The sequence below is a fragment of the Cicer arietinum genome, chromosome 1 (genome assembly GCF_000331145.2).
Source record: "Cicer arietinum cultivar CDC Frontier isolate Library 1 chromosome 1, Cicar.CDCFrontier_v2.0, whole genome shotgun sequence".
NCBI lineage: Eukaryota > Viridiplantae > Streptophyta > Magnoliopsida > Fabales > Fabaceae > Cicer > Cicer arietinum.
Window position 1 is genome coordinate 53,448,214 of NC_021160.2, and position 69,477 is coordinate 53,517,690.

The 69,477-nt window shown below is 27.8% G+C and overlaps 9 protein-coding genes, 1 long non-coding RNA gene and 1 other non-coding gene across 17 annotated transcripts; 8 read left to right on the plus strand and 3 right to left on the minus strand.

The window, feature by feature from the left end:
* Positions 1-887: 887 nt before the first annotated feature.
* Positions 888-6,261, plus strand: LOC101496570 (protein ANTI-SILENCING 1). 2 transcript variants are annotated; one of them, XM_012715262.3, is made up of 11 exons: positions 892-1,203; positions 1,305-1,686; positions 2,611-2,779; positions 2,968-3,647; positions 4,056-4,082; positions 4,501-4,593; positions 5,062-5,140; positions 5,305-5,395; positions 5,549-5,657; positions 5,743-5,859; positions 5,942-6,261. In XM_012715262.3, the coding sequence occupies exons 2-11, from the start codon at positions 1,342-1,344 to the stop codon at positions 6,011-6,013; spliced, it is 1,782 nt and encodes a 593-aa protein (XP_012570716.1). In that variant the 5' UTR covers positions 892-1,203; positions 1,305-1,341; the 3' UTR covers positions 6,014-6,261. The 2 variants fall into 2 exon arrangements, with proteins under 2 accessions (XP_012570719.1, XP_012570716.1); XM_012715265.3 differs by having other exon boundaries at positions 888-1,686; positions 5,092-5,140.
* Positions 6,262-9,466: 3,205 nt separating this feature from the next.
* LOC101493882 (agamous-like MADS-box protein AGL61) lies at positions 9,467-10,030 on the minus strand. Its single transcript, XM_004487164.1, has one exon. It carries the CDS (start codon positions 10,028-10,030, stop codon positions 9,467-9,469), a length of 564 nt encoding a protein of 187 aa, XP_004487221.1.
* A 1,199-nt stretch (positions 10,031-11,229) lies between these two features.
* TRNAS-AGA (transfer RNA serine (anticodon AGA)) lies at positions 11,230-11,311 on the minus strand. Its single transcript has one exon. It is a non-coding gene; the product is annotated as a tRNA-Ser (tRNA).
* A 74-nt stretch (positions 11,312-11,385) lies between these two features.
* On the plus strand, positions 11,386-12,493 carry LOC140920066 (uncharacterized). Its single transcript, XR_012162706.1, has 3 exons — positions 11,386-11,662; positions 11,804-11,871; positions 12,172-12,493. It is a non-coding gene; the product is annotated as an uncharacterized lncRNA (long non-coding RNA).
* LOC101496022 (uncharacterized) lies at positions 12,492-15,069 on the plus strand. 2 transcript variants are annotated; one of them, XM_004486643.4, is made up of 7 exons: positions 12,492-12,756; positions 12,898-12,965; positions 13,266-13,381; positions 13,910-14,016; positions 14,449-14,498; positions 14,585-14,667; positions 14,764-15,069. In XM_004486643.4, the coding sequence occupies exons 1-7, from the start codon at positions 12,693-12,695 to the stop codon at positions 14,876-14,878; spliced, it is 603 nt and encodes a 200-aa protein (XP_004486700.1). In that variant the 5' UTR covers positions 12,492-12,692; the 3' UTR covers positions 14,879-15,069. The 2 variants fall into 2 exon arrangements, with proteins under 2 accessions (XP_004486700.1, XP_012570643.1); XM_012715189.3 differs by having other exon boundaries at positions 12,499-12,756; positions 14,756-15,069.
* A 5,870-nt stretch (positions 15,070-20,939) lies between these two features.
* Positions 20,940-26,222, plus strand: LOC101495695 (boron transporter 4-like). Of its 5 annotated transcripts, none has more exons than XM_012715279.3 (14): positions 20,940-21,009; positions 21,246-21,351; positions 21,493-21,575; positions 22,076-22,268; positions 22,350-22,488; positions 22,853-23,018; positions 23,108-23,277; positions 23,365-23,538; positions 23,845-23,940; positions 24,020-24,139; positions 24,495-24,823; positions 25,189-25,468; positions 25,656-25,781; positions 25,878-26,222. In XM_012715279.3, the coding sequence occupies exons 2-14, from the start codon at positions 21,248-21,250 to the stop codon at positions 25,929-25,931; spliced, it is 2,034 nt and encodes a 677-aa protein (XP_012570733.1). In that variant the 5' UTR covers positions 20,940-21,009; positions 21,246-21,247; the 3' UTR covers positions 25,932-26,222. The 5 variants fall into 5 exon arrangements, with proteins under 5 accessions (XP_012570733.1, XP_004486699.1, XP_027190453.1 ...); XM_004486642.4 differs by having other exon boundaries at positions 25,881-26,222; XM_027334652.2 differs by having other exon boundaries at positions 25,908-26,222.
* An 11,360-nt stretch (positions 26,223-37,582) lies between these two features.
* On the plus strand, positions 37,583-40,134 carry LOC101495368 (BIIDXI-like protein At5g11420). The gene is made up of 3 exons (XM_004486641.4): positions 37,583-37,738; positions 38,855-39,367; positions 39,442-40,134. The coding sequence occupies exons 1-3, from the start codon at positions 37,669-37,671 to the stop codon at positions 39,978-39,980; spliced, it is 1,122 nt and encodes a 373-aa protein (XP_004486698.1). The 5' UTR covers positions 37,583-37,668; the 3' UTR covers positions 39,981-40,134.
* Positions 40,135-42,864: 2,730 nt separating this feature from the next.
* Positions 42,865-45,957, plus strand: LOC101495040 (cytochrome c oxidase subunit 5b-2, mitochondrial-like). The gene is made up of 6 exons (XM_004486640.3): positions 42,865-43,120; positions 43,194-43,276; positions 43,673-43,723; positions 44,549-44,615; positions 44,728-44,807; positions 45,608-45,957. Exons 1-6 carry the CDS (start codon positions 42,988-42,990, stop codon positions 45,665-45,667), a joined length of 474 nt encoding a protein of 157 aa, XP_004486697.1. The 5' UTR covers positions 42,865-42,987; the 3' UTR covers positions 45,668-45,957.
* A 7,923-nt stretch (positions 45,958-53,880) lies between these two features.
* LOC101494516 (uncharacterized) lies at positions 53,881-57,207 on the plus strand. The gene is made up of 10 exons (XM_004486639.4): positions 53,881-54,023; positions 54,224-54,328; positions 54,629-54,743; positions 55,463-55,499; positions 55,594-55,663; positions 55,757-55,861; positions 55,947-56,097; positions 56,260-56,342; positions 56,556-56,649; positions 56,745-57,207. The coding sequence occupies exons 2-10, from the start codon at positions 54,298-54,300 to the stop codon at positions 56,830-56,832; spliced, it is 774 nt and encodes a 257-aa protein (XP_004486696.1). The 5' UTR covers positions 53,881-54,023; positions 54,224-54,297; the 3' UTR covers positions 56,833-57,207.
* A 185-nt stretch (positions 57,208-57,392) lies between these two features.
* Positions 57,393-59,807, minus strand: LOC101494209 (monothiol glutaredoxin-S15, mitochondrial). The gene is made up of 6 exons (XM_004486637.3): positions 59,542-59,807; positions 58,960-59,091; positions 58,768-58,867; positions 58,086-58,152; positions 57,773-57,851; positions 57,393-57,686 (listed from the first exon to the last, which is right to left on the minus strand). The coding sequence occupies exons 1-6, from the start codon at positions 59,590-59,592 to the stop codon at positions 57,639-57,641; spliced, it is 477 nt and encodes a 158-aa protein (XP_004486694.1). The 5' UTR covers positions 59,593-59,807; the 3' UTR covers positions 57,393-57,638.
* A 2,466-nt stretch (positions 59,808-62,273) lies between these two features.
* Positions 62,274-67,357, plus strand: LOC101493878 (uncharacterized). Its single transcript, XM_004486636.3, has 10 exons — positions 62,274-62,584; positions 62,669-62,794; positions 63,039-63,126; positions 64,405-64,490; positions 64,580-64,795; positions 65,220-65,401; positions 66,097-66,255; positions 66,423-66,503; positions 66,591-66,645; positions 66,937-67,357. Exons 1-10 carry the CDS (start codon positions 62,474-62,476, stop codon positions 67,147-67,149), a joined length of 1,317 nt encoding a protein of 438 aa, XP_004486693.1. The 5' UTR covers positions 62,274-62,473; the 3' UTR covers positions 67,150-67,357.
* The last annotated feature ends 2,120 nt before the right edge of the window (positions 67,358-69,477 follow it).

Sequence of the window (69,477 nt, forward strand, 5' to 3'; positions counted from 1 at the left end):
AAGTTTCTTAAAAGTATATATTAAAAAAATACAAAAACTATAAATTGTGTTGAAAATATCAATTTTCAAACTTTAAAAAAATTAAATACACAAATTTTAAAAGATTATTTCCAAATAACGGAAAAAATAAAAGAGAAGCATAAATAAATAAAAAACAATATAAATAAGTTTTGGGAGAATAAAACTAAAATGAGGAGAAAGAAGAAAAAAGAGAAAAAAATTAAATGATTTGAATGATAAACAATAGTATGTATTGTCCTTAAGAATGAATGTGACATAGATGATTGATGAACAAAATTGTGTTAGTATTAGACATGAAAATATTGTAGATAGAATAATATCATATACATATTTTACACGAGTGAATAGAGAAATTGATCTTTTAAATTATTAACATAGATAAGTCACTTATTCAATTACGATTTCACATTAAAATATTTAACAATAAAAATTTACATAAAAATAATTTTAAATGATATTTTACAATTTAAATAATACATTTATCAATTCAGAAACTAATTTGATTGCATTTATAATTTTAAAAAACAATTTGCGTATTAAAAAAAAATTATAGATAAATAATATAGTATTAGTTTGAATGACATAAAATTATAAACAAAATTGGCGGGGTACACTATTCAAAAAGTTATCCAAGCCAACATAAGATATTTCTAACCCCACATAACAAATTTTCTTGAGAAAAAAAAAACCCACATAAAAAGAAAATAAATAATTAAAAGCACTATCCATTTGCCATTTTCGGAAAGAAAGAGAGAGAACATGACAAAAACTATATGCGAGGATCAGTGTAACTATAAACAGAAAATTGTAGAAACGCGCGGAACGCGTGAACCAGATAATTTCACAATTTCATGTCAATTTCATTTCAGCCTTGACCGGTTGACCCACCAAACCAAACCAAACCGAACCGAACCGAACCGAGTCACTCTTTCAAACCAAAAGATCACAGCCATGCTATGCTACTCTCTACTGCATTGCATAACCCTGCATGCTTTCCACACTGTCGTTTAATTACTTACTCCGTACGAAATAATCTAAATTGTCCTCAACGACAATGTCGTTTCTTCTCTGATTGTCGTTTTACTCTTTACTAGTTTTGACTAAAACCCACACTTACTAAACTCACTTTTCTTTTCCGTTTTTTTTACTTGTTAATTTTTAGTTTCTCTTTTTTGAAACTAGGTATGTTCATTTTTCGTAATGCTTTATTTATCTACAAATGTCTATAATTATTATGCTGTATGTGATTTCTATAAGGTAATTTTGCTCATTTAATGTCACAGATTCTTAGTTGGTTTTTGAAATTTCTGTGACAAGAAAATGTCACATCATTCTTATGGAGCAAATGTTGAATTTAAATGGGGGAATAAAAGGGGAATTGGTGTGAAAAACAAAGGAACACAGTTCTATGAATCATTTGTATACGATGGTGTTGAGTATTCTCTTTATGATTGTGTTTATTTTTACCACAATGATCACGTTGATACTTCTCTTGGTAAGCTTGTCAAGATTTTCGAGAAATCGAATGGCGAAAAGTTGGTCAAAGTTGTTTGGTTTTTTCGTCCTTCTGAAATTCGTAATTTCTTGGGGACTTATCAGCCACATTGGAGTGAGTTGTTTTTGGCTTCTGGGGATGGTGTGGGTGTTTCCAATGTTAATCTCCTGGTAATTTTTTTTTTTATTTCATTTTTTTATTTATTGTATGAATTTTTATGATTGTGGATATTTTATGCATGTGATCATGTACTATAGTTTGAAGTTTAGTTGAATTGAATGTAATGTTTGTGATGAAAAATGCATTTAATGAGAGAAATTGAAGGCCATGTATATACTAGTTTGGGTGTGCTAGGTTGAAATTGAAAATGGTCTTATGCAATCATTTGGCATTTGCTGAAATTGTTATTTATTATGCGGATGCTACGGTACTATAGACCGGTGCTTAAAAGTTATCCGAAATACTAACAGCAATCGACTACACTCCTCGAAAGTATAATTTAACGGTCTTTCTGGTTTTTACGGCCGAGACAGTGACATGATTGATGTCAATTTGGAAAAAAAAGGAAAAAATGAACGTGACTGTCAAAACTCAACTCTTCTCCAACCGATACCAAGCAGGTCACCATCTCAATTGTAAAGACGAGGAACAATGCCAGTAAATATAGTGTCGATTGTAAGAGAAATTTGAGAGAAGGTGGTGAATGAAAGCAGATTTATTTGCCAGCAGTTTGAAGATACTAGACTCCCTTTTGAAGATGTGAAATTGTTATAAGATTTGGTTTGTTTTATTTCAGTTTTATAAATCATGTACTGTGTTAACTTACTGAAGATATGCACAAGTGTTTACTAGCATGCATTTAGATGGTTGGATTAGGGTGTTTATGTAAGTTGGAGTAAATTAAGTTTTAGCTGCCAAGTTTTGAATATCCTTTTTTGGGAAATTCAGACATAATCATTCTGGGAATAGCTAATGCTTCTTCTTCTTAATGGTAGTTGTGTAGTATGTAAAATTTGATATAGTTGAAAAGTGAGTTTGTCATTCTGCACAACGTTTGATGGTACTATTTCGTCCTTTCAAAATTTTGTTTTCAGGAATCAGTTGTTGGAAAATGCAGTGTTGTTTGCACTTCAGAGGATAAGAGAAATCCGAAACCAACTGAAACAGAGTTAGAGAGAGCACATTTCTTTTTCAAATGTACATTTGATGTAGAAAGACGTGCAATTGTTGAAAAATTTCCTAATGTGGTTGTTGGTGTTAAAGGTCAGCTATCCATGTCATGTATTTCCTTGCCTTCTATCTTAATTGATTAAATTGGATACATCACATATAGTAAATATTTAAGCTGTTGATATGGTGCATTTACTTGAATTTTTTTTAATATGGTAGTCGGTTGTTGCCATAAACTAGCATTCTCAATTACATTAGTTCATTGTGTTGGTGTTCTGCAGTGGAGCAGTTCTTTAATAGCAAGGGGAGACATTATGCGACTGTTCCTTCTGATATCTTGCGCTGTCAAGTTAAAGAAAAAGATGAAGCGAGAATTTCTCATCATGTCTTGACAAAGAGATCATTTGATTTTCTTCCTCATAAAAGGCAGAAGATCATAGAAGAGAAGTCGACCATTGGTAAAAATAGAAACTTCCATCATAAAATGGATTTTGTTGAGAACGAAGAACTCAGACGGGATGAAAGTGTCAAACCAAATGAGAAAATTAGAGATAAAGATGAAGCAAGAACTTCTGAGAATGTCTTGCCAAAGAGATCATTAGATTCTTTTCCACATGAAAACAGGAAGGTTACAGAAGATAAGTCAACCATTAGTAAAAGTAGCAACTACCAAAAGAAAGAGTTTGATGAGAAGGAAGAACTCAGACAGGACAAAACTGTTAAACCAAACAATAAAGTTATAGATAAAGATGAAGCGAGAACTCCTGAGAATGTCTTACCAAAGAAAGCATTAGATTCTTTTCCCCATGAAAAGAGGAAGGTTATAGAAGAGAAGTCAACCATTGGTAAAAGTAACAACTCCGAAAAGAAAGAGGAATTTGATGAGAAGGAAGGAATCAGACAAGATGGAAGTGTCAAAGCAATCAGGAAAGTTACTGAGGTGACTGAAAGGCCAGATGCAGTAAGTCTCTAAGAATCATGACAATAATCATAGTTCTGGTTGCTTTTTTTAAACGGATTTTGTACCGCTTTCTCAAAAAAATAATAATCGTAGTCTCCTCGATGAGGTGGATGAATTGGATACACCATAGTTTATCTGCTTGTTTTGGTGTGTTTAGAAATTCAAAAGATCAAAATTTTATAACTAAAGTTTAATCATCATTATACATTCACCATTTCAAAATGTTCCTTCTTCATTGAATATAAATGATTTAACTTGAGAACATGACTTCTGAGGCAAGATAAAAAGATTGGGAATGTTGGTGGTAACAAAAACAAACATTCATGATTATAACATGTAGACATGGTTTCACATATGACTGCAGTCACTGCTCTAACCCTTCTCCAACTCCTATTTTCTTGGTTGCAGGAGAAAAGAAGGTGGTTTAAGAAAATGGTGAGTTTTTATTTCTTTGTATTTATATGTTTTTCGTAAATTTACTGAGTTATACGGGAATAAGGCCAATTGTATATAATTATATATCACAAAATGACAATTGCATGCAACTACTTTTGAATGTTTTTACTTGTTTGGCATAAATGAATCTGACCTAGGTTGGTCTAAAATAAGCCATTCTTAATCTTATTTCGAATTTACATCAACCAGTGAGGAGTTCTGTTTTTGTACTGCAAGAAAAGAAGTGTATTGCAAAACAAAACATAATGAAGTTTCATGTTTGATGAACATTCTATGTTCCTATTCATATATGTGCTTCCAACCTTTTCCTCTATAAGTATTAAAAATGGCATTCAAAGTGAGTAGCATGAAGTGATTGTTATTCTTTTTTTATTATTTATAATAATTTTGTTTGTAGCCTTGGGAAGACAGACTAAAAAAAGCTCAAGAGTTGGATACCCTGGTTTTACTGAGTAATCTGGATCCATCCTACACGTCGTATGAAGTTGAGGTATACAGTATTCAAATTTTTCTTGTGCTTTCTTTACTTTCTTGTGCAAAATTAAGATCTTATTAGAGTATTTAAATACTAAAATCTGAAGTTCCGATTATATAAGAAATGGACACGTGTCCATGAATAACAGTGCACAAACTGTAGATTTAAATAGATACTGATATTGAGGTGATAACTGAAAAGTGAAAACTTTACCAATAATTGAAGCTGATGAAGTCCATGTGCTAATATAGTTTAGGAAGTACCTTTGATATATTAGAATATGCTAAATGTTGTGTGGGATTGTGTTTTGTGGAGATTCATAATCTTGTAGTTGAAACATTAATGGATATGATGGGGCCATCGGTTGAGAGACAGATTATACTTCCCTACTAAGAAGAAGTTTGGGTCCAGATTTTAATTTAATGTCGTCTCTTTGTCTAATGGTCTTGTTTCTTAATTACCTTTTCTTCACTTATTATTGAGGATATTGTTTGGCATGCATTCAAAGAAAAGGTTGAGGCAAGGATGCTAGAATGGAGCCCGACTTACAATAGTTACTATGGTACTCACTTATTTACTTTTATTAACAGAAAACAATTCCATGTTTCATTTTTATTATTGGTCTTTCGTTGTTATGATGGAAAACATAAAGTTCCCTGGTATATGAATTTTTATTTATTTTACTTTTAAATCATTAATAGATTTTGTTTGCTCATATACCGACAGGTAGAGCATTGGTTATTTTCAGAACAAAAGATGCAGCTGCAAAAGCAATATCAGAGTTGAACATGAGATGCCTTATTCTTGAAGACGGGAGGTATTTCATGTTGAATTTCTCGGTTATACACATTAATTGATCTCAGTCATCAATTAATGTTCAGAGTTGAACATTAGATGCCTTATTCTTTGAAGCATTTTAAACTTTGCAATACATTGTTCTACGTATGTACAGTTTGTAAGTTTCCTGCAGGGTTGTATGTGCCAAGAAGGGAACTGTATGTGATCCAGTCAAGCAAAGCACATTCACCGGCCATCTGACCATTAATAGAGCCGTGCTTCAAAAGCAAAGCTGGGAGATGGTAGTCTAACTCAACTTGCTGATCGATTAGTTTTACTGCATACTAGAGAAAATATGATTTATAATGTATTCTTTGCCTTTTATAGAGAAAGGCTGTATCAACATCACATTGTGCACAGCCTAATACAATTGAATACGCAATGGCTATTGAATGGGCACAGCGATATGATATGTCAGAAGCATGTTGGGAAGTCTTATGTCAGGTGGAGCAATTTTTTGTGTCAGTCGGTACTCCTCAATCTTGTTGATCAAACATCTTTTTGACTTTATCTGTTTTCTTTACAGAAACAAATGAAGGAGATAGATGATGTCAAGAATAAACATAGAACAGCCAGGCTATTTTTTGAAGTCTCTTAGTTAAATTATACTTGATGAAAGATATATCATTTTTCAATATCTGACTTTCTCTAATAGCAATTTAACAGAATGTTTAGAATTTTGGCAGAGAAACATGTCGTTGTGTTTCCGCATATACAAGGAAAACTGATTGTAGCCACTCATGATTCAGTTGCGTATCCATTTTGACCAAAAAATGTTAGTACATTGTATATTGAACAAATTAGATGCAAATATATGCAATATTTTCATGGTAATTAGTGAAATTATTCATTTCTAACAATTGTGTCCTTTAGTTGGGGAAATAAAAAAGTGGGAAAGAAAATAGAAGGAATACATATTGGCAATGGTTATCGCCTTCATCGTCTGGATATAAAATGACTCATAATCTTTTAAAATAGACATCCTAATAGAATATGTGAATGTTCATCCGACACTATTTTTACTCACATGGTGCTAAATACATTGCCTAAAACACTCTTCTGGTACTATAATTCATTTATTTTTCCCTTCAAAAGGGGAGTATCTTGTAGAAGAAAAACATGTTTCATATAAGGTTTCTTGAAGATGAGAAGTCTTAATAACACATTTTCTAACACAACTTTTTATCGATTGAAATTCACATGAAAACTATTAAATCATGAAGAGACCACATCAATTTGGTAGGTTATATTAAAATTTCAACCAATAAAAAGAACTACATTGAGGTGTGTTAAAGAGTGTTACTAGCAATTATATAAAAAAATGAATACCAAATAATAATATGGCTCTTTTATTTCAATTTTACCTTCTATTTAAACAATTTTATTATTTTTTATTTAATTCAATAATTGAATTTTTTAAAATATATGTCTATACCTATATACAAAGAAGATATCACGTTTTGGTTTGGCTTTTTCTTTTAATTTTACACTTTATATATAAAATAGGATACCAAATTTCCTTTTAAAATGGTATTGCCGCTGTCTCAAATAAGTATGGACTTGACTTAAGTTAGACTATAGTCCATGTTGATCTCACCAACTTCCCTCGCCGATAGTTTTCACATTTATATTACTTGATACTTAATCATACGTGCAAAAAATTAATTTAATTATTAGAATTATATTTTTAGTTAGATAATTTATCATTTGTTTTCATAATATTATATGTATCGTTAGCATGTATTTTATTTTCTTGTTCATTTAAAATATAGATGGATAATGATTCCATCTATAATCAATTCGATTATAATAAAATTTCACAAAAAGGATGTAAAAACTGTATTTTGGATTCTATTATTTTTCTTCTTATTAAAATTAAGTCATCAAGATTATGAAGTTATAAAATCTTTAATCTTAATGGTTGAATATGTGAAACCCCTTGTAGTCCCTTTTTGGGCATTATCAGAAGATTTTGACTTTGCAAAATCAATAATTATTACTGGATGTTAATTATATTTATGGCAATGTGTATTTAATATTAAATTAAAGTCCTTAAGCTATAGGACTCCAAAATAATTGGTTTCAAATGATTATTTTTAAGATTTAATTTATATATACGGTAATCATTTCGTAAAATATATGATTAATGTACACATTAAATTATAATTATAAGATCATTTAGATATATAGTTAATGTATTCATTATGTTAATTTTTTTTTTATGGAAATGTGATATCAAAGCTTGAATTCTAAATATTTGGATTGCATTAAGATTTTTGAATAGATATATAATGTTTAAGTTTGAATTCTAAACATTTTACATGGTAGCAAAAAGTTTCGATAGATTACGATTTTATATCATTTTGATATTTATTAAATTTATTTTAGTAACTTCTGTGCTCTCCCTATTTCCCAACATTGATTTGTGGACACAATAAAACTCTTTAAACTATGAAAATTAATCTCTTGTTTTTATAAATACACACAAAAAGATAACTTCAATTATGAAAGATTTTAGTCGTGTAGTAGCTAGTAGTTATGGACAATTTTGAGGTGATCGAATTGTAAAATATTCAGCGGTCATGTTTCAATTTCATTCCATACATAAAGAGGACTTTTATTTACCTTAACAATTTCTCATGTTAATGTTAACGATGTGCATTATCTGTAACATCTTTAGGCAAGTTAAAGATGATTTAATTGCATTTTTAGTGTAGTTATTATAATTAATGAGTGATTTTATTATAGAGATTAATGTGTTTTATTTAGGAAGAGTAATGAGTAATATTTGAGCAAAAATAATTTCGTAATTTTGTTGACAATAGTTTTTTTTGAGGCATTAGTCCCAAAAAAATTTGTTGACAATAGTCTCAAAAAATTATCCTAAATGCTGTTTCTATAAAAAGAGATGATTACATTATTGACAATAATTAAAAATAGTCAAATAAATTTTGGATAGCACTATAAACTTATTTATTTAATCTATATCAGATAATTAATTGTCTATTTTTAATTATTTTCAAAATTTAATTATCGTTTTTTAAATTGACGAGTTATCGAACAAGTTAAAAAGAAAAAAAAAACTCCATTTTTTAACTATGGTTATTTTTTTATAGGACTAATTTGACCAACTTTATTTTTATTAATGACTAAAAAAAATTATTTTTCTCTAGAATTAATTTGAGTCTCTCAATATGAGGAAGCAAAATTGGTCTTTACTCTTTTATTTATATACTTTAAACTCTCATATTCTCATTTTCTATAGAATCATACAAGTTTAATCAATTACAAATTATTTTGTAGCTAAAAATTTATCAGCTGAACATAAAATTTTACAAAATTATAAATCTCTGAAGTTCTTCTTTGACGTCTATTTTCTCTTTAAAAATCCTATAATTTTACATTCTATTAATTTTGTTTGCCGAATTTCTTACTTCAAATATTTTGCAATAAATTTATATTTCAAATAAACACAAATATTTAAATAAATAAAAATGAGAATTTCAGGATTTCAGATAAAATAAATTTATAGAAATATCTATTTTGATTAATTTTAAAAACAAAGGCTTAATTTACTAAAAAAACAGGAATAATTACACAAATTTAAATCAAATAGATTAAAAAAAATACAATTGAGCTAATTAGAATTTAGAAACATGGTGAACTCCTTTTTTTTTTTTTTTAAATATATATATAAGAAAAATGGTGAACTCTACTTAATAATAGTATACGGGCATGGGTTTATTGAATTTAAATTAGTAGGAAATAATCAAATATTGTTATTGGAGTGCATTCTAATGGTGGATTTACATACCCTCACCTAATTAATATTCATTTTCACATAAACCTTAGAACAATGAGAAAACAATAAATGAGAATGTAGAATTTTATTTTGAAAAAAGGAGAAATCATTTTCAACCATATTTGTTATAACCAGTGAGGTACCAGCATGTGGAAACCAATATTTATTTTCAATCAATCAGAAAAAAATGTTGGAAACCAATATTTGGTGAAGAATCTGAAACCAAACAAAAAAGAAGGAAAAAATAAATCAAAAATATCCATATTGGAAACCAATATTTGGTGAAGACATGTTAGATAGTTCCATGATGCATTTGCTAGCAAATTTTCCCAAATTCTTCTTCAACTCCTCAATTGAAACCTTTAATTGGAGCAATTCATAGAAGCCAAGTTCATCAATAGGGCACTCCCACCAAAATTTCCTTTGCCTAGCTTTTCTCATGTGGTCTATCTCTTCCCCTTTTTTCTTTTCAATCTCCAAATGGTTAAGAAGTTGAGTCAGTTGCATATTGAGATCATGGACATTAGCATTTCTATGAGCCTCAACAATTTGGTGAGTATTAGATTCTTGTGGAGGATTACGAGTCAAATAACGGTCAATGATAGATTCAATTTCTGAATGACCAAAAGAAAACGGCTTATTAGCGGGAGAGAAAACTATAATTGCAATCTCAACTCCACAAAGGGTGCAAAGTTCACTAGCTTTTTTAAATAGTCCTGATCGTCGTTTAGAGAATGTAACTTGTAAATGACTTTTTTTCTGTATTTTTTCAATGAGGATTTTTTGTCTACCTAAGCTAGTCTTCTTTGACATGGTGGAGAGAAATAGGTGATAAAAGACAGTGAGAAAGAAGAATAAAAAAAAGGCCAAAATCTTTTCTTGTGTGGTTGACTTCCAAGAGTGAAAACTAACATGAGTATATATATTGCTAAATCTTTGATTTACACATAGCCCAATTAATTTTCCTTTTGATGTGTTTTATTTCTTTTTATTATTAGTCCAAAACTAGGAAGTTATATAATCTTTGATCTTAATACCCCATTGAAACATGAGACGGAATTAGTTGGCATCATAAAAAGGATGTTTATCATTACAACACAATATTGGTAAATTCTTGATATTTAATGCATTATGTTTATGATTTTTAAATAGGAGATACTTTTTATTTAAAAGCATATTTTAAACATTATATTAGAATTATATTATATGTATTATTTAGAAGAATGATTTTAATAATTATTCTAAAACCTTAAAATATTAAACTTATATTATAAAAAAATTATATTAAACTTATTCCTTGTACACTTAAATATTTTGTTTCTTATTAAGTGTGAAGTTTTAATTCTGGTCTGTTACAAAAATCACATAACATAGATTAGTCTATAAGAATAAAACATAATTTCTAGTCTGTTACAAAATTAAACTCTATAAATTAGTCTTTAAACCAAAGTCCTTGACTAAATTGCCATTTAAATGATTATGTTGACTCTTAGTTTAATTACATGACACATATCATAAAACTAAAGGTCGCATTTGTCCCTCACAAAATAAGAAATAGTCATTTCAATCCTCCTACAATAAAATTTAATAATAAAAACACTATGTAGTTGGATGAACATAAAAAAATAGAAACAGTTAAAGATAAAATAACATAATCGACAAAAAGAAAAATTGATTTAAAAAAGAACATAAAAAAAAAATATCTATTGAAATTTTTACATTCAATTATCCAAATTTACGACATATAAATATTTTGTGTCACATTTACAATTTAGACCATTCAACTTTTTTGTGTCCAATTAAAATTTTAACAACAATTAATATCACTTCCAATAGATATAAGTTCATGATATTACATGCAAACAATTGATATTTGCAACTCAATAAAATAGTGAAAATGGTAAAATAATTATCTCTTCAGAAAAAAAAAAAAAACAATATAAATCATTATCAAATCTTCAAATGATTTTAAGCAATGGTAAGTAAAAAACAAATAAAAAATAAGAAAAAATCGTGGACGGCAGGATTCGAACCTGCGCGGGCAAAGCCCACATGATTTCTAGTCATGCCCGATAACCACTCCGGCACGTCCACCTTTGTTGATGTGTATTCGCAAAATAGAAATCTATTATATTACTTGAGTCCACCATTTCAGAAGCCATATTCACATAACTCACTGAGAAACCTTCACATTACATTTCATTTCATTATACCAAAAATCAAACGCAGCGCCCAACCAAATAAACACCAACAACCAAACTATTGACCTTATTTATCAACTTCGCATTTTCTTTGTTCTAAAGAGAACTTTATTTTCATTCATAACATAACAATTAATCATCTCGACAAAATTTAGGGTTTGTTAAGCACTTAAACCAACTATGCTAAACCTAAATTCGCGACTACCTAGAATTGGAGCTTCGATCACTAAACACTTCTTCACAAGTACGTACTCGTGTTCTTTCTTACATTATTTCTGCTATCATTTAGTAATTAACTTTACATTAACGTTATAACAAGAATATTTAATTCTTTTCAAACTATAATTTAAAAAATTAATTTTTCTTCTTTTTTAATGTTTGACAGGGAATTATACATCTATGTGTAAAGCGGGATATACTCGAAGCACCCGAAATTATTGCCTTCAACCTTCGGTTAGTCCTTTCTGAGTTTATTGCTTTCATATGTTGGCCTTTATATTCTAGAAGGAATTTAGTTGCCTTTGATTATTTGTTACTGAATATTGTAATTATTTACATTGTAAATCAAATGGCAATTTGGTGGGAAAATGTTTGGAATCCATAAATTTTAGAAAGTGTAGATATGCATTATTGAATGTGCTTTTGGATTACTGGAAAAATAGTTTTATTAAATTTTTACTTGCTAATGACATTAATTTATGCTGCTATTTCACTTGCATAATTTTGATGTTGTTGTTGTTATATTTTGGACAGTTTCAACAGAATTGGTTTACTAATTTATACAAGGGAGCCATGTTTGAAAAGCATAATTTCCTGTCAACAACGACTTCTAGCAGCACGGCTGAGAGTGGGAGTGAACAAAAGGAAACGTAAGTTTTCTTTTTGTTTGAGATGACTGATTCTGTGGGAGTATCCTGAACTGTTGTAAATATGCCAGTATTAAAAAATATAGCAATGATGGTTGGCGTATGTTACAACTTACAGTTTTGGATGCAAAAGCAATGTTGATCAATTAGATAATTTCTCCATTATTTATTTTGGCATCAGTTGTAGCTGCGGTCACATTTATTTCAAAAACCTTCACATTACATTTCATTTCATTATACCAAAAATCAAACGCAGCGCCCAACCAAATAAACACCAACAACCAAACTATTGACCTTATTTATCAACTTCGCATTTTCTTTGTTCTAAAGAGAACTTTATTTTCATTCATAACATAACAATTAATCATCTCGACAAAATTTAGGGTTTGTTAAGCACTTAAACCAACTATGCTAAACCTAAATTCGCGACTACCTAGAATTGGAGCTTCGATCACTAAACACTTCTTCACAAGTACGTACTCGTGTTCTTTCTTACATTATTTCTGCTATCATTTAGTAATTAACTTTACATTAACGTTATAACAAGAATATTTAATTCTTTTCAAACTATAATTTAAAAAATTAATTTTTCTTCTTTTTTAATGTTTGACAGGGAATTATACATCTATGTGTAAAGCGGGATATACTCGAAGCACCCGAAATTATTGCCTTCAACCTTCGGTTAGTCCTTTCTGAGTTTATTGCTTTCATATGTTGGCCTTTATATTCTAGAAGGAATTTAGTTGCCTTTGATTATTTGTTACTGAATATTGTAATTATTTACATTGTAAATCAAATGGCAATTTGGTGGGAAAATGTTTGGAATCCATAAATTTTAGAAAGTGTAGATATGCATTATTGAATGTGCTTTTGGATTACTGGAAAAATAGTTTTATTAAATTTTTACTTGCTAATGACATTAATTTATGCTGCTATTTCACTTGCATAATTTTGATGTTGTTGTTGTTATATTTTGGACAGTTTCAACAGAATTGGTTTACTAATTTATACAAGGGAGCCATGTTTGAAAAGCATAATTTCCTGTCAACAACGACTTCTAGCAGCACGGCTGAGAGTGGGAGTGAACAAAAGGAAACGTAAGTTTTCTTTTTGTTTGAGATGACTGATTCTGTGGGAGTATCCTGAACTGTTGTAAATATGCCAGTATTAAAAAATATAGCAATGATGGTTGGCGTATGTTACAACTTACAGTTTTGGATGCAAAAGCAATGTTGATCAATTAGATAATTTCTCCATTATTTATTTTGGCATCAGTTGTAGCTGCGGTCACATTTATTTCAAATAACTTTTATTCCATGTCAGCCATGTCTCTCATCCAATGTCAAGAATACTTATTTATCAAATGCCCAACTGGCTTTTTCACAGATTGTAGTCAGTGAATGTTAACTTTCCTTAGGAAAGATTATGCAATTCCTGATGACCTTGCCCATATATTCTATTAGATGACATTTGTGCATTGTGTGAATGTGACCGATTAAATATCTAGTTAAATGTAAAATGCACTAGTAACATAACATCCTTTGTTGATTGCATCAGGGAACCATATCTTCATCATTTGTCACTTTTCTGATATACTCCTTACTCATGAAGACAACTTTATGCAGAATATCTGTGACTTTTGTCGATAAGGATGGTGAGGAAAAGCTTCTAAAAGTCCCCATTGGAATGTCTATGCTAGAAGCTGCTCATCAAAATGACATTGAACTTGAAGGTATGAACTTTGATATACTCCCTCTGGAATGAAATATAAGCAAAAATGGTAGTTGAAAAGTTGATGTATTTGGTTAAGAATTTTGTTCAAATACATCAACTTTTCAACAACTATTTTTGATTATATTTCATTCCGGAGGGTGTAACGGTTAAACTCTTTTGCCCCTATATTCAAGGTCTTGTGAATATATCTCTGGTTTTTTATGTTTGTTTTTTTTTGGTTGATAGAGCACATCAGCACTCATATTATTTCAACAGTGTAACTACATTGGGATCTTTCATTGTTGATTTTCATAAAATCTTTCATTCTTGCTACATGTTCTGTGTTGCCTGCATTATGATTGATACACTTATCCTTTACATTTTCCACAATTTTTATCGACATTCTTTCTACCAATGTTAAATTTCTTACTTGATGTTATTGCATTTGCAGGAGCATGTGAGGGCTCACTTGCTTGTTCAACTTGCCATGTTATAGTCATGGTACACCATGAGTGGCATATGGAGTAAAATGTTGTTTGAGATTAATGTAATTATTTTCCTGAACTGATGACATTTTCAACTTGCAGGATGTAGATTATTACAATAAATTAGACGATCCCACTGACGAGGAAAATGACATGTTGGATCTAGCTTTTGGACTTACTGAAACGTAAGTTTTCTTGTTCATGGAACTAGGAGTTGAATTTTTATATTCTGTTTTTGTTCCTTCCAAATTCTTCATGGACTAATTTTGACAGTTATGCAGGTCACGTCTAGGTTGCCAAGTGATCGCTAAACCTGAACTTGATGGAGTTCGATTAGCTATTCCCGCTGCCACTCGAAATTTTGCAGTTGATGGTTATGTACCGAAACCACACTAATTATTACTAGATTTTTTTTGCAATGCCAAGAACCCAGCTATCTCAGTTTTGTAACATCAATGAGTTATAGATAAATGAGCATTTATTGATTATAGGCATATATTTGGTACTGAGTTTAGTCGTGATCACTATGACAGACCAAAGAGATCAATCAGATCATGGTGGAATAAACTACGTGTGTTACTATTTTATTTATCAGTCACAACACTTTCTAACTCTCTAAATAAATAAAAGGTTCAAAAGAAGGAAAACGAGAGTATTTGGACGTTTTTGCAATTAAGAGAATTTATTCAAAAACAGGCAACTGATATTTTTCCTTAATTATGCTTGTTAAGTTGCTACTGTGAAATTCGACCAAGAAATATGTTCTAGAACTAGAATGCTACCGATAGTTTTTTTATAAACTAATGTTAGTAAATTAATGGTTATGTTAGTTTTTTAGAAAGTCATTGTTAGAGGGAAATGGAGCAGGTGAGAGAGATGGAGGATGTGTGAAGTGAGTTAGAGTTTGACTGTGTTTGGGTATTTAAATGAGGGTGGTTTCGTAGTTTCAACTATAGTTTATTTTTCCGAAAGAGACTAGGGTGGTTCCCCTATGTCTCCACGATCCACATATATAAATCATATCATACTATTTCTTAATTTCCACATAACTCCGAAATGCAAACTCAACCATCCATATACTTAGTTTAATGTATATGAATCTCTTTACAAGCCTAGATTTCAAAAATCTCCATTAACCGTCCAAATCATTAATAAGTTTTTATCCATTCATAATGTACATGAATTTCCATGCCCACCTCTTTAAATTATCTTTAGATAAACTCATTAAAAATCTAGGCTATAAGAATCAATGCATGCCTACCAATATATCACATCACATGCGTGACACTTTCATGCATTCCAAAGTATGCATGCATCTTGAAATGCACAAAAGCAATTACTACTCTTTGTAGTATTTCAAAACTAAAACTAAGTGAGATTGTGATAATTATTGCTCTTGTATTGGAAGTTGTGGTGGAGATAATACTTAATCTGAGTTCATTTTCAACACAATTGTTGTACTCTTTCCTTTCTATTGCACACTGCAAAATATTGTCATATATAGATACAACAACTATCATCTCTTTTGACCATTCTTATATGCCCTGTTTCCGATTTTTTTATTTTTTTATTTTATTTTTGTCCTGAGTTATTCCTCCATCATTTTAGAAGCTTGGACACCTAACCATTTATTGGGTGAGTGAGTTTTTGTGAATACTTTTTTCTAGCTATTGTGACATTTTAACCTTTTGTTGTGTCTCCAAATCTATCCAATTCTAACCACCAAAACTGTTTCTAATGAAACAACTAAATAAATGGTACTATGAAGAATCTAAGTTATAGGCCATTTGCTTGTTTATGATTTATAGGTTATTTGAATCTATGTTTTATAATCACTTTTATTCAAGATAATTGGGTAATTTGATTATTTAATACATATTAAAATAAATATATAAATAATATAGAAAAAAATTTATTTTTATTAAATTAATTTTATTACGTATTTATATATTATCAATGTCATAAATGTATATTAGAATATATTATATTGAAAATGATACATGTATATTAATAAAACGATATAATTATAAAGAAGTGTATTAAAAATTGAAATGATAAATTATTTTAGAATAATTTTTGTTCAAATGAGTCAAGGTACTTAATTGTTTTACCTTTTACTGTAAAACTACATTGTTTTCATCATTGTTTTGACTTCTTAATTAGTTTGTCTTGATTATATTGCTGAACCTCCTATATTAACTGGCATTGCAATGTCATAGTTTCCCAATTTTTATTAGTTTAAATTTTTTATTAATAGGACTTTAAATCAGTATTGAGAATATGAACTTATTGAATTTAATGAGACACTCTTCTGTTTCTTATTATAAGTAAAAAAAATTCAACCTTGTTTTTCCTTATTATAAGTAATTTTGACTAAATTTTCAATTTTTAATTTTACAATTCATATAATACCTTTTATTGCTTAGTTCTAGGAAGAGGGTGTTAAGTGGGAAAAAAAAAAAGAGATGTTGCACCAATTTCCTTTTTTTTTTTTAATTTACTATTTTTTTGCTCATTAAGGATATTTTGTCATATGTTTTTTATTATATTAAAAAAAATTATTATCTTTATCTAATTTTCTTAATAAACATGTAATTAATGAAAATTATTTAAAATAAGAAATATTTTAGAATTCCAGTATGAGTGGTTAATCTCACATTGACTAGATTGGAGGAAATATTTGATATATAAAATGAATGACCCATAAACATAATACCTTAAGGTTTTGAGTTAAACAATATCAAAGTCTCTTAAAGTCACAGACATTTAGCCTCTCCGAGCTCTCCAACAAAATAGAAGGAGTATCAAGTGATCTTTACCATATCAAAGCAATTTCAAGTAATAGAATATTCAAGTAAGTTGTGAAAATACTATGATATGTATTCTTCAATATAATTATGTATGATAGGTTATATTTTAAACTAATTATATTCTTATAGACTCAAAGCAATTTCACATCAACATCTATGTTTTCACATGTTTCCAAAAGACATGTACATAAAGGAATAATAAATGCATAACACCATAATTAAATGCATGAAACCAGTGGAAAAGTGTGAAAAAAAATTTATAGTAAAAAAGAAAGATAGTTTGCGAAGTCATTGTTATTATTCATACATTGAGATTACAAATTGGAATTAATTTTTCTTTTCTAAGTCAACTTAAGGTTTAAGGCATAATGAAAATGCAACAACGGAAAAATGTAAAAATTATTTTTAGTGAATAAAAAAGATAGTATGTATGTCTATAATCATAAAATTTATTGGGGGTTTGAATGTTTGTTATCTTAATATATTTGGTTTTTATTTATTGACGTTGATTTGAATGAAATATATTTAAAAACATAACATTTTCTTGATATTTGTTGGTTTGGATGTTTATTGTTGGAAAGTGGTGTCATATTATCTTCTATCACTCCATTTTAATTGCATTTATTCTGCTGTATAAATAGAATGGAATATTCATTGTAGTTTTTGGTAAGTAGAATAATATCCATTTTTAGTTTTTGATATTTTGTAGCTAGGTATATTATATAACTTCTTATGAGTTCTACAATTATGTTCTTAGATTTGGTTATCAAAAAGGTAATAGTGTTTTACAAATTTTACGCTGGATAGTTCTTAAGATACATTTAATTATTGTTACATGGTAATAACAAGAAGTTGCGTGATTTTTTCACAATATTATGAGTTAAATTATGATATAATTTTTTCAACTTTTTTTATTGTTGATGATGAAAGCCGTGAAACAAATACTATTTTCAAATGCCAATGTAGTTTATTAATAAAAAATTTCAAAAATCAAAATTGGTAATTTTATAAAAGCATTGTTCATTTTATTAGTTTTTTATTTGTAAATTATATGGAAAATATTTGTTGTTATTTTTTGATAAAATTCAAACTATAATTAAAGAGTTCCGTTTTGGGTTCATACGAAAAATAAAAGTAGATAATGATAACTGTCACATGGAATATACAACACTTCGCTCTTACGTTAAATTCTTATTAAGGTATATTTCCAATGAATGATGGCACACTGAATGTAGCTTATGCCAAATGTTAGGTTAGTTCCAATGAAACATTCATACTTCTAAATGATTAAATATTTACACTTCATATTTATTTAAGATCGATACTTATACCATATTTGTGGGGTATTTATTTTTTATATTATTTTGTTGTGAAGGAAATTAATTATTTTTCTATATATTATTATTTGAGTTAATTTATTGTTATAAATAAATTGTAATTTATTAAGTATATATGCATTATAGATCATAGGTTAGTTTAAGTGATAGTTGGTCATATACCACGATGCATTAAATTGGTTGATGTGAACACTCAAAGTATTTGCTCGATTTAGTTTTAATAATGAGAGATGCGTTACTCTTTTTTTGTTTTTTTTGTTTTGTTTTTGTTTTCGGGAAGCATATAATCTTGTTAGAAACATAAAATGTTAGCATTACAAAAAAATAATATAAATCAATGACAAATACATAAAACACATTCTCATATTTTTTTTTTATTAAACATTCTCAATTCTCATGTTTGTTTATTTCATTGCATAAAAAAATGTTTGATTATTTCATTAAAATAACAATTCATTTTTTTTTGAAATTATTAATTTAAAGATCCATCGTAAAAAACAAAATTTTAAACAATGGCTATACAACTTTTTTTAGGTACATTAAACATATAAGTTAACGGAAAAACATTGCTATTTTTTATAAAGGATTTACACAAGAGAAGATTTCTATAAAAATGGGATCTTTAACTAATTAACAACTATCTAATTATTTATAGAAGTGTTGGTGATTAAAAGTTGCAAGTGTTACACGATTATATATATAATTTTTTTTTCTTTTTTTATTTGTTTTATACTTAATATAAAGAAAACTCAATGATTTTGTTACGAAGCTTTTTAAAAAATGATTGAATTTAAATGTTCCTTTTGATTTTTTTTAGATAATGAGATAATAAATATTACAAGAACTTATATGTAAAATTTTGAATTCAAACAGAACATTTAAATTATTCTTTAAAATGTTGTAATTTTCTGATTTAAAATGAATAAAATATTTAACATTCAAAATAAAATTACTTTTAAAGTAAAAATAGTAATGTTTAATATAATTTTCAGATAATTGTATGTTTTGAACAAAAATTTAATATAATTTTTCATTCTTTTTCAACATACAAATAAATAGATTATAAAAAATCCTCCAACTTATTTAATTATATCTTGTAATTATTTTAATTTAAAATATAATTAATTCTTACTTTTTAAATTCTCTTAAATATTATATATCTTTTTAACTAGATACATACTACTATATATTTCCTCACATTTTGACTTAACATTTAGTCTTTTTAAATAATAAAGAACATACTTATTTGGATGCAGTTTTTTTTAATAAAATAAATTTAAAATTTTCATACAATATTCATTTTTATTGTAATATAAAGAATCTACCAACTAATATTATGATACAAACAATTTTTATAATTATAATTGTATTCCAATCTAACAGTTTTTTAGTCAATGCTTTTTCACAGTTAATGCAGTTCTTACTATATAGCTTTAATTTGGTCTACAGACTACATTTATGTAGTATAACTTCAAAGTTAAAAATGGTAGGAAATTATATTTTTTGAACAAGATTATAGAAAGTAATTAAGAAAAACAAAAGTAGAAAAATATTTCCTCCCGTCCCTTATATAGAAATTTTTAATCCCAAATATAGGGGAAGAGATACAAATTTCAATATATATATATATATATATATATATATTCCGACAAATCATGTATATATTTGTTAGGAAAAAGTCTTTAAATTAAACCCAATAAAATAAAATTTACTCGTTTTTGGTGATTTTTGTTTTTTAGGACAAGAGGAGGTATTTTATAAGTAACTAAAGCCATAAAAATAGCTGTTCATACCTAAACATATGCCATTCATGAGACAAGTTAAAAAAATGATGTTTACCTCATTTCTAATTAAAGAAATTTTCCCCTTTATTTTCATATGGCAAAAATAACGTTTACCCCCTTTCTAAATTTCTACAACAAAATAAAAAGAGGAACAAAAGAAAAAATCAAATTGTGAAAAGACTGAGCCATTTTATTTCCTTCCCATTGCTTTCAAGTCACCTATTTATTATTTAATTAAATGAAATTTATTTCCAAAGAAAAATTGTATTGGAAACTTTTTTTATCAAAAAACAAAAAAACATGTGTTGGAAACTAGTAGGATATATAACTATACAATGTTGTTAACATTTTGTCTTAAATTGCACACATAATGGACCACTTTAGAGATTCCCTTGGGTCCTAGAAACACTTTTGGCCTTTCCATCACTAGAGAGTGGCATCACTTTTTAGTTTTTATTTTCTTCCTATAAAATAAAAATAAAAATAAAAATAAAAATACACTATTACTACTAGTACTACTTCAATAGTTCAATTCAACTACTAGTGCCTAATTCTTCGTACATTTTCTGCCACGCTCTCAACAACATTTTCGCTAGGTTCGTGCTATGAAAATCTGCATTAACCATACCTTATACATTTTAATATTTTATCCAATTCAATATTATTATGGCGAATAAATTATGATTTGTTAATTTTATTGTATGTTTAATCAGTGAAAAAGAGGAATTGATTTTGTTATCTTTTTGTTTCTTGTTTGATTTTCTTTGAACGTAGTGTGAAAAATGAAAATAATTGTACAGTACAATTTTTGTTATATGAATTAATGTTGCAGAAATGGAGAGCCTGAAATCACCTTTCAAGGGTATTGTAAACGATTTTAGAAGAAGAGCGTTACACTATAAAGATGATTGGATTTCTGGTCTTACTTCAGGAACCGGGTAATTAACTTTCTTATGTAATATCATATGATTCATTCATGTAATGTAAATTATGTAATGTAATCATACTAATTAATTTGCAAATTTGAATTTTGTGATAATGTAATGTAACGAACACATTGTTTTTATGTATAATGACAGGATATTGGCCCCAACTACATATATTTTCTTTGCTTCTGCTTTACCTGTTATTGCTTTCGGCGCACAGCTCAGTCGGGACACTGGTTGGTTTACCAAACTTTTCGGATTTTTGATACTTGATATTAAATGGTAACACACGCAAACACGCATATTAGGTTAATGCAGTGGCGAATCCAGGACTCTGATTGATCAACAATTCATGATTAGTTTTACTTAAATCTAATATTGACTGTTATGTATGGTTGTATGGCCAAGATTAATTTTGATTAAGCTTTTGCACTATCGCGTACTAAATGGTAACACATACAAACATGTGTATTAGGTCAATGCAGTGGCGAATCTTGGACTCTGAGTAAGCGAGAAGAACTATTTTACCATTTAGATTGATAAACAATTCAAGATTAGTTTTCCTTAAATGTAATATTGACTGTTATGCATGGTTGTATAGCGAAGATTAAGCTTGATTAAGCTTGATTAAGCTTTTGCACTATCACCTGATACACTCACTTTATGCATATATAATTTTTTGGCAATGAAATTGAACAATTAACAATTTCTTGTTTTGATTGTATGTACCATATAGATGGAAGCTTGAGCACTGTGGAAACACTTGCTTCAACGGCCATTTGTGGAATCATACACTCCATTTTTGGTGGACAGCCTCTACTAGTACTAGGAGTGGCAGAACCTACTATCCTTATGTACACCTATTTGTATAATTTTGCTAAAAATAGAGAAGGATTGGGAAGAGAACTCTTTTTGGCTTGGGCAGGATGGTAAGAAAAACATTTCTTATAATAACTCAAGTTCATTCATTATGTAATCATTGTTTAACAGTTGTTGTTCTAACATTTCAGGGTTTGTGTATGGACTGCTCTTTTGTTGTTTCTTCTAGCAATATTCAATGCTGGCAATATCATCAATAGATTTACAAGGATTGCTGGTGAGCTTTTTGGCATGTTGATTAGTGTCTTATTCCTTCAAGAGGCTATCAAGGTTAGTCTGTGATATGTTAAGGTTTGTTTACTTTGTGAAAGTATTTTGTTTTCATTTTCTAAAATATGTCTTATTTTTAACTTATTTATATGGATATTTGAGACTCTTGAAGTGAACCATTATGAAGGAGAGATGGTGAATTGGTAACTCCGGAGGATGCATTCCGGAATAAATTAAAACAATTATTTTGACATTTTCATTGTTTCCAAAAAATACAAACAATTTTTCGTTTCATTATTCTCTTATCTCCTTCTGAGCAAGTAAAATTCACACAAATTTTAAAAAATAAAATAAAAAATATTATAACCAAGTACACCGACCCTTAAAAAGGACTTTGATTCAAGTTATTGTATTGTATGTTCAGGGAATGATAAATGAGTTTAAAGTTCCTAAAGAAGTGGATCCAACATTGGATAAATACCAATTTCATTGGCTATATGCAAATGGATTGCTTGGTATTATATTCACCTTTGGACTTCTCTATACTTCTTTAAAAAGCAGAAGAGCAAGGTCATGGTTATATGGAACAGGTATGTCAAGTGAGTTCTGAGTGGTAATTTGAACCGTCATTAGCATTGTTGGAGTGAGGAATCTGACATTTGTTTGTGTTATTGAGCAGGATGGTTAAGAAGTTTCACTGCAGACTATGGAGTTCCTCTCATGGTGGTGGTGTGGACAGTTTTATCATTCATAGTAGTATCAAATAAAGTACCTTCTGGAGTTCCTAGAAGACTCATTGCACCTTTGGCTTGGGAATCTGCATCATTACATCACTGGACAGTTATCAAAGTAAAATCATTTTGCATGCCGTTACTTACACAACTTCACTTGTTTTAGTAGTTTTTTGGAAGTTACTAACAATAATTTCTACTGCAGGATATGGGGAAGGTTTCTCCAGCACATATTTTTGCTGCTTTTGTTCCTGCTTTAATGATAGCAGGACTTTACTTTTTTGACCATAGTGTTGCATCTCAGTTGGCACAGCAAAAGGAATTCAATCTTAGGAAACCTTCTGCATATCACTATGACATATTGTTGCTAGGATTCATGGTAAACTTATATGAGAAAATGGGACATGCATTGTCCGCGTAAACGAGTAAGGTTTACATTGATCTCCAATGAGAATCGAGTATTTTGTCACATCACCCGATTTTTGTAATTGATTTTCTAATATGATAAAATTGAGGACTCCCATTGGATGTCAGTGTAAAATTAATTTACACTGATAGTGTAACTCATTAAACTATATATATATATATATATATAACTTCAAACTATATATATATATATATATATATATATATATCTTTTGAATAGAGTCTTTTAATAATGTTTCGGTTTGAATCAAACTTTCAGACTTTGTTTTGTGGACTAGTTGGCTTGCCCCCTTCAAATGGGGTTCTGCCTCAATCCCCTATGCACACCAAGAGTCTGGCTGTTCTCAAGAGACAGGTGAGTAAATGGATATTGGGATTTGTAGTAATTATCAAGATTGAATTTATGGTGATTTGGGGACATTTTTGAATGGTAGTTGATCCGAAGAAAGATGGTTAAAAGTGCCAAGGAAAGCATAAGGAAGAACGCTAGCAACTCTGAAATATATGGGAAGATGCAAGCAGTGTTTATAGAAATGGATAATAATATTCCTGATGTAAGACTCTAGAACTTTAATCATCTTTCTCTTGATAATAAAGCTAATTGATGTTGTAATTACCTATCTCTTGGAAAGAAAAAAGTTGTCCTTAAATATATGCGTCACTTTAAATTACTAGATATATATATATATATTTCTTCAAACATACCCTTATTTAATATTATTAAGTGCATTGTAAGATAAAAAGTCAAAATTAAACAAATCTATATATAAAAGGGTATTTTAGGAATATTCATACTTAAATATAGACATGTGAAATATAGTACATATTTTTCTTAATATATGTGAAAAATGCTAAAGGTAATGGAGACGGAGGTAGTAAATAGCTAAGTTACTAAGTGCTCTTGGTTAGGTGCAGAACAATTCAGTGGTGAAAGAACTAGAAGATTTGAAGGAGTTTGTCCTAAATGGTGAAGATAAAGGAGACAACAATAAGAGCACATTTGATCCTGAGAAACACATTGATACATATTTGCCTGTGAGAGTAAAGGAGCAAAGAGTGAGCAACCTTTTACAATCACTCTTTGTAGGAGCAGCAGTGTTTGCTATGCCTGCCATAAAAATGATACCAACTTCAGTTCTGTGGGGTTACTTTGCTTACATGGCTATTGATAGTCTTCCAGGGAATCAATTCTGGGAAAGGATACTGCTTCTTTTTGTAAAACCTAGTAGGTGGTACAAGTAAGTGAAAGTTACTTTTGATTTCACCATTTTATCAAAAGAGTAATCCGTCATTTTCGTACCTAAATGTATGAGGCGGTTTCATTACGATACTTGAATGTACCTAAACTTCAAAAACATTCTTGAACGTGTCTTATGTTGATAATTTTATAGATTATACTGACAACATAAGACACGTTCGAGGACCAAATCAACTAACATAAGACTCGTTTTAAGTACTAAATTGACTAGCAAAAGACACATTCGAAGATATTTTTGTACATTTGATACATATTTAACTACCCAAATGACTGTATACTCTTAACAAAATCATGAAACTTCTATTGTCATTGAAATATGTTTCTAAATCCAATTTGTCTTGGCAGGTTGTTGGAAGGTGATCATGCTTCCTTTGTTGAGTCAGTACCTTTCAGATATATATTCTTCTTTACACTCTTCCAATGTGTGTACTTTTTGGTTTGTTTTGGAGTGACATGGATTCCTATTGCTGGAATGTTGTTCCCTTTGCCTTTCTTTTTGCTTATCTCATTGAGGCAACATATACTACCCAAGCTGTTCAATCCGCACCATCTTATGGAACTAGATGCAGCTGAATATGAAGAAATACCTGGTGCTCCAAAACTAAGTTTCAATTTGTCCTTCAAAGTATGCTATGCTTAATTTAATCTTGTTTTTTCATCTCATTTATGCTTTACACATTAAACTAGTATATTAAAGATTATTGAGAAAAATCCAAGTTACACATTTTAATTATATATAAAGTCTTAAAAGAGTTTAGAAAGAGTGATACCAAGAGTTAAATCTAATACAAAGGTTTGTTACTTTGAAGCAGGAAGTTGAATCACCAAGAGTTGGATCAAAGGAAATAGGCAATGCTGAAATATTAGATGAGTTAACAACTAACAGAGGGGAGTTGAAGGTGAGAACAATTAGCTTCAGTGAGGAAAGAAATAACCAGGTAACAATAGTGGAATGAATTGTAGTTTAATACTTTTGTTCTTTCTCTAAAAAAGAGTGTATTGCATTTTATTTTATTTTGAATGATGAGGTTTAGCAGGTTTATCCTCATGTAATGGATCCACAGTCACAGAATGTAGGGGAAAGGTGACACAATCCTTGCAGCTTATAGTGTTGTCTCCTATAGTTGAAGAAGGAAAAGAAGATATCCATCCATATAGAGATGAAGAACAAGTTTTGCACTTCTAGCTGATGTAATCAAGTGCTTTAGCATGCCGGTTTTAATGGAATTTGTATCTGCTATTAGGAAATAAATAGTGAAAAAATTTATGTTCTAGTTTGCATTCAAATTCTAGTTAAATGTATATACCGGGAGTTACTTATAACTCTATAACTAGAATATTATGTGCCCATCTGTGCGGTTTAATTTTAATTTTTTTTGGTGATATATATATAATTTATTAATGCATTAATTTTTTAAATTGATAAGGTTATAAGAATAAATTAGATAAATTATGTCTTGTAAAAGTTTAATCATAAAAAATTAACAATTTTTTGTAGGAATTGAAAAATTATTATTAATCAAAATAGACTTAAATTTTATAATGGTTTCGAGTTGGATTTAAGATTTGTCTATAAGTTGTCTAAAAAAAAAGTATATAAGTTATGTAGAAATTATTAAAATTATAATATTTTTTCTACATATTTTAAATTTTTTTGAAATAATGCTCATGGTTAATACATGGATGGATAAATATTAAGAGAAAAAGATGCAAAAATTATTTATTAGATTGACCGATTATTATTTGTGCAGCGCAATAGTAGTAGTAATAATAATAGTAATAATAATAATAATAATAATAATAATAATAATAATAATAATAATATTAATAATAATAATAATAATAATAATAATAATAATAATAATAATAATAATAACAATAATAATAACAATAATAATAATAATAATAATAATAATAATAAAAGATACAAAAGTTGTATATTGATTATTTTTATTGTCTAAATAAGCATTTAAAATTCTTTGAATGTTTTATTAATTCTATTGCTTATTTTTATTAAAATATTTATGTTTGAATATTTATTTTATTTTTGTTTAAACTTACTAAGATTGTTTGTTTATAATTAATTATTGGTTTAGAAGTTGTGATGATCATGTTTTTATATACTTGGTGATGATTTGAGATGATTTTAAAATGCAGTTGAAGTATTGTGACGTTTTTATATATAAATATTAAAATATTATTATGTATTTATATGTAACGAATTATTGTGGGAAACTTAATATAAAATTAATTTTTTATAAGAGTTTTTTTAATTATTAGTTTTAATCATAAAATTATGAAATTAAGTTGTGATGATTATGTTTTAACTATATACTCTATGATCATTTAAGATGATTGTTATATTTTAATTATTAAAATGTAATCAAAATTATTATGATGTATTTATATGTAATGAATTACTATGTAATTTAATATGATTTTCATTTTGTAATAATAATTACTTTTTATTTTTCATCTTTTAATCATAGAGATGCATGTCAACTTATGGTATAATGAAAAATAGGAAGTGGTTGTTCTTTAGAGATAAAGTTAGTTTTTATTTTTCTGTTTATCATAGGTTTTCTTCACTAAAATCATTTTAATTTTAGAGCTAAGTATTAATAAATTGTATTTCCTTAATTGTTTCTCATTTTTTTTTTTTCGTTTTTGTTGAGAAGTTATGCTTTCCTAACTACTTTTCAAATTTATTTATTATTTTTTATATATACATTAGGCAAAAGAATGTTGTCAAAATGACCAATTAGTGTGAACCGTAAACAAACCTAGAATGATCTATTAGTGTGGAGGGCAAACAAATATGTGTGAAACCATGTTTCATATTGAGTTAGTGTTTTTGGTCGAACGGCTAGCAAAACTATTTTTTTTATGCTAGTTGACATTGTAATCTCTTAATTCAAGTGAACTGTAGTATTTGTCTATATCCAATTATCTTTTATATATAGTTGAACTAAAAATCTAAAAGAATAAATAAATTGAAAATGCTAAAATTCAGTTAAGAAAAATCATTTTGTGGAGGGGAAAAATAGAATAAGGATAATATTAAATGAAGAGATAAATGACTTACGCATAAACTTTGACCCAATTGATAATGTCACTGAAGAGATTACACAATCTCACATTTTTCAATGATATTCGGTGTGGTAATTGAGAAACCATATTAGATTAGAACTGAAATACGTAAATAAAAAAGAGGAAAAATAGAAGATGAATAAAATTAAGTAGAGAAAGAAAATGACATAAAAATAAGTTTTGACTCAGCTGAGAAAGTCACCGAATAAGATACACAGTCTCAGATTTCTCATTGATACTTGTGTGAGAATTGAGAAACCATAAAAAATTTAATGTTGTGTAAGTGACAAAACTTTGTATCTAAAATGTACTCTTCACCGAAGTTTAAAAAGGTCAGGAATCGAAATAATGATTTTATGAGATGACATTAGATAAGATGTTTTTGTACCAACTAATATGAATATGCAAAGATAGAAATGGAAAAACATTGAAAGTTGATTGTAGTAAAAAGATAGTAGAATTATTTTCATGAAGGCTTTTATGTTTGAGTTCTCAACATATGCATAGGATGATCTGTGAGATAAGTTAAATTAAAAAATAAAATATGTGAGATAAATTATAGAAACATATGAATGATGTCACATAAAAACATAAGTGATGTAACACAAACGTAATGATATAACACATAAATGTGTGATGTATCAATAAATAATACTGAAAGTTTCTTTTAATATTATAATCAGATAAGTTTTAAAATACTATTAATTTGTTGAAAGAATATATTTAGAATGCAAAAAAAACTAATTTTTTTTACAAAAACATACACATTTGAAAGTTTCAATAACTAAATCTATTTTGAGTTTGGAGTTTAAATTTTAGTTATAAAACATATGAAACCTAAATATAATTAAAAATGACAAGAAAAATAATTAAAAAAATATAAAAATCGACACCACATACTTACCATGATCTTGTGAGTTGTGAGCTACTATTGAACAACTATTGAAGAATTGTCTTGATGACAATACTCAAGATTTACCTAATATGCGAATCACATTACACTTCCATAGTTAAACCCACAATATTAAAAAATGAATTTATAATTTATTTAGTAACAATAGTGATTGACAGATATAGTGACTGTCAGTGTGTTCAGCCACTATTAGAACATGTTTTGTGTTAAAATTTAACTTTAAAAAAGAACTTAGAACAACTGGGAATGACCTTTAAGACATTTTAATTTTAAGTTAAATTTAAAAGTTAATTTTAAAAAAAAAAATTAATATTATGTATGTCTGAGGTCAAATTTAACTATGCATTGCAGTTTGAGTTCAATTTACACATATTTAGGGTGCATTAAAACCTATCCAAGATATAAAAGATTTAAAATAAATTTTATTACGAAACATTTTAGAGTTTATAAGAATATTTTAGTAAAATTATTATATTTTTAATTAAAGTTATTTAGAATAAAAACCATTTATTAAATTACGAGTAAATCATCATTTTAGTCTTAAAAAATATATTATTAGAATGATGATTAGTATTAAATTAATGTAAATGATTTTATATAATATTTCTTTTTTATTGTTTATTAAATCAATTAACTTAATATTTATTGAGACAATGTTAATTTTAGATAAAATTTTGTTAATTTTAGATAAAATTTTATTAATTTTATAGTTAAAAATATGAGAATATGAAGCTTTTTTTATTAAGTACAAAACAACTTAGTAAGTAAAATTTTAATTTTTTGTTTAGAGACCTAATATGATTCTTTTAGTAATCTTATTCTTAGATCGATCCTGAGGTGTATATATATATCGCGATCCTAACATTATGTGGTCAAATATTTTTATATTTGTTATTTATCAATTATAAATTTTAATTAATTAATAATTAAATTAAATAATAAATCTTATTAAATTTTTATTTTGATAATTAATAAATTATTTAATTAATTAATATAAACTTAGATGGGAGAGTATGTTATTAATAATCCATTCAGGAATGATCGAAAACATTAAATAATAAGAAGATATATTTTTTTGAAAGAAGTAAGAAGATATATTGTTATAATTTCTTCAAATCATTGCATATTGTTAAAATACTTTAAAATATATTAAATTACTAATTGAAGATATTGTCTACAAAATCAATCTTTTGAATAAAATAAATGATTTTTTCATTTATTTTCAACGGTCAATGTCAACAGTTTATATGAGTATGATTGTGTTTATCTAAAAATCATTTTTGATATAAATAACTTATCTTTTTTTTATACGATTAAATAATTTAAACATTAATCTTTAGTGACTTTTAAAGAACAGTAGAAACCACAATTGAAAATACATCTAAAACAGACGGGTCTATTGTTAACAACCCTCGGCGGAGTTGAACATAAATTTTTTAGAATTTTGAGATGTGAATTTTTAATCGATAAATTAAATATAATATTTTAAGTTTAATTGTAGTTTTAGTTTTTATATTTTTATCAATTTATAAAATTGATCATCTTATTTTAAAATCTGACAGTTTTAGTCATTTTTTAATAAACAAAATGACATTTTAACATATTTTAAATAATGTGACATATGATACGATGATATAGAATAATTAACACAAATAAAATCGCAATAAAACCATCTAAAAACTTAACTTTTAAATTTAAATTTTTTACGTTTTTGTAATTTAATTAATGACTTGAATAAGAAATGCATTTAGATAGTTTTATATTATAAAATTGTATATCACATCATTTAAAATATATCAAATTATTATTATTTAGTTTAAAAATCTTATAAAGTAATCAAAATTATCGATTTTTAAAATAAGAGGATCAATTCCGTGAATTGATAAAAATAGAGAGATAAAAATTACATTTAAGTCAATATTTTATTATATATTAAAATTTCAAGTTCTAAATTTGCATGTGAACACAAAAAAAAATATTATTGTCAACTTTTAACATAAAAAGTCTAAAATTGCAATTAAGTTAATATTTTATTATATATTAAAATTTTAAATTCTAAATTTGTATATAAACATACAAAAAATTTGCAAACACAATCGCGGAAAAAGTGAGAATTGGATTAAAAAGCTACACAAGTTTAAGATAAATAGAACTACAAATATAACATATTAAATTTTGGTGAGAGAAAAAAAATTGAAGCAATGAACTTTTACTATTTTTTTGTTAAGTTTAATTAGACTAAAACATAAAATAATAATAATAATAATAATAATAATAATAATAATAATAATAATAATAATAATAATAATAATTGATTTTCATTAACTTTTATATCTTGGACAAAACTGATAACACACAATTTAAATTTAAATTGAAAAACATAGTATATATCTTTTAATAGATTTATTTTTTGTAAATTTTCTATAAAATTATAAATAAATAAAAATTGTATGCATTTTAGGATAATCATTAATACCCCTGGTCCCAACAAAACTCAGCCAATCAACATTACATCCTCTTGAACGATTTCTTTTACTTCCTCCAAATTCCACTTCTTCCCTCCTCTCCAAATTCCCAAATCAAGTAAAGATTTCGCTATGTAATGTGTATCTGCAAATTGTTAAGATACGAAAGTAAACTAATCATGCATTGTTAAGGAAGACTTTTCTTCAAAGAACAAATAGACCTTTGCCAAAAAAGGAACAAATAGACAATTAGATAGAATTTGTAAATTCTAATGTAAACCTTCAACAAGTGGTTGGGTAGTTCTCTATAATTTAACATGAGGTGTATCTTTTCTAATTTTGTTTTATTATATAAAAAGAACAATTAGATAAAATGTTTTTACCATTCTAATCTAAGATTGGCTTCTATTACTCAATTATTTCAATTTAAATCCAGATATATAGATGCGACGAGACGTTTTAAACTAAATTAATTAATAAAATCACATGCAACCATGTTACTAATTGTTGCCTAATATTTGTACATAAAAGCAATTATTCTCAAACCTTCCACTAATTAGGTTCGTTTTGTTTATACCCCATTTTATAATTCTATTAAACTTACACAATTATTATTGCCGACCACAAAACAAGAAAGAAAATAAAAACAAAGAAATAAAAGAAGAGGCACCATATGTAGGCAAGATGAAGGGACATTGATATTAAAAATATAATTTTGTAGTCACATGGGTTGCCTAGGATAAGATATGATGGATTCCCTTTTTTATTTCGTAGCTTCATATGATTTTTCCTTCACAAGCTTGGTGCATGATTCTTCAATCTCCACGAAGGCATCCAATATTATTTAATCATGTGGATTTGGTATCAAACATTTATCAATTTCAAATAATTGAGGGGTAATTTCGTCTTTATAATCCATATATCTTGGACCCCCCAATTCACCTTCTCATAAGATCCATGCGAACATGATCAAAATCAAAGCCATGTGTGTTTGGATCATGGTACAACCAGCCTACCTAAAATGTTCATCCATCTCTCAAATTTATATTTTTTAAATTTATTTTTTAAAAATTCATTCAAGCATGTCACTATTCATGCTGAAAAAATACAAAACCCATTGGAGATTAGTGAAAATAGGTTAGACGACTAAAAGGATATATGATTTAGCTTACTATGTCAGACCAAACCAATATTTTTTTAATAGACAAAATCAAAATCTTTTAAAAGTTTAATTAGTTAAAATGATTTGACTACGTTTTATTGAAAAAATCTTCAAACCTATTATACCAAATCTATTTAACTAAAAGCAAATTTATAAATTATCATATTATATATTAAATCATCAAATCATATTAAAAGCAAATTTAATTTTATTGATATATGAATTTGATAATTTATCTAAAATTAAATTAAATCACTTATTTAAAGAAATTAATATATGAAATAAATTTTTGAGTATGTTAATAACCGATAAAAAATATGTCTTAATTATTTTTTCAAAATAAACTTTGACCTTGCAAATGATTACTCGACATAACTTATTTATGGCCTTATATTAAAACAGAGTTAGAAGCGACAAAGAAAAAGTTGGCCCATTACACTAGCTGATGAAGACAAAAAAGTAGACTGTGTTGACAAAAAATAAATTATGGGAGTATTTTATTTATAATTAAATATGTTTTTAGTTTTTTTAAATATATTAATTTTTATTTTAAATTTCTTTAAAAAAATATAAAATTTTAATCCTTTTAAATTTTATGTTTATCAATTTTAGTTTCTATTTTATTATAAAAGTTCATGTTGTATGTAGGGATGAGAATAGGCTAGACCGTCCTACAGGGGCATATAGTCTGGCCTATTTAATAAAAAAAAGCTAAGTTCGGGCTATTTTTAAAGCCTATTTATTTAAATAGGTCAAACTTATAAAGAAGCCTATTAGGTCTGACAGACCAGCCTATATATATTTAATTATTTATTAATGTTATCTTTTATTAATATATTAATAATATTTGACAATAATTCAGTAGTCATTCTATATTCGGTAGTCATTTCATATTTGATAGTTATTCTATATTCGGTAGCATTCAATTAGTCAATAACTCAATAGTCCTTCCATATTTGTTTGAGAGGTAATAATAGGTGTTTTTGTTTTAGAGGAAAAAAAAAATCTATTCTTTGAAACCAAAAATTATGTTTTATGGTTTAAATGATGTTTGTTTCATATTTTTTTTAAATTATTTTGTTAGAATAATTATTTTTTGTTTAATACATATAGATATGTACATTAATATTGGTATGTGGAGAACATATGGTATGAGTAGAATATTTAAATATTTTAATATGAATAAGACTTTTAAATAGACTTCCAGACCAGACCATACTTTTAAAAATGACAGGTCAGACCGAAAAAAAAGTCTATGATAGACCGTATGTCTAAAAAATTAATCGTAGGCCATACTCAAGTCTTGCAAAGTCTGACCTAGCCTGACCTATTCCCACCCCTAGTTGTATGTTTCAAGTGATTTTTTTTATAACATATCATTGGTAAAATTTTCAAATATTATTAGTTTAATAATTTAACTATTTAATCTTAAGTCTTTTATTAATTTATTGATAATTTCAAATTAAATATTAAACTTTTAAATTAAAAACTATATAATTAAATTAATAATATTTTAAATTTTTAACAATGGCATGTGATAAAAAAAATCAATAAGAATATGAACTTGAACTTTTATAAAATAGCATAGACAAAAATTAGTAATAAAAAATTTAGATGAATTAAAATTTGAAGAAATTTTTTCGAGAAACTAAGAAAGAAAGTTGATATATTTATCAGTTCCTCGAAAAAAAATAAAAATTAGATAAACAATAATATATTTAATAAATTATTAGAGGGACTAAAAGAAACCGTTTTAGATTTTTAAATAAACTTAAAATTTTATTTAATAAAAGGACTTCAAAAAAGTTTTGTATTTAATAAAAAAAGAAAAACTCTATATTTTTATATATTTAAATCTAAAATTAATATTATATCAATAATTATTAAATTAATTAATTTAATTAGCAATGAAAAATAATTATTTAAAATCATTTATATTAATTTATGAAGTAAATCACCATTTTGGTTTTATACTTTCATAAACTAAAACGATAGTTTATTTTTAATTTAATACATAGTTTCTATTTTAAAATGTCTAAAAAATTAATTTTAAATTAAAAATGTAATAATTTTACTAAGATACTATTATAAACTTTAAATAACCTCATAATAATTTTTTTTGTTATCTCATTATATCTTGAACCGACTCTATATACGATAGGACAAAAAATTAAAGTATCATCAAATCATATTTTACAAAATGTAGTTTGTTAAGATGATTTTAACTATAATATAATAAATAACTAAAATGTATATATACACCATCAATCATATAATTAATTATGATTTGTAAAAATTTTTACTTAAACATAAATTAAATATAATTAGATGAGGATCATAAAAGGATTTTACACTATAGTAGTATGCTTTTGAAGGAAATAAATTAATTTTATTGTCACCGACAACGTATGTTCTGGACTGAGAGAGCATGTGGATTTTAATGGGTTTGTCTTAACCTTCCCCACAAAATCATTGCCTGAAATTTTAAGCAACGAGTGATGCATAATATTGAACATATATTTTTTTTATAAACATTTTGTTTTATAAATAAACACTGCAATTGCAAAATTTAAAACCCATTTATTTTCTTCTTAAAAAACATGGGACGATATATTTACTTTGCTCGGGAGAATTCGTTGGGTTGCTTCCGAATATTGAAATTCACATTTATTTATTTAATTTTTATCTTTTATGATTAGTTGGCTCTAATTAATAATACTTGCTTTTTCAAACAAATTATATAAATAATCTTAGATCTCATAGGGAGGCATTACTTGTTTCTTCAACTTTAGGAATGAATAAATTATTAGGGTGATATTATACCAAAAAAATAAAATAAATATATTACGGTGATAATTCTCACCTAAAACTAATTAAGCGTTAATTTTTTTAAATATCTTCTTTGATAGAATACTTTTTTAATTATTAAAAAAATTTAATTCCTCTAGTTTCAATTATAAAATAAAATTTGTCTAAAAAAAATACATATCTTTCAATTATTTCTTATAGAAGCTATGATGATAGAAAAATACAAAAAGACTAATTTAGGAATTGTTTAATTATTTCTTATAGAAGCTATGATGATAGAAAAATATAAAAAGACTAATTTAGAAATTGTTTGATAATGTGAATGTTTTTGTAAAAAATAATAATATTGCAAATGATCGTATTCATACACCATATACTCTAACTAATTATTAAGTGTAACTGATTTGTATATCTAATATAATATATTTCATTTAATTCGTTTCAAAAATATATATTTCATTTAATTAAAACTTTATTTTTAAATACCCTTCAACAATAAATATTATCACGAGTATTCATAAATATGCACTCATTTTTCTGATTAGATTTAGAAAATTAATTATATTTAATTACATTTTAATAAATATAAGAATTAATTTAAGTTTTGGTCTCTCTATTATAATCAATTCACGGAATTAGTCTCGTATTTTAAAAATCAATAATTTTGATCTCTCCCTTAGATTTTTGAACTGAAAAATAAAAAATTGATGTATTTTTAATGACGTGACATACAATTCTATGATATAGAATCATCTAAATGCATTAATTATTTATATATTATTAATTAAATTGAAAATATGAAGAAAAAAATTGAAGTTAAAATTTAAGATTTTACGTCGTTTTATTTCAATTTTATAGATGTTAATCATTCTATATCAACATATTATATATCACGTTATTTAAAATATTTCACGTCATCAATTCTTAGTTAAAAAATAAGAAGGATGAACTAAAACTATTGACTTTTAAAATAACAAAACCAATTTCGTAAATTATAAAAAATGAGAAAAATAAAAATACAATTAAATTTAAATATAATACTTTTTTTTAGTTTTAACTATTTGATTCTCAAAGGTAATGTGTAATAATAATTTAAAATTCAATCAGAAAATAAATAAAATTTATTATAAAAAAATGGACTATATGAACTATGGGTTATACTTAGCGCATTTGTCAAGCAACCAAATCCATAATAGAGTATATATTTCATACTAAATTTCAATTAGTACCATAATTGTATGGTTTTACCCATGACAATCGCTGAATTAAAAACAGATCAACCAACTTAAATAACCAATTGCTGAATCAATAACAGAGAGATTGAGTTTTAAAGTCTTAATAGGCCAATTGAAGACTTGCTGGTTACAAATATCCTAGGATTTTCTTTTGACTCATAATATCCTAGGACTTAAGCAAAACAATGAAGTCATTTGGAGGAAAGTCAAATCTTGGAAGGGAATGAAATATTTAATGAACTTGCTTGGGAAATTACTTTGGTAGGGTATTATACATTTTCAATATTAACTGACCCAGCAAAGAAATACTTTGCTAGGGAAATGTATTTTGTTTTTTTTTTAATTTTTAATTAAATTTTACTTTTAATATATTTTTTACATATGAAAATTACAGATCGAAAAAGTAATAAAATATTACAAATATAAAAATAAAAATACTAATAAAGTTGATGAATATACAAGCAAAATGTATGTATAGTTCTAATTCTAACTATATATATTTAGTAAAAAAAGAAAATTATAAAATAAAAATAGCCGCATGAAAATGAAAAGAACAATGTTCGGTGTCAATCTCGTAACTGTTGAAAACGAGGTTTATCATAAAATACAAATGAAGTTGTAATTATTTAACACTGACACTCGTGTAAGATGAACATGCATGCATTCATGGGAAAGCCATTATCACTTGCTGGAAAAATTAGGATAGCATGGTTTTTTTTGGTGAGTTCTTCGATGAACCGGTACTTCTAAATTATTAAAAAATTTAACCAGGATCATCAATATATTTCAAAACTAGTAGTTTGTTACTCTTCTCTTATCTTTATAATTAAAACTATAATCTAATTTATATTAATTTAATATGTGATATATATATATATATTTTTTATTTTAATTAAATTAATATATTTCAATCTTAAAAATGAAATGACCATCAACATTTTTTTAAACTAGATCTTGGTGGACACGGGTCCATATTATAATTTGTGTAGTTAGAATGGCATTGATGTAATTTTATGCCAAACACAGTGGCATTTTCATATAATGATTCAAATAAAACCGGGTGCTAGGATCTCTGAAATCCAAGTCACTGAAATATCCCTGTGTATCTTTTTCTCTGTTTTGAGATCAATATTCATCAACATCAAAATCAAAATGCATAAGCTTAAAGTGCTGTTAGTTCTATTCCTCTCTACGTGCCACGCTGCTTTGTCTTATACAGATGGTATGTTCTAATTAACTCCACATATTAGATTTTACTCACTTTTAATTAGCTTATAGTTTATATTTTTCATTAATATTATATGTAATCGACATATCATAATGTACTGTAATGACTAAGATCTAACTATTCATTGCAAGTGTTTTAATGATCATCTCTAATGCTCACTCAAAATTAACCAAGAGTTAGTATTCATATTAATAGTAGTTAGTTATACAAGTGAATTTGAATTACCAACTAACTAATTAACTAATATATGTTGAATACTCTTTGAGTTTTTTTTTTTTTTTTTTTTAAGAATAGAAAATTGCTCTGAGGTTAAATTTTATCCGTTTAACTTTAAACATGTTTATTATTTATACACACACGAACAATATAATAAGTTCATTTTCATTTAGCAAACAATTATTAACTTCATATGTATTATGTTTAGTTTTAATTTTATTTCATTTCAGTGTTTTACAACATTTTAATATCACTAAAAATTTATATATGTTTGGTTGTAGTGTAAAATGAATTATGATTATGTAAATTCACATAAAAAAAAAAAAGTTGAATTGAATAGTATTTTGATATTAAAAATCATATAATGTAAAAGCTCTAAATCTCGGCATCAAATTAGAATATATTTTGGAGACTAAAATTATTTGTAAAGAATACCTTCACATATTAAAATCAATTTTATATGTTTACATATATATTTTTGTCTCCAAAAATAAAATCCATATATGCATGAATGTGATTGAATATTACTGTAAAACAATAGCTTAATCTGCAACTCATATATACTAAAAGTTATTTTTATCAGAATAAATAATTGCACATTATGAACAAAATTTTCCAGTTTTTATGTTCTTTTACTTTTACTTGATACAGAAGTAACAAAAGACAATTAATAAAAAAAAATTGATGTGCAAATATTAGGATCCAATAGAAAAAGAAACATATAATTCCTAGGGATCTAGATTGTAGAATAAATAAGATTGGAAATCTGTTCACATGGTTTAGATAAGTTTTCATGTGCTCACAGCCTAACATGTTCCTTATCACATGGAGTAAGACCAAAAAGTAGTTTTGAAAAAGTAAAATAAATAATAAAATGTGATTGTAAACTTTCAGGTTTATTGCCTAATGGTGACTTTGAAGTTGGACCAAAAGCATCAGAATTAAAGGGATCAGTAGTAACAAGCCATGATGGAATACCAAATTGGACAATTTCAGGATTTGTTGAATACATAAAATCAGGACAAAAACAAGGTGACATGCTTTTAATTGTACCAGAAGGTGCATATGCTGTTAGGCTTGGTAATGAAGCTTATATTAAACAAAAAGTGAAATTAAATAAAGGTTCATTCTACTCAATCACATTCAGTGCAGCTCGCACGTGTGCACAAGAAGAAAAACTTAATGTATCTGTTGTCCCAACTACTGAGAAAAGAGATTATGGTATCATTCCTATACAAACTATGTATGGTAGTAATGGTTGGGAATCATTTGCTTGTGGCTTCAAAGCTGATTATGAACAAGGTGAAATTGTTATTCATAATTCTGGTGTTGAAGATGATCCTGCTTGTGGTCCTCTTATTGATTCTGTTGCTTTGAAGGTTTTGAATCCACCTAGAAGAACTAGAGGTAATAATAATGAAGCATTTGTGTTTCATAATAATGAATTAATAATGATAATAATTTGTACTTTTTTTGTGTAGCAAATTTATTGAAAAATGGAAATTTTGAAGAAGGACCATATGTATTTCCAAATGCATCATGGGGGGTTCTAATTCCACCACACATTGAAGATGCACACGGTCCATTACCAGGATGGATTGTTGAATCACTGAAAGCTGTTAAATACATTGATTCAAAACATTTCTATGTACCAGAAGGAAATAGAGCTATTGAACTTGTAGCTGGAAAAGAAAGTGCCTTAGCACAAGTTGTGATTACTACTATTGGTAAAGTTTATGATCTGACATTTTCTGTTGGTGATGCAAATAATAGTTGTGAAGGTTCAATGACTGTGGAAGCTTTTGCTGGTGGTGACACTGTTCAAGTTCCTTATGAATCTAAAGGTAAAGGTGGTTTTGTTAGAGGGAAGCTTCGTTTCACTGCTTTGTCTACAAGAACTCGAATTAGATTCTTAAGTACATTTTATACTATGAAGAATGATAACTCTGGTTCTCTTTGTGGACCTGTTATTGATGATGTTAAATTGCTTAGTGTTCGTTATCCCAACAAACACTCTTAGTATTTCCTTCACCATATATATTAATTACTACATCATTATAGAATTAATTAATTCTTCTTCTTCTTCTTCTTGTAATAATAATAATAGGACGGAGTCTTATATCAAATCAAATCATCTGCTTGTGATGTTATATATAAAACGTGATAATTTCTTATTTGTTTCTTTCAGTTTAATAGCTAAGAATATTTATGACTCCAGGATTGTTCTATTACCCTTTTTTGGTGTAATGCTTATGAGAATCAACACTAATTCATTATATTTTATGATTTATTTCCACATTTCTCACTCAAGATAACATAAATGAAAAAATTCACTAACATAAATAAGTTTAATATGATAACCGACCAGAGTTGGTCTTTAGAATTTGTATGTTCTAGAAAAACTAAACAAAATCGTGCAATATAATAATCATTTAAGTATTTTTTTTTTCTTTCATGTAGCAAAATTATTAATAAATTTAATTATAATCACAAAATCAAATCAAAATTATTTTATTTATTTTGTAATATAGTAGATCGCAAATTTTTTTTAACAATTTTAATTTAAAAAAATTTATTACAAGAGATGTAACAGTAGCATGAATAATTAATATTATGCTATAAATTGTGCATACATGAGACAAATGATTATATATTTTTAAACAACTCAAAATCAAGTAGTTTGATTTTTTTGGTTTTAAAAAATCTAACGAAGAAACTCATACATTAAATATGGAGAAAATGAAGTATTATGAATTTTAATTCATACTCAACTTGTTGAATATCTTTATAACTACCACATAAAATATACTCACGTTAGTGTTCAATTTTTATTAAGGACTAACATTTCTTTAATGATTTTTAATTCTCAAAGAACTTTACCATTGAGATTACAATATTTATCATATTTTGATAAAGTTCACATGTTTTCAACACAAGTTATCCAAAACAAAAAACACATTTTTATGTTTTTTTTTTAATTATCATAGAACAGTATAACCTTTTAACACAGTTTAAAAAAAAATCTTGTTATATGTATTATATACTATTGTTATTTTTTCATTTGTATGTATAATTTCAATCACAACTTTTTTAGGCTGTTTTGAAAACATAGAGGTTAACCACTAGTTTTGTATATATAATTTAATTAGAGTAATAAAGGTTTTTTTTAAAAAAACATACATAGAGGGAGAAGAAGTTTACAAAATTGAAGAAGTTGGATTTCGTACCCCTTAATTAACTTTAGTACTCCCCATTTGAATAATTTAAGTTTGAAATGTCTAAAATTGCGATAAGTAAACTGTAAAAATTAAAAAGTGTCATTATACTCCTACAATTGTATTTTTCACTGAAAATTATAGAAAAAACTCAATTTTCGATAGTCATTTTCATTACTGGAAATTTCAATTTTAAATTTCGGAGAGTTTCGTCTGAAAGTTTGAAATTTCCGGTAATCATTTTTAATATAAAAAATTTCATTTTTTCAAATTTCGATAGTTTATTTTCAATACCAGAAATTTAAATTTTCCGGTATTAACTCATAACTGCTAGAAATTTTAAACTTTTGGAAAGTTCACCGAAAATTTCATATCTCATTGAATTTTCTAGAATAGTATTTTTTTTTTAATGTTTTGTAAATTATTTTTTTAATATTTTTTTCATTCTATTTTTTTCAGTGAGGATCAGAGCAAGTAATAATAACAGCTACTCAATTTTGTCGGTCGATCTCTCTTGTCTATGATATGACAGCTTCTCGTAACTTCAAAATTTAATCACTTGTAAATGCTTTAGTCAAATATATACCTAATAGTCGTGTTTTTTTCATCCCTATTTCAAAAAAAAAAATATTCAATAATTCAAAAAAAATGTATATATATACCAAATTTTTTAAATTTATGGTTGAGGAAAAGTAGTTATCATAAATTTCAAAATTTTAAAATTTCCGGTATTATAAAATTAAATTGTGTACCGGATTTTTAGACGTAAAATTTTATTTAACGAATATTTAGTTGAGGGGTCAGCTTTTAGAGTATTTTTTTTTTTCCACTTACTGATTAAAAGTTAAAGAGATAATTTTAGATTTTTAATAATTTAGAGAATATAAGTCCAATTGAAGGAGTACGAAATCCAAATTTCTAAATTTGGGCATGACGAATTACCCATCTCAATTATGCTTAGCCCAGCAGGACAACCAACCCATTGCATTCGTATGTAAAAAAAATTTATTCCATACTCTTATTTTCATATTTTAATAAGAATTCAATTTTTTTTATTAAAAAAAATATAAATTTCATGTTTTGTGGTACAAGTTTTCAGAAAATTTAAATTTTTTAAAAACATTCTTATTCTAAAAAACTTAAAATGTTTTCATCACAAATTTCAAATTTTCATACACATTATATTCCATAAATTTGAAAATAGTTTTTCAAAATACAACTTTAAATTTTAAAGACATTTAAGTTCTAAAACAGTTTTAAAAAAAATTCGACAAACAATGTTTGAATTTTTTCCAACAGTTTGTGTTATAGAAAACTTTTTTTTAAAAGTTTTTTAGAACTCAAATTGAATTTAGTAGAGAATATAAATGTGGAACACGAATATAAATATATGATAAAATTTGGAGTATTTTTTCTCTCACTAAATATTTTCAAATACAAAAAAATACATCTATAAATATATAAAATATATAAAATAGACATTTGAATTAATCAATCTAAACAAAATTTTAATAGTTTTAAGAAATTTTAAGAATTTTCTCACACGTATATCCACAACACTATTTGGGCTTTATTTTTTCCAACAGTGTTTGGGCCTGTGATTAATATGGGCACGTGGTAGTCATTTGGGCTTTGACCTTTGAAAGCTAGCGAAAGAGCATGATGACATGACATGACATTCATTGATTTATTCGTTCACATTGATTCTGAAACTATACTTACTGAACTTCTCCCAGATCGTTCAAAACAAGTGGCTGCTTCCATTTCCCATCAAACGACGCCGTAACAACCCACCCTGCCCTAACCTTCATCATGTGGCGTAGACTTTTCTCTTCTTCTCACCTCAAAACCCTTTCTTCTTCTAATCTCTCTCATTCTCATCCTCGATCCGCCGTTGCCGGACTCCGATTCGTTGATCTCAACCGCCACGTTGCCACTCAATCAGGTATTATTCATTTCTCCTTTTTCTCTTCCTCGATTTCATCGTTCGCAATTCGATTCATTTCTTCTTGTTGCAGCTGGTTCCATCAAAAAGAGGGTTGAGGATGTTGTCCCAATTGCTACCGGTCATGAACGTGAGGAGATTCAGGCTGAGCTTGAGGTACTCTCATTTGTTCTCCAATTATTATTATTATTTTATTTTATTTTATTTTCATTTTGCCTTTTAATTGGACCAAATCCGAATACGAGTAATGGTAAATGTTATGAATCGAATTGAACTTTTGTAATAATATTCATTTTTATTATAATTGCGCCTTTTCTTACAAAAAATATTTCGATTGTGCATTCGAAGAAATTCAATTGTGTAAAATTAGCACTAACTACTCTAATTACTTTGTGTGTTAAATTATCAGTATTCTTATTAATATATATCTCCTGTTCCTGATTTTTTATTTTATTTTAATCTGATAAACATTTTTGTTGTATTATATAGATTATATTATATAGATTATTTATGAAATTTTTGTATGTGAACAATTTTTGTATGTTTGTTTAGGGAAGGGATATTCTTGAAATAAACCATCCAGAAGGTCCTTTTGGCACAAAGGTTAGTGTTCTTGTTTCTTGGTACAATTATATGTATGCTGATGTTTAACTTGTTTTAGAGTTGTGTTGTGTGTTTTGTCGCTGCTTCCAAGGGATAGTATTGTAACAGCAACAAACAATGAGAGGATTAAATTGAAAATTAGTGTAACTTACACGCGAGGACCAAACATATTATTTAACCATAAAATAATCGTGCTTTAAAAAAATCATATTTTTAATGTAAGATTTTAAGAAATTTCAACCAAAATCCATAACATTAACATAAGCTAGGAGTAATTAATTATTTGTTAAGAAGTACATTCAAATTGCAAAAAATTACAGAAAGCTACAAAAACCAAACTGATTCTTGGCTTGGGATTTGGGGCAAATTATCATCAATCTTCTTTGATATATGTTAAATATCTAAATTTGATGGTAAGTTGCTTGCATTGGATGTTTTTTAGAAGTAATTGCCAGTCAACCTAAATATGCCTTTAAAAAATCATACAGCATGAGGATATTGGTAAACTGCTGGTCTATTTGACAGATTCCTATCCTCAACTACTTCACAGTACTTGGTTGTGAGAGGTGAAGAGTAACCATGAGGCTTGGAAACCAGGGGCTTTGCAGCTTGTTGAGCTTTTAATTAACACAATTGCAGTTTGGATTTTTCTAAACATTAAACCTAAAATGTACTTAAACATCTTTTATGAAGATTCTGAAGTATGGTTGATTTATGCTTTGTGAATAATGGCTGTAGATTCACATCGATTAATATTTATAATGGTTTTGAAATTTGAACGATGCTTGATATATGTCTGCTTTCATTGTTTATTCTGGTTCTTAGGAAGCACCTGCTGTTGTTAGGTCTTTCTATAGCAGAAGGATAGTTGGATGCCCAGGTGGTGAAGGTGGTAAGTGTTCCTGGTCTTTCTTTATGAATCTTTGTGCAAAACTTTTCTCAATCTGGTGATAGGTAATAGAGTTTGGTTTATGTTATGGTAAAAAACTTGTTTTTTTCTGCAGAGGATGAGCATGATGTCGTCTGGTTTTGGCTGGAGAAAGGCAAGCCTCATGAATGTCCAGTGTGTGCACAGTATTTTGAGGTAAGTTGAGCATCACATATAGAATTTTATTGTTACTGGTTACCATGATTAATTTGGAGATAGATGTCAAGATATGTAAATATATTGAACTATTGATTGAAAATTATGTATTTGTTTGCTTGCACTTGCACATTATTGCCCTCAACGTTCACGGATTGCACAGGCTGACGTTGCTCTTATTAAATCTGTTTTTTGACATGCCTTGATTCCTGTTCATAATCTGAATGAATGTCCTCAAAGGATTAGTCTAGTGGTATGAGTTGGGACACCGAAGGATTAGTCTAGTTTTTGATCTCTGCTACTAACAATTCTCCCTCTACTTAATAAGTCACTAACATTTGCTTGTATTAAAATAAAAATAATAATAATATGAACACCTTTAATTGTTTGAAATATAATTATCTGACAATTTAGTGTGGTTTTTGAAGTTATAGCTTGCCACATTTTCATGTATATGTGATTATTCTTATTAGCAAAAATTGACATTCTATAGAAGTGAATGTGTAAATGAGACTTCAACTATAAGAATTATTTTTAACTTTGTTCAACATTGATTAACATTTCTAGTCAGTGATCAACCTCGGTTTGAACCTCAAAAGTAAGCAACAAATTAGAGAAATGAATGTATTAGCACTAGGAGCACACAGAAGCTTGGACTTATTTCAAGTTTGAAATATTCATCTTTGGCCAAAGTTTATGCAGAATTTAATTTGTTATCTTTATACTAGTGTCATGACTCGTGAACTCAAATGAATACTAGACTGGTCATTTGAACTTCTTTTTTTGGTTTTGCATTACAGCTTGAAGTGGTAGGACCTGGCGGTGATCCTTATGGACATGGCGATCACGATCATCATTGATTACATCCTGCAATTTTCCTTGGGGAATAAATAATTCAACGAGAAATTATTTTGCACTTGCACCTTTCAAAATCATGATGCCCTGCTTCGTTTGGTTTTGATTGGTCTATATCTTGCGGTTTTACAACTTAAAGAGAGTTTCTGTGATTATATAGACACAGGGTTGTCATTTGATTGGCTACAAGTCCTGTTAGGTTGTCATTTTTGCTCTGCCAAATAATTGATAGCAACGCTATGATTCTTTAACAATGTTATTTTTTTCAATTAAGGAAAACCTACAGTTACTTTTAGCACCTAAATTACAAAAGGTACTACAAGTTTAATCGAAGAGTAAAGTTCACTTTTGGTCCTTAAGAAATAATTTTGGACTAGTTTGGTCCTTAAAAGAATACTCAATTTTTACTCCTTTAGAAATTAAATTAAACATACGACACATTTGTGCCTACATCAATCTTCATCCACAAATAGACGTTTATGTGCTGATTTGTTCGGTTACTTTTTTATTATTTGGTTGTTAGTTTTTTATGTTCGTACTATTTGGTTGTTAGTTTAATTTCACCATGGCCTTGATACAAAAATGTGTAATTTGAGGGATAATATGAATTTCACCTTGGTCCCTTATAAGATTTTGAAAACCCAGCCCCCTAATAGAGGCATTCTTCCTCTATTTGTCTCATTTCTTCCTCCTTCCATTGAAGGACCTTAAGTGTTGGCCATAGATTTATATTCTTTCATTGACCAATATAATGAGTTTTATTTATGACTGCAATTGCTTGTTATATTTTGGTTACCATTGAGTGGTGGTTAGTTTAAGTAGATCGTTTATAGAGCTTACTTTTATGGCTGCGTATAATTTGCACCAATGAAAAAAATGGTTCATCTTGGACCAATTTCATTGTATCCATAGATATAATATTAAATAAGTTGAACGGTCAAAATGTATTTTGTACTTCACAATATTATAGTATACCATACACACTCAATATATTTTTCTTCTTCTTTATACACACTTTCTCTTAGGTATTTTCCATTTTTCTATATATTATGCCATCTTTTTTCTTTATTTCGATATAAATATTTCTCCCTCTTTAAGCAACTTCTCAACGTCAATAAAAAAAGACAATCCCAAATCAATCCTTTAACAACTAGATCTAAATCTTGTAAAAAAAAAGTTATAAATATAGAATGAAGACATGAAAAAATTGAATTTTATTTATTGGAGTTATTGGAAATCACTATTGCTTATGATCTTGAAAAACCTGAACAAAGCAATGAATAACAATCAAAAGGCGTGATTTTTTTATTTTTTTGAGAGGATAATAAAAAATCAATGCTTAATAAAGTTTGTAAATTTATGATGTTCGATTTAATTTTAATTTTCAAGGTTGTCCATCATTTTGATAATTTTTTATTGGATCAATATTTTGCAAGAAAGTGGATATACTAATATTGTTTGAATTGAGAAGAGGTTTAGTAACAAGAAACAAAACAAAACTAGAAAAGAAAAAAACTAACACGTATACACGCTTATGTATATGTACGACAATAAAATATTTTGTCTGTGATTGTAAGTATTACAAACACCAAAATCTCAAAGATAGACTTTTTTTCTCTCTGATTTTTAGCCTTGAAATCGTTGATGTGGAAGCAATTAATGGGTAGCAGGAGATGTAGAAGAGAAAGAGAGAAGATAAATTATCAAAAGTATTGGGTTAGATTTAATGTATATGGTCTATGATAAGATACAGTGGATAACTAAATCTAACATTTTAAAAGAATAGTCCATCATGGACCAATACATTCACTGGTCTAGGCTAAATCGGGTCTTTGGTTTCTTCCAGAGACCAAAATGATATTTCTCTCTTAGTTACAATAAAGGATCTTTTTAAAATGGATGCAACATAAAAGTAACTACATACAAATTTTTAAATCATATTGTGAATCAAATCGAGTTTTGTGATTCGTATGTAGTGCTCGATATTGTTTCAAATAAGATTGCTAAACAATTTTTTTTTAAATACACAATAACTAGTAAAAATCAATTTAATTCATTAATTTTATGATTGAAGAAGTGACTCAACTGATTCAATAGGTGATTGAACAAGTGACTCGGCTAAATAAACTATTTTTTTATATGTTGTAAAAGTTTGAACACATTTATTAATTTTATTATTTTTTTAAGATATATCATTTCAATGAAATAACGAACACAACACAGTTATTAATTTTATCAAATATTATGGTGGTTAAATTCACAAAATTAATGAAGTGGGATCAATTAGGGTTCTCTGTTTAATTGAAAAAATTAACAAAAAGAAAATTAAGAATTAGATTCTTATCCACGTTAAACATCACATTATAACTCAAAATATTAAAATAATAGGTTTATGTGTCCTCTCACATCAATGCATGTATAATTGAAAAAATACACATATAACTTTCTCCATAACACAATTTTTTAAAATATTTTTCTTTTAATTTTATAGAAAAAGAAAAGAGATATTTGAGATTAAGTAAGACCACCAAATCAAGCCCACCTTTTGCCAAAGAGAACAAAAGAAGAGACGAAGGAAAAAACTTGTACTTACACAAAATAGTGAAATGACAAGTAAATATTCTTAGGAAGGTTGATGTGTATTTCAAATCAAATATACTTTTGTTCTTTTTATGAGCCCTTGAAATGGCACGCAATCATACCAAAGTCTAATTTAAGAAATTGGAATCAGAACAGTATAGATTCAAAGCCTCACTCACATCTCTATCTTACCAATAATGAAAAGGAAATATTGTCATTTTCTTTTCTAATTGGAATTATAAGGACAAGTACATGTTCATGTAGATGGACGAAATATTTTATATATCACAAAGCTTTGCCAACCAAATATTTTAATAATTTTTTATTATTTATCTCCTTCATTTTTATTGCTGTTATTAACGCTCAGATAGATAAGTAGATTTCAATCCCTTGTAAGAAATAAAAATTGGGAAAATTACAAAAAGATACTTCAAGTTCTGTAAAGAAAAATAGGTTAGCAAAACAATAGTAATTTAACCGCGGCAGCATAAATTCAAGGGTCGATCAAATTGCACCGTGAAAGACATTTATAAGCTATAAAAAAACAGTTTTATTTTATTTTATTTTTTACATAAAAATTATTTATTTATAAACATTTATATATAATAGATATTTATATTATAAACATTTAATTAAATTATTTATCAAAATAGTAAATTTGTGGTAACTCACTTCAAAAATAAAAATTTATTTTGATTGGAATGAGTACAAAATCTCTGGGAAAAAATATGTAGTTAATTGACAGTTTTGTTAAAATGATAAGTAAAATTTTATTATGATTGTTTCTGTTAAAATTTATTTTTAATTAAAATTTATTAATTATTTAAGATTAGTTATTTAAAAAAAGAAAATCAATCATTGATGTTAAGAATTTTAAAATTCAGAAATATTAATTTTAATGCCTGAATCTAATAAATAATTAGCATAATCTAAATAATCATTCTTATCGGGTTATCATAAACATGAGGTAAAGAATGTAATCATCACTAAATCTTTTTTACATTCACGTAAGATAATCCAAAGCATAGCTTTCATAATTATCAAACGACCAAAACATGAAGTGCAGTAATATCAAAGAGGCTTATCATTTGCATTTGACTTTTAATGATGAACTCATACTTCTTTTTCACTTTTTAAACAATCTTTTGTCTTGTAATTAAATTTGTCTATGCTAACATCATACTAAAATTTGAAATCTGCATAGCAATCAAAATCTCCTTTTGCAGCTGAAGTAATAATTAGACAATTACACTTTTAACAAAAAAAGATTTTATTGATGATGGAATAGTGACATATACTATATTTAAAATAAAATATAAACAATATATATATATATATATATATATATATATATATATATATATTTAGATTAAATTAGATACATATATATATATATATATATATATTTATAAATATTTTGTTATAAGAGGGAGTAATTAACTTCCCTTCCTCCTCCCAATTCAAGACTGAATAAAAGTTTAAAAGGTGAGTACTTCAAAACCAAAAAAAAAAACTAACATTTTTTTGACAAAAAAAAAATCTTATTCCTTCAATTATTATATATTAATTTATTTAAGAATTTAGCTTTTTTCATAATGAGGAATTAAATTTTGAAAATATATTGGAGATATCAAATTCTAATTATTGATAAAAACTAATCAAACTTATTTTCACAAATCTACATTTTATTATGCGTGTATCTCTATGTTATATCCAAATTGAAATGAGAGAGCAACTGTGTTGCTTGGTTTGCATTTTGTATTTTATTAAAGAAACTTTACAATTTTTTTAGGTTATCATTTATATAAGGGTTTAAATTTTATTTCAACATAAAAAGTTATGCACTCAGCATATCCCATTCAATAATATATGTGATTTTAGAAAAAATTATAATAAAAATTAAATATTTATAATAATTTGATAATTGTGATTGATTTACAATGAATTTCTTTTACATAATAATATATATAAATTAGTCATTTAAATATATATTTTTTTATACAATTCCTTTACAAATACACAACAACTTACAAGTTTTTTTTCTAGACGTCGATTATATAAATAAATAGATAGATGTCACTGTATATATCGTTTTGGTAACTGTTGAATATGGTGAGTTTGTAGAATGATATATAATTATAAAGTGGTCCCTTTTTTTCCTTTTTAAGTGTAGCATATGTTTGATTTAAAAAAAAGTGTAGCATATGTGCGATAGTGTATATTCCTATACAAGCATATATTCCATTAGTTTGTGTAAGTAAATTAGCGGTTATAAATTTTCAAACATTCAATATAAATTATTTTTATTTTATTTTTAAAAAGAAACAAAATGTTAGTATAAGTTTTCTTGAAGCAAATTAAGGAATATTTTGCTCAGTGTGCAAGCCAGCTTATTGAAAACGAGATCTTTAAAATAATTGAAAAAATGGGTAAACACGAATTGCACTATACTATATTTTAAGATTATGAAGTTTACACACTTTTTCAATTAGGTACTCAAATATGTTCACTTTACTATAAAGTTTTACCTATTTTAGCCGCCAAATAATCTGCAAGATTATACTCATCACACAATACTTTAATATTAATATTTATTATTAAATTAATATCTTTGTACCCAAAAGATTATTATCAAATAAGAAGATAGTGCCAGCAGCATATCTTGTCTGTTCATAAAGAATTGCTCCTATTTGTACTATTCAATTTTTTATTTATTTATTAATTTTTATTTTTCTGAATTTGGAGCTATTCTCTTTGTGAATTGAGTGTGGGGCTAGTAAGGAGTTGACAAAAGAAAAAAGTTTTGATTTTAAGTTCTCCTTAGATGAGGGAAAAATCCACTAATTTTTGACTTTGGAGTGTATTAGATGCTTAACCATTAACATGATCAACCAATTAACATATGCCACGTTACTACTAATCCTAAGTTTAAGTCAACCAGTTTAATATTTATGTTGCACTACCACTGTCTTAGGTTATGTACAACCAAACCCTAATAGTTAGCACCTTTCAATTTATGTCTTGTTAAAAAAAAAAACACCTTTCTATGCAATATATAACTCCTGAGATATTCTTTACTACCTGAATTCCCACAAATTTTCATTATCAACTTGCTTAATTCTTTTATATATTTTAAGTTTGAGATTCACATGCTACTCTCTCTATTTCATTATCTCTTGAATTTAATCACTATAAACTTAATATAAAAAAAATATTAACAAGTGTTCTTAGAGTACTTGTTATTTAATGATAAAAAAGTTATTTAAATATTTATTTTATAACGGTAAAAATCTTTTTTTTCTCTCTCTCTCTTCTTCATTAAAATCCTCTTTTTTAATTCTTTCAAAAACTGTGAGCTACAGTTTCTCATTTTAATCAGATTTTCTAAAAAAGATTCCAATAAATTTTAAAAGTTTAAACAAACACAATTAAAATCACTAAAATTAATTTTTAGTTAAAAAAGTGAATTTTTCCCTTAAATATTTATAACAAACGGGCTCTAAATATCACCTACGGTAACTACTTATTAAACTCTTACTTTTTTAAGACTATAAATTAAATAATAAAATGGTGTATTACTCTTTATTTTAAAGGATTAATGAATAAAATGGACTCCTTTAAAATTTATGCAATCAAAAGGTTCAAAAGCAAAATAATTTGAGCCGAATTACAAATGTAACATTATAAATTCACAATATTTAATGCATGGCTTAGTAAAAAAAATGAATGCATGGCAATTTTTTCAAAAAAAAAATGGAGAAAGAGAAATTATTATTAAAAACGTTGCTAATTTTTAAGGATGACAAATTAAAAAGAGAAAATACATAGAAATGTGTCAAGTGTCAACATTTAGTAACATTTCATTCATTCTGTCAGGCGAAAAAAAGTCTGAGTGGGAATTATAGGCATTCACCTTTTTCCAAGTGGGGACTTGCTCATGTTACAGAGGATAATTCACCTAATAATAATTCAACATTGCAAGAAAAGTATGAAAAGTGGAAGGTTTGGTACATCAATAGGCTAAGAATCATATATCATGAGAGTTTGACATTAAGCAAGACAACCAAAAAAAGTTGGTTAATGAGTTCTTCTAAAGCTTAATTACTATTCCAAACTCAAGTTTGTTGCAACTCTTTTTTAAGGTACTATACTATTTAGGGACTGCTTTTCTGAGGTAGTGACTTGTGTAATTCCTCATGGATTTTTATTTTTATTTTTATTAAAGCTTATTTATTATTTCAATTTAGTGTTTTGACGCATCACTTTTTTGAGGTACTATCTGTTTTAAGTTTTGTGTAAGTCCTCACGGTTTTGTCTTTGTTAAAAGAAACTTTGATAAGTTGAAAAGTTTAGTGTTTATAAACTACTTTTATCCTTAATTTGTAAGCAATGTGAGCCTTCAATATTTAGCTAGCATATCCAATTTAAATTGTTCAAAATTGTACAGAATCTCCATCAATGCAAGCATGAACTTGAGAAAGAATGGTGCAAGACTACAAACAAGTTAGTGGATAGGAAAAAGGACAGATAGCATTTTTAAGATTTCCAAGTAAGATGCATGAAAGCTGGATTTTATAGGGTAGCAGACATAGTGGTGCACGATGAATGTACTCATTGACCTATATACATAGTGGCTCTGTGTACCTCAAATTTTTATCTTGGTGAGCCTGGTATATATGCCAGGTCCACTTTTTTTTAACTTTGCAATAAATTACAAATTTGATATTAACTGTGAGAATCAAAGCTGCAAATATCTGAACAACTTGGAGACAGAGAAACAGGAATGCCATATATATAATTATAAACCAAAGAAAAAGAAGTTGGAGAGTGGGATATATTCATGTTGGAGTCCACTAATGCCCTATCTTACTGACAGATATGCAGAAATATACTAATAATTTAAAAATGAGATAATTTTCATTGTGATTTTTTTAATAAACAATAGGCCTGCATTTTTTATATGTTACTTAAGATTCCTTTTTGGTGAAGATCATGGCCTAAAAAATTTATATTTTTTTTTCTTCTAAAGATGTCACTTGTCTGCTAAACACATGAAGATTTAATTAAGGGTTTATTTTTCACTTAAATGTGTTACAGATAAAATCTGCTATTATTATTATTTATTATTATCATCATTATTATTATTTTGTCACTATGCTTAAGAGAAAGTGTAGCCTTTGGACTTATGCTGTTTCTCATCTGTATAAACAAACAAAACTTTTCTTCAAGTGGGGTTTGAGCTGCAAAGTTTAGTGGCAAACTAAGAGAGAGAGAGAGAGGGTTAGATTGAAAAGATCACATACTTTTTCTTGTCAATTCTAATTTGAAATTCAAGTTACTAAGCTTAATTGTTACTATCTGATATAAGAACTAGAAAGCAAGTGAAAAAATACAAAGAAGTTAGCTACACTTCTTTTTCCAACTGAAATTCTTGGTGAAAATTTCCATTTTTTACTAGAGTTTCTTTGTGTCTTTTAAGTGTACAAAAATTGAAAAAGTTTAGTTTTTGAGGTTAATGGGTATCTATCAATCATGCAGAAATTCATAAACAAATGATTGTGAAAAGATATTTTCTTTTTTACAAACTAAGGTTATTCTTTTCTCATTTTCAGTAATATTCTTCAGTGGTTGTTGTTGTGGTTTGCTTTATTTTATGGCCACTGTCCATAAGCATAGATTCTCTTTGTGAGAGATTTCAGAGTCCTCTCTCCTAGCTGTGTGGCTTAGGAATGGATGATTGTGCTCTCTCTGCTCTGCTTTGATTCTCTCTGCTCATAAAAGGTTTCTTGCTTTTATCTTTGTCTTTTACCTCTCTCTCCTTTTCATTGATACCATTCTAGGCTAATGCAGCTGCACTCTATATGCGGTGCACTCACTATTATACTTAAATGGCAATGCATATTCACACTTTTTATTCCAACTCCACCATAGCCTTTAGGGTATAAAAGGGCCATCACCATTCTGCATTTTCTTCATTGCAGACGAACCTCTTCATAGTCATTACAGTTGAAGTTTGTGGAGGTGCTTTCATCAGTTTTTATTTTCAAGCAGCAAAATGAGTCATGCACATTCTCATATTGGTTCTGGTTTGTTCTTTTTTCTCCACTTGAAAGATTATCTTTTGTCCTTTCATGCAACTTGAATGAATTTTAGTTTTTGTCTCTTTATTTGTGGTTTTGAATGTCATACTCACATGTATATAATGTTTTCCTCTATAACTTGTTGCATTGTTCAACTTCATACCAAATTTTTCTAGGTCCATTTGATGAATTATCAATACTTTGCCTTATTATTTGACACCTATCATCTATCTTCAAACTTAGCATGTTAGTGAGTAGTAGCTTATGAAGCACAAACTCTGACACTGACACCTATATATGATACAGGTAGTAGAACCACTCGAAGAGCTTTTGAGTTTGGCAAGACACATGTAGTGAGACCTAAGGGAAAACACCAAGCAACTATAGTTTGGCTGCATGGCCTTGGTGATAATGGTTTGAGGTATGGATGCTATCTCTTCTAACACTGTTACTTATATGTCATGCAAACATCATCATAATTATTCCTTCTCCTACTGGTTCTGTATTGTACTTCTACTAGTTACCTTTTTCTCTTTCCCCAACCTCTCTTTTTTCTTTTCTCTTTTACTCTGTTCTTTCCTGAGAACTCTAGGAGTAGAATCCAAAAAGTTTTTTTTTTAATGTTTTGTTTCATTATTTGGTTCAAGTACACAATCCGTATATGAAAGATGAAACTTTTTAATGGAAAGAATGTTAAGTACATTAGGGAGGATCCAAAATTAGGGTATTCTTGATGATGTTGAATGTTCTAAGTATTGAAGTTCTTTCTGGTTAGATTCTACATGGAATATATTCTGCTGAAGTAAGCTGTGATTATAATTCTTGGAAGCTTGGTTGGGAAGAGTATATACTAAATTCTCAGCTAGGGGACCACAAAACCTTGCTTGTTTCTCTACATAAATGAACTAAACATGAGTATTGACAGAAGAATATATTATATGAATAGAAGCTGGCACATTCTAGAAATATTATTTTTTGTGTTTAGTGTGAACACTTAAAATAATAGAGTTTAAGCATTTCAATGTATAGATGAGTACTCTTATGTTAGACAATTTTATCTGGGAAATGAGAAACTTAATTGATGTCAGATTTAGTGGCCATAGACATGCTTATCTGATTTTGAGTTTTGTTTCTCTGCAGTTCATCTCAGTTGCTGGAATCACTTCCACTTCCAAACGTGAGAATATTTATTTAATTATTTACATCTTCAATCAGTTTTGAGATTGTCTTAAATCCTTCTCTAACTTAATATAATATATGATATGATACAGATAAAATGGATTTGCCCTACTGCTCCGACCCGTCCTGTGGCAATACTTGGTGGTTTTCCCTGCACTGCATGTAATATACAATCCTTCTTTCCTCCTAATCTTTGTTAATTGAATTAACACAATATTAATATAAAGTCTAAGTTGGGGAATGAATATTAATCAGGGTTTGATGTGGGAGAACTTTCAGAAGATGGTCCAGATGACTGGGAAGGTTTAGATGCTTCAGCAGCACATATTGCTAATTTGTTGTCAACAGAGCCAGCTGATGGTACTTTCAATTTCAACAATTTTATTATTTAACATTTGGACCTTAAAGTTGGTATGTTGAATATAATCTTATTGTTATGTGACAGTGAAAGTTGGTATTGGAGGGTTCAGCATGGGTGCAGCAATATCATTATACTCTGCAACTTGTTATGCCATGGGAAGGTATGGAAATGGCATTCCATACCCTATCAATTTAAGAGCAGTTGTTGGACTGAGTGGTTGGCTTCCAGGATCAAGGTATGCTATGTTATAACATTATTCATCCTATATTATGCTCATAAAAACTTTGGTCATTTTAATGTAACACAAGCCTTTCTTGTCTTGATATGTATTGTTAAGTTGTATTATTTTCCCATCAGTTTCACAATAATCACTGTGTTGGAAACTGCTATTATGCAGGAGCTTAGGGAACAAAATAGAAGTGTCCCATGAAGCGAGAAGGCGAGCTGCGTCGATACCAATTTTACTGTGCCATGGAATCAGTAAGTATATATAAATCTTATCTATACTGCTATAACTATTTTTCCAACTTGAGAGAGGCATGTTCACAAATGCAATACTATCATTTACTGCAAAAGATTCTAAAGAAATTTCCAGCACATATGGAACATGATGCTATAATGGACCCTTTGCTACTAATACAATTACTATGGTTGTACATGATTAAGCATAAGCTCAAAGTATTCATTTTGCAGGTGATGATGTAGTCCACTGCAAATATGGAGAGAAATCTGCTCAAACCTTAAGCTCAGCAGGGTTTCGACATATCGCATTCAAATCCTATGAAGGGTAAGACGAAATCAATCATCAAATTAATGATACGGGTGTAAGACTGTAAGTTATTAGAACAATTGTCTCAGTTTGTTGGTTTGTGATGCATGCAGGCTTGGTCATTACACAGTTCCAAGAGAGATGGATGAAGTTTCAACCTGGCTTAATTCAAGGCTAGGGCTTGAAGGATTTTTGTCGTAAATGACAAAACTATTTAGTATGAAAATATGAATCAGCGCATGCTTGTAAAATAACAGGGAAGGTGGGATGCACATGCACAAGCAAGTATCTAGATGGTGGGGCTGTTCATTCATGGGTATATAAATAGGAGGATTAAATTTATGGGTTCCTTTTTGTCATGGTTGTGAGCAATAAACATATATGAATGTGTTTTACTAAGTATTTCCCTCACTATATTATTGTAGAATCTAGGTAATGGGTCATTTGTACTATTGGAGAGATTTTCAGTTTTTATTTTTAGTATTATTGTAACAAAGCAAGGAACTTGGCTTTCCTTGTTTTTCAATTTCAAGAAACATTTTATTATATCTAAAAACTTTATGTAGTTAAAGATAATATTGTTGTTTTTGAGAAATAAATCAGGTGATTTATTAACCTTAGCATAGCATCACATACAAATGAAATAATATGTACTCTTAGTTTTGGTATAAACATAAGAGTGCATATTATTTGTAATTGGGGATTAAACTACTTTCTGCAATACAATATCTATGCTCTTATCACATTATTCTAACTCAGGATGAATAAAGTTCAGTCTTAACTATTATTTCATATACGACAAATAAACATTAAGCAAAGTACACACGCATGCACAAAATTCTTATGCCATAACAATTTTTTATTTGTCAAATAATAACTTGTAACTATCCAGAAAATCTGAAACAAATAAGTTACATAATGTCATCTTTCAGCAAAAGAAACAGATTGCATCGAACAAGTTGATCTAAACTACCTCTCTTTTAAATCCCATCACCTTAATTGTGATTTTACTGCTTGGACACGTCGTCTTTAAGCTTTTCCTTCAACTCACCAGTCTACAAGGATGTGAAAATATTTTTAAACAAGAGAGTACTAAATATTATGAAGTAAAAATTAATCAACTCTTGAAATGGGAATCAACCTGGTGCATATTAAGAATAATATCCGATCCACCAATAAACTCTCCCTTAATGAAAATTTGTGGAAATGTTGGCCAGTGACTGCAAAGAAAGAACAACGCAATTTAGAAATATTATTTTTATATTTCATATCACTTTTCACTCATTTTAGTTATTATAATCAGCAATTAGTTTATATTTTTTTTTATTTCCTTTAACTGAAATTTTGTCATTAAATTGTAAATGTCAATTTTGAAAAACTAGGCTACAGTAAGAGGCTAAAAGCATCACTTTGAAGAAAGCTAGAGTAATATAACCAAGCAAGAACAAACTTACCTGAATGCTTTTACAGCATTTTTCAGTTCAGGATCCTCCAAAATGTTTCTAGTGCTTATTGGAACATCTGCACAAGCAAAAATATATTTGCAACATATAAATTGTCAATTCGTCATCCAGTAAAGCTAAGTCATATTCACAATAAATTTCTGTAGGCCATAGGTAATTACAAGAACAAGAAAGAAACCATCAATTGGAAAACACATTTGAAATTTAAAGGCATGATATCTAATATCACAAAGGATATAATATAGGTCTTTATTATAATTAAGTTTCAGGCCAGCATCTATGGACTACTCTATCTTCTTTCTTTAACAGTATTGTGATTAAAAATTGTGATTGTTTCCTTTTATGTTGGAGAAGATGAAATCAAATAGCAAGGGTGAAATTTTTAAAGTGATTTCATTCAACATAATTAAACCAAAACATGAGATTACAGAAATATATTAGCTACAATGACATCAGCTGCCTTCAGCAAATTAATCACCACAAACAATGTAAAATAGAAATGTAAGTAATGCAATTGTAACTCTATATCCAATCTGAATCTACACTTTCAAAATTACAGATGTACAATTTTTGGAATACATGAAAGTAACAATTCTATCATGAAAAGACAAGTTCAGAAGATATAATTTCCCGAGTAGCAAGGATGAAGCACGAAAAATTATCGTCAACTTACCATATTGCTTTAAAACTCTAACTGCAAGAGCACTAAATCCACACTGTGGAAAATCAGGCACACCTTTCATGTAAACCATAATAGGATTATCCTTGACATCCTGCACATTATTATCACAAATTATCATGTCATCAAAACAAAGAATCCTTTATATAACTTTCATATATGAGATTCAATTGATATGAAATTCACCTGCTCAACAATATTTGACAAAGAAGTGCCGGAATTCTCAAGTTTATTAGCTGGCTTGAAGTCATCGTGTGAATCGGGATCATTAGACACAGTAGATGAGTATCTCATTCCATAATAACATGAACTAGTTAGCTGCAAACTCGTAAAACAAAAACCAATACCATCAAAAAAAAATGAAAACACAATTCACATTATAAAGAACAAACAAACTCTAATTTTTTCAATTATAAAACTAAAATTCATAGAGAAAGGCAATGCAAAACTCCAAAATCAATCTCAGTAGAACATGAGTAAATTTAAATAGAAAGCAATTTCAGGATCGTGGCACATAAACCTATATTTCAGGATTCACATAATTACAAGTAGAGTTATTCAACACAACGACCCATTTATAATTGATAAATCAAATTTGCAAGGTGATAACTTAGAAGAGGAAAATGAAAAAAACAAATGATACCTATTAGGCTATTACCGTAAAATGGAAAAAAACACGGAACTTTATGTTTATAAATAGGTAATAGAAGAAACAAAATTGAAAGTAAAAGGAAGATTAGGGTTTGTTTTAGCGGTAACAAAACTTACACGTGTGGTGAGAGAGCGAGCCGCGAATCCCTTGAAAAGCATTGTTGCCATGGTAGTTTCTGTAGATTGTATGTATCAATTCAATTCTGAGGTTAGATTGAGGAATGAGTTCTCTCAACTCTCAACGCAGGCAAATTCCCAACTAAGTATTTATATATATTTTTTAATAAATATTTCAATTCATTTTGTAAATATCACAAAATTAAATAAATTTTCACTTTTTTAAATCTCCTCTCTGGGTTAAAAATGTTGCATTAATTTAAAATGATTTCTTTAAAATTTAACTGGTATATTATTAGATCATGTCGACGTTAGTTTCACGGTTTTTAGACTTTAGATTAGTTTATAAAAAAAAGTATTTGATGATGTTTCAATACGTTAGTTCATTTTCTTAGATAAGTTTTATAAATTAAATTATAAAAATAATATATGCAAAACTTATCCTATCTTTCGTTTTCAATCACCTCTACCCATAATAAAAAATTTAATTATTTTTAATTATTTTATTTTTATTGATTCATGAAATCGATTCTTCCATTTAAAAATCAACATTTTTAATCTCTTTTTCAGTTTTTTACCTAAAAAATAACAGTGTGACATATTTTAAATAATGTGTCATACGATATAATAATGTAGAATGATTAACACCTATAAATTTAAAATAAAACACTATCAAAAATTAACTTTCAAGTTTATCAATTTTTCATATCTCTAATTTAATTTATAACATATGAATAATTAATAATCTAGATGATTCTATATCACGAAATTGTATCTTGCGTTATTTAAAATACGTCAAATCGTCATTTTTTTTTTAGTTTAAAAATATGATATAGACTAAAACTGACGATTCTAAAATAGATGAATCAATTTTATAAATTCATAAAAATAGATAGACCAAAACTACAATTAAGAGGAGACCAAAATCTAATGCATTAAGAATGTCTAGGTCTTCATTTGTAAAAAAAAATATGTACATGTCAATGATAAAATTTTATTTTAGTTTTGGTACGATATAAAATGGTAATTTTTTTTGCATATAACTACAAGAAATCAAGTTCGAACTTTGTGATATGATATTCAGTCTAATAATATCAACATTCACTTTAGTTGAATTAGTCTTTACCGAACACATGTGAACGATTCTAATTAGAAAATCATTCATCTAGATCGTGTTGTCCTCTCTTTTAATATAAATAAGTGATTATTACATAGTTAGTTTTCTTTTGTGTTTTATTTGTAAGTTCGTCGTCTTAGTACAATATTTTTATTTTTTATGTCTTATTACAATGTTGTTTGTTTTCTCAAGTTTCAATTCAGTGTCACTGAAGATTTAGTCAATTATTTTGGCGTCTTTATCGTTATGTTATAGCTCTTAAGATATGAACACTTTAATTTTGTCATATTTGAAGACATCGTCACTTTTGTAAACATTATACTCTATTATGCTATTAACATGTGTATTATAAGTTTGTTCGTAAATTCTTTCATCTCAGTTTTAATGACTTTAAATTGTATTAATCTTAATCGACCTAATTTTTTAACAATTTAAAAGAAATGAATGAATATTATTTTTTATTTTTTTTATTTTTAAATATATCTAACATTCCTTTAACGGTAAAAGTCGAAACGTCAAACTTGAAGACAACAAACTATAAGACATATAAGCTTTCTAGATACAATGTCAATAACTTCTTTTATAAGAGGAGTAATGCTCTCCAAATCTTTGTAGTTCTTTACAACTTCTCACAACATAATAGTAACCAACTACTATTGAAAAAAAGAACGTAAGAGACAAACGAAAATGGAAAAGAGAGAAGATTAGAGTAAAATCTTTAAAATAAAATTAGAAATTACATAAAAATGATGATTAACAATTAATATACATATTTTAGTTGAACTACTTACATTATTAGGACAATAAAAATGTGAACCGACATGCACACGCTAATTTACTAGTATGGCAATTGAGAACTCTCAATATCAACAATTCTTAATGTAATTGGCTTTTAGAACATTAATTCCCATTGAAAAAGTCATGGATATTATTTGTTACAAAAAGTTGGGCCTAATGCTATCGCAAGGTTAGTAAACTCATTCAAGAATTAATATCTGAACAAATTCATAAAATCAAATTAATAATGTAAAATAATAATTTAACACAAAACGATAATATATTTATAAATATGATAAAATGTGAATGTCTGGAATATTTACGATATTATATCTATATAGTGAATGATGTTAAAATTATTGATTGAAATCTTATAAAAGATCAAATTTATTATGTTGATATAAGTCAAACGAATATTTAGATAAAGACGAACGAAAAATAAAAACATTAAAAAATACCGTACTTAGACGACGACGAAATAAAAAAAAGAAACTAAATAATAATAAATTTGTTAGCAATTCAAATTATGAATATAACCATATCTAAGAATATCCATGATTAATAATTTATTATTGATAATCCAATTTTACAAGTAGTCTCTTTTAAATTTCAACTCTCTATTCATCAAAATTATTGACATAATTAAAGAGTATAAATTTTTATACATAAAATAATTAAAAACATTTAACTTTTTATTGTAAAATAACATTAACTATGTAAAACTTTATAGATTTACCTAGATGAAAGTTAAACTCCAGTTATTTTTCGTACAGATTAATGAAATATTTACAGGTAGCTAAATAGAAATTGAAATTGTTTACTTTGAATTTAGGAATGAAAGTAGTAAGGTTAGGGAAAGGTTTAATTAATTAATTAATCAAGTAAGCAGAAGTAATTGCGATGTTATCATGAGTTGACAGTTGATGTTGAGAGGGAAGCACAAAAATATTAATTAAACAAATAAAGAAAAAAGAATATAGAGAAGGATCGATGTGAATGGGTTTTTAGGGTTTTTGGAAGGAAGAATTTCGAGCGAAAATGTCTCTAACGAACGTGAAAATGTCTGAAGAAGTTTGGTTAACATGCGTCACTCATGCATTCTCCACTGAAACCGAAGAGATTATGGGTCTTCTTCTCGGCGACATCCAGGTAGTTATTTTTTTCTTTTCTAATTCTTCATTTCATTTTCCCCCAAATTTTGAATCGAATTCGTCAATTTTGTGGATTTTGCAGCATTCGAAAAATGGGAGTGTTACTGCATTGATATGGGGAGCATCTCCTCAAACAAGGTCTGATCGTCGAAAAGATCGAGTTGAAACTAACCCTGAACAGTTGGCTGCTGCTTCAGCCCTTGCTGATATATCCTTTTGATCACTATTTTATTGTTATGTATGATTTGGTATTGCATATTAGATCTAACTTTCATTTAATTTAATGTTGTTGTTATTTGTGTGTGTTTAATTTAATGCATTGGCTCAACTTGGAAACACTATTGAGTTTTGATTATTTGTTGTTTTTTGGTGATTTTTTTTTTTTTGAATTTGTTTGTGATTTAAGGACTGCAATGGTTGTTTTGTTGTTTGTGTCTTTAACTTTATAGCACAGAATGAGTGTTTCCACTGGAAGAACAACTAGGGTGATAGGTTGGTACCATTCACATCCTCATATTACTGTTCTGCCTTCGCATGTTGGTAAGTTTTTCGGTAACCCGTTTTTCATTGTTTTTTTTTATCTTGTTGTCACTTGCTTATCATTGAATGGAGTGGGGAAGTGAATCACAATGTGTTGGTATTTGTGAAATGGAAGATGTTATAGAGTATTTTATCCCTTTGTGAGGATATTGTTTGCAGGGGTTTGAGAAAAGAGGGGGTTTGTAACCATTATTTATGGTGGCCGGACCGGAACATCCTCTATTTTATACAGTATTTTATGTTTGATGATATTCTATATTTTGCATTTTGAATTGTGCTCCAACTTTAACTCCAATTAATGGTATGTATGTGTTACTGATCATATGAATCAAATACGTTGCTAGAATAGATTGGTGGTAGGGATTAAATCTAAACATCAAAGAAAATGGTGTTTATTGATAGCAAACTCTGTTAGATTCAAAGTATTTGAGAAAATGGGTTATCTCCCACTTGAAAATGCTATCCAAGCCAGTGCAAATCTGTCTAACATTTCCTACCTATTATTTATAGTCTATTATCAGTTTATCACACACTCTCTAAATAACTAACAAAGGGGTTACCTATCATTTTACTGATGAAAATATTATTTTCCATGAGAAATTATATTAAGACTGCACATTTTCTATTGTAAATGTTATTTCATTGAATCAAACATAATATCGGTGTTGGTGACTGATAGTATGGTGCTTAATAAATACTTGTAGTTACTTATTCACATGCACCTCAGACACATCTCCACAAACCACTCAATGCCCTGGGCTCTACTCTAACTTTTCTGACTGGTTCAACTTGAGCACATGCCTCACATGGTTTCTGCAACTATCATTTTCCTATACTTGCAGTTTATACTTCACTTTTGGTATTTAAGGTAGGATATAACATTTACTGATGTAAGACATATAAAATGTATGGGGTTTTCTTTGCTTAGTATTTGAGATTTGATCATGCATGAACAGTAAATTAGCCAGAGGCCTCCATAAATTAAGTTGAAAGGATTCTTATCAGACTTAAGATTTTATTTAATAAGTATGTTGTCACCATTAATACATGGGTTCTAAACTTCTAGTGGCATTTCGTCTCCCTCAAATGTTTTGGATCTGTCTTTGCACACTTCTGACACATTAATAATTTTTGACACCATGCTTGTGTTAGAGTTGGAGTAGGAGGGGCACATCAAATAAATTTTTTCAGCACAGCATGTCTTTTTTCCTATTTCTTCTTCCATTTTTGTTTAATTCAAAGCAACAGTATATAATAAGCATCTTTACTATTTTGTAGATGTGCGGACTCAGGCAATGTATCAACTTCTTGATTCTGGGTTTATTGGATTGATTTTTTCTTGTTACAACGAAGATGCAAACAAGGTTGGTCTTGAACACATGATTATTGTGAGACGTCTTGTATTCTATGGTCTCATCAAATTTAACAACAAATAACTATGAACTGTATTCAGGTAGGAAGAATTCAAGTAATTGCTTTCCAGTCATCTGATGGGAAACAGAATAACATATCAAGACCTATACCTCTGTCTCCTGTAAAGAGAAGCTCCATTATTGATATAGATTCATCACCAAGTTCCTCAGAGAATGCATCAACAAGATTTGGTTACTTCAAGGCAGATAGCCCAGAGCAGGACACTGGTGATTCGAGAAGTGCTGGTACTAGTAAGGTATATACTTTATCTTATATCAAATAGATTTAACTCCCAGTTTGTTGCATTTTGTGGTTTAAGAATAGATAACAGTTTGAAAAATGTAGATTTCAGTTGAATGCAGACTACAGAACATGATGCAGCTTATAGAAGCTGTGGAACATGAATGTTTCTTTGTTGAACAAAACACCCTTGACATGTTCCGATCTATTTTTTTCTCAAGTGAAGTTCTTCTTAAAGATTAAGGCAATTTTTTCTATTATACTGGTTTTTGTATATATCTTTTTGTTGATATGATGAGGTTGATCTTATTGAGATGAGTTCAGTCCCGTAAGGCTGTCCTATCAGTATTGTCGTTCTTGTAATTTCTCTGTCCAGGATAAAGATAATTCCTTTTGTGTGTTTTTTTTAATTAAATTTATATAATTATAATTTTTTATAGGGTGGGGGGAGATCTTCAGAATTGGGGAATTTCTTCGCTAATGCTGATGCCAACTATCTAGGGAGCGTAAAAGATGGAGGAAACTATAATCTCAACAATTCAGACACCAACCTAGTTGATGATCCCATGGATATGTCAGAAAGTATACAGGAAGCTATGCACCGTTCAAATTTGGACATGAGGTATAGACTATAGATGAGTATGTACTTGACCACTTTGTTGTTTATCAACCTACAATTTAGGCCTGTTTTTGGGATTGGATTTATCTTATCCTCTTGCACATAAGGGAGGATGGTGGCTGTTGTTTCGTATTGAAAGCCTAAACCCAGGTGACTATGGGATGAAGGGCTGGGTAGGTAGCTACAATGTACTTGCTATTGGAGACAAAAAATAGGAAGAGTAAGGGGAGGGTCCTGATATCCATTTTTATTGTAAACAATAATTGTCATATATATGCACCTAATCTCTAGGCTGTCTAAAAAAAGCTCCCCTTGAATGCTACTCAGTATGATTCTGCCGCCTTTGCTTAGGAAGCTTTCCTTGGCACAATTCCATTGTTCCACCAAGTATAGATGACATGCCTTATACCTATAAGAACATCGTACACTATGAATTTTCCACTAAGAAATATAATTGTGCAGCGAGACAGGTCTTCTGCAGATACTTCTTGGCATATTTGTTAGTTAGGCTTCAAAGGCAAAATGGAAGTTATTACTGTAGTAGAGAAACCCTTTAATATAAAAATGAGTATTACATTTTTCTATTTTCCTTGTATTTGATTGGCCACATGTATACCATGCCTAATCTTTTACGAGGTTGACAAGATTGTTTCTCAATCTTGGGTTTTAAAATAATGTATTTGCCTATTTGGTGGCAGTGGTGCAGAGTATTTAAGAAAAGAAATCCCCCTTTATGTTTTGCCATCCTTGTCTCTTATCAACCTTGATTCTCCACTATCATCATACATGGATCTGCAACATGTACTATTTGAAGAGGAGCGGACAGCATATAATCAAGCCATCTTACAAAATACAAGGTGATACTTGATAAACTATATACACATATTCTTAGTACATATATGAAATTTTATGTAAACACTCTTTTAGGGGGTGAGATTGAAGCATTGAATTTATTGAGTTTGATAATATATCATCCTTCTTGAAGTGTTTCTAATTTCCTATGACATTTGTTTATACTTTGTAGCAAAGGGAAAGTGCATCCACTCACTTTTATACACCACACTTCAACTTACCAGGCTTCCTTGTGCAAGTTGATCGAATATTGGTCAGAGCAAGATGCCCATTTGTTTTATTCCTCCATTTTTTCTTGGTTTGTTATTTTTCAATAAAGAATTACTACTTTTTGGTTCAGTTTAAGTCCTGCAATAAACGCACTTCAAGATCGACTGAGAGAGAATGAAATTCGGGTATATATTAACTTTTTTAAGTTGTGTTATTGATTTTCAATTTCTGAATATTTGCTCCAATTATTATTATTTTTACTTTTATTTACAGAATGTCGTAATTTAGATTCAAAACTAACTTGGCCAGCCGCTTCTATCATGTTCTATGTAGCTTTAGATGTAGTTGCTTCTTAAACGTACTCACATGTTATTTGATGACCCAGCAAATTTGAGATTTCTTTTGTCTACCAATGCTATTCAACATTTGTTCAATCATGTTCAGTATTTATTGCTTTTATGTTTTTTGAATTACAGTTAGCAGTTCTGAGTGAAGAAGCCAAGAGTCTGGAGGCAGAGGCGTCTACGACTAGAGCGAGTGAAGCAAGTGTAGGATCTCCCCGTCAAGTAGCACCTCATTTACATCGAGGAGGAAGTTCCTCTCCTGGTCAGAGAAACTCGCAGAGCTCAAGCGAATCTCTTGGTTCAAAGAATGTAGCTAGTCCTGGTAGCCGAAGCAGACGGGGATAGTAACGTTATATTCTCTTCGGATGTAGTGCTTCAAGCAGCATGACAAGGATGATTAACGATGATTTTGCTAGAACGATACATAGAATGTACATGATCATGGTATAAAGTTTGCTAGTTTGAAAATGATGCTAAATGAAATTTTCTGCTAGTTGTAGCCAATTACTTGTGTACAATGGTGAATTTATAATTTTATTCTTGGAAGAACGAATTGAAGTTATCAATGACATGCATGGTTGGATTGGAGGTTTGTCAAACTTCAATCGGGACTTTACGGGAGTTAATCAAATCAGATTGACATGAAAATTCAATAATCTAAAACAAATAAATTAAATTTGGTTGAGTAATTAGTTTGCTTCACTTTAAACTTGAATTAAATTGGTTTCTTCGTAAGCTTTATCTATTTTATTTTCCAATGAAAAACAGAAACACTTTAAGTCTTAAATTCGTGTATATTTATAGAGCTGCACTTGTATTAATTTCTCGTTGTAAACATAACATGTAATCAATTAATAATAAAATGTGTAAATATCATGGTTGTTGAGTGCTTTATTCACTCAAACACAATCAGAAAATTTATTCTCCCTGTTTTTCACAAATCATAAATGAATTCATGAACTCTCATTTATAGGATTAAATTATTAGAGAAAGAAATATAAAAGTAAGTTTAATTCATATTTTTTAAAATGATCTTGAGATTTTTTATTCTATTTAATTCTTTTCTAAAATATCATTCATATAATTCTACATTTAATATTTTCAATGACCCAATTTATTTAGAATATTTTAGAACTACAATCTAATAAATTTATAGTTTTATTACTTGTGCAATATTGTTGGATTGTGTTGTATTTTAGGAGATTAATTTGAAAGTTAATTTTTATTTTGATGAGATTAAATCTCCTAATAAATCAATATACTATTAAATTTATTTTAAATTTTTTATCTTATTAAGTGGTGAGATTTTTAATCACGTATCTAAGTTGGTATGTCCTACTTGATCACTATTTTAGATAGTTTGTTAAGGAATGATCAAAATGAGGCAAATTGTTCCGATTTGTCGAGTTTGGACTCTCTCAAGTATTTGAGTATCCATTCATTGGAAAAAAAGACATAAATAATTTAGTAATTAAAATATTAAATCAACCATTTTACTTTTTCTCTCATTCACTCTCATAAATAGACCCTCGAGGAGGAGATCCCGACTCCTTTTTATCACCCTTTCGAATTAATATTTTAATTATTTGCACTACCCTTTTTGTTTCATTATAAATGTTACATTTGAATTGTACACTACTTAAGAAAAACATCTATTGTGTTGATTTAAATAATAAAAATGAATTTTATTTTCTTGAATATCCTTGTTAATATATAATATAAAGAGCCAAATAATTTCAAACCAATAATAATTATACAAGTAAGTCTCTTAATATGAAACTGAGAGAATAATATTAATTAGTCATTAAGTGCTTCTTCTATTTATTATTGAAATATAATGATAGATTTGTTGATGAGATCTATTTAATTTTTTAAATAAGTGTTTATTAAACATTAATATTAAAAAAGTATATAAATGAGTGGTATGTAGATGTGGAGTCCGTTTAAGCGTTAATTGGAAATGTTTATTGTCGATGGTATAAGAATTAGAAACAATATCATTGTGTCAAAAAATAAAAGTAGCACATGCTAACTAGTATTGTAAAACCACGTGTTAAAGTACTATCAAAATATTATCTTGAAAGGTGTGTCTAAAGTCTAAAGTTATCTTGAAAGTGATGTTTTCAACCAAAAATTCTTATTTTTAATTTCTTAACATGTATTTTTAAGACACTTATTAAGATTTAAAATATAATAATTGAATAAAAAAAATACAATAATGTGTTTCATCCGTATCACGTTAAGCATTTCTTTAATAAAAAAAATTTGTCTTAAAATAAATTTTATTTTTTATTTTTAATATAACTTAATTATTATTTTCAAATTCCATCATTAGAATTATTAGTACATTTGAAACTTCCAAAGTATTAATTCTATTTTGCATTTATAAAATAGTGAGAAATACATTACTCACTCTATTTTAAAATAAATTTTAAAAAAATTATTTTAAAATAAATATCATTTTTAATTTTCACGATAACTTAATTACTTTTTTTTTAATCTACCATCCAATTATTACTATGTATTCTACTTCAAAAATAATAATTCTATTTTACTTTTTAAAATAATAAAAAACCAATCAATAATTAATAACGATAATTTTATTAAAATAACTATTTTATTTATTTTTAATAATTGCATTCATATATATATATATATATATATATATATATA

Bases quoted from the DNA above. Each gene is read 5' to 3' on its own strand.
- LOC101496570 (XM_012715262.3), top strand. From the start codon at position 1,342: ATGTCACATCATTCTTATGGAGCAAATGTTGAATTTAAATGGGGGAAT. The intron at 3,648-4,055 runs GTAAGTCTCTAA...TCTTGGTTGCAG, and splicing joins TGACTGAAAGGCCAGATGCA to GAGAAAAGAAGGTGGTTTAA. The intron at 5,396-5,548 runs GTATTTCATGTT...AGTTTCCTGCAG, and splicing joins CTTATTCTTGAAGACGGGAG to GGTTGTATGTGCCAAGAAGG.
- LOC101493882 (XM_004487164.1), bottom strand. From the start codon at position 10,030: ATGTCAAAGAAGACTAGCTTAGGTAGACAAAAAATCCTCATTGAAAAA.
- LOC101496022 (XM_004486643.4), top strand. From the start codon at position 12,693: ATGCTAAACCTAAATTCGCGACTACCTAGAATTGGAGCTTCGATCACT. The intron at 12,966-13,265 runs GTTAGTCCTTTC...TATTTTGGACAG, and splicing joins ATTATTGCCTTCAACCTTCG to TTTCAACAGAATTGGTTTAC. The intron at 14,668-14,763 runs GTAAGTTTTCTT...ACAGTTATGCAG, and splicing joins GCTTTTGGACTTACTGAAAC to GTCACGTCTAGGTTGCCAAG.
- LOC101495695 (XM_012715279.3), top strand. From the start codon at position 21,248: ATGGAGAGCCTGAAATCACCTTTCAAGGGTATTGTAAACGATTTTAGA. The intron at 21,576-22,075 runs GTTGGTTTACCA...TGTACCATATAG, and splicing joins ACAGCTCAGTCGGGACACTG to ATGGAAGCTTGAGCACTGTG. The intron at 23,278-23,364 runs GTAAAATCATTT...TTTCTACTGCAG, and splicing joins ATCACTGGACAGTTATCAAA to GATATGGGGAAGGTTTCTCC.
- LOC101495368 (XM_004486641.4), top strand. From the start codon at position 37,669: ATGCATAAGCTTAAAGTGCTGTTAGTTCTATTCCTCTCTACGTGCCAC. The intron at 37,739-38,854 runs GTATGTTCTAAT...GTAAACTTTCAG, and splicing joins TGCTTTGTCTTATACAGATG to GTTTATTGCCTAATGGTGAC. The intron at 39,368-39,441 runs GTAATAATAATG...TTTTTTGTGTAG, and splicing joins TCCACCTAGAAGAACTAGAG to CAAATTTATTGAAAAATGGA.
- LOC101495040 (XM_004486640.3), top strand. From the start codon at position 42,988: ATGTGGCGTAGACTTTTCTCTTCTTCTCACCTCAAAACCCTTTCTTCT. The intron at 43,121-43,193 runs GTATTATTCATT...TTCTTGTTGCAG, and splicing joins CCACGTTGCCACTCAATCAG to CTGGTTCCATCAAAAAGAGG. The intron at 44,808-45,607 runs GTAAGTTGAGCA...TTTGCATTACAG, and splicing joins TGTGTGCACAGTATTTTGAG to CTTGAAGTGGTAGGACCTGG.
- LOC101494516 (XM_004486639.4), top strand. From the start codon at position 54,298: ATGAGTCATGCACATTCTCATATTGGTTCTG. The intron at 55,862-55,946 runs GTACTTTCAATT...GTTATGTGACAG, and splicing joins GTCAACAGAGCCAGCTGATG to TGAAAGTTGGTATTGGAGGG. The intron at 56,650-56,744 runs GTAAGACGAAAT...TGATGCATGCAG, and splicing joins GCATTCAAATCCTATGAAGG to GCTTGGTCATTACACAGTTC.
- LOC101494209 (XM_004486637.3), bottom strand. From the start codon at position 59,592: ATGGCAACAATGCTTTTCAAGGGATTCGCGGCTCGCTCTCTCACCACA. The intron at 58,153-58,767 runs GTAAGTTGACGA...TTGCTTGTGCAG, and splicing joins TAGAGTTTTAAAGCAATATG to ATGTTCCAATAAGCACTAGA. The intron at 57,852-58,085 runs GTAAGTTTGTTC...CTTTCTTTGCAG, and splicing joins AATGCTGTAAAAGCATTCAG to TCACTGGCCAACATTTCCAC.
- LOC101493878 (XM_004486636.3), top strand. From the start codon at position 62,474: ATGTCTCTAACGAACGTGAAAATGTCTGAAGAAGTTTGGTTAACATGC. The intron at 62,585-62,668 runs GTAGTTATTTTT...TGGATTTTGCAG, and splicing joins TTCTTCTCGGCGACATCCAG to CATTCGAAAAATGGGAGTGT. The intron at 64,796-65,219 runs GTATATACTTTA...AATTTTTTATAG, and splicing joins GAAGTGCTGGTACTAGTAAG to GGTGGGGGGAGATCTTCAGA.